The following is a 72,089-nucleotide window of genomic DNA, read 5'->3' on the forward strand; positions in this document are numbered from 1 at the left end:
AATGGCGGATCCAATATGGCGGTCGAAATTTATAAAAATTTACCAATTCATTTGAAAGTTGTTACTTAGGGGTTTTGGGGTCGCTGATTACGAATATGATGTCAGATTTTCAAAATTTAAAATGTCGGATCCAATATGGCGGTCGAAATTTATAAATATTAATTATTTTTTATAAAACTTGGTATCTAGGGGTTTTTGGGGTCGCTGAATACAAATCTGATGTCAGATTTCCAAAATTCAAAATGGCGGATCCAATATGGCGGTCGAAATTTATAAAAAGTCATCGAATTCACATGAAACTTGTTACTTGAAGGTTTTTGGGGTCGCTGATAACGAATATGATGTCAGATTTTGAAAATTCAAAATGGCGGATCCAATATGGCGGTCGAAATTTATAAATATTAATTGTTTTTTATAAAACTTGGTATCTAGGGGTTTTTGAGGTCGCTAATTACAAATCTGGTGTCAGATTTTCAAAATTCAAAATGGCGGATCCAATATGGCGGTCGAAATTTATAAAAAGTCATCGAATTCACTTGAAACTTGTTACTTGAAGGTTTTTGGGGTCGCTGAGTACGAAAATGATGTCAGATAAAAAAAAACGCCAAATCTAATAAAGGTGAAGATCACAAATTTGAAAAATAATTTGGAAAATTTAAATGTTCGATCAATTTTTTGTTAAAATTTGCAAGCCAACATTTAAAAATTTTTATTTTAAGTGATTTTTAATCTGAATATTTGTATATTTGTTAACTAAGTTTCTACTAGAATTAATAAATTCAAAAGTTAATAATCAAAATTTATTAAACAAATATAATGCAATAAAATAAAATTAATAGAAACATTTAATAACAACTCTTGTATTACGTTTTTGTAAATTTTAGACGCTTATTTTTACGATTTAAAGATTCACTGCTCGTATCACGACAAAGTGACCAGCAGTACTGCCCAAGCATTTGTCGAATGTCTTTTCCTTTGTAGCGAGTTTCAATTGTTGCGATGTCTTGATGGAAGCGTTCTCCATGTTCGTCGCTAAAGGCTCCAAGATTCGACGGGAAAAAGTCTAAATGATTATGGAGAAAATGAATTTTCAGTGACATATTAACGCCCATCGCACCATACGCAGAAATCATTTTTTTTGAAAATAGTTCTATAGTTTTCCGCCCTTTTGTTGCCGAGGAAATTTTGTACGACAGCTATGAAACACTTCCATGCTCTACGTTTGATTGGTTTTAATAATTTCACAAATTTGTCGTCTTTAATCAGTTTTTCTATTTGCGGACCATTGAAAGCGCCTGAAGAAATATTTTAAATCATTTAATTAGAAATTGTAAATTCTCAGGGTTACCACGATTCAAAAAATCAGGGAAAAATCAGAGAATTTTGTCAAAAGTACGTAAAAAATAGAAAATTTCTAGAAATGCTACGAAAATACTGTTTTTGAAAATTTTAGTTTAAATTTGAACTCTTAAAAATTCTTGTCTAATTTTTATATAATTGAAAACATCTTTAAACTTTTGCATTTATGTCCACAAAAAATACAAAATTCTGTCCAAAAATCAGGGAAAATACAGGGAAAAACAAAATCAAAGTTTGGTGGCAACCCTGATTCTTAATAATGTTTATTCATGATAATTTAACAGCTTCGATTTTTGCGTCGCTTAGCTTTGGAAAGAGTTTTTTCAAGAACTTGAAGGCATCGCCATTAGAATCCAGTGCACGAACAAAGTTGCGGAAAAGGCCCAGCTTAATGTGAAGAGGCGGCAAAATAATATCACACCCATCGACTAGCGGATTATGATCAATGCTAAATTCACCTATTTTAAAATTCGTTCGAGCATCCCATTTATAGTTGTTGTAGTGGTGTTCTTTTTTGCGACCCTCCCAAACACACAAAAAGCATTGATGTTTAGAAAATCCTTGCTTGACACCAGCTAACAGCGCAACAACTTTTAAATCACAACAGATTTTCCATTTATATTGGTTGTAATTAATAACCTCCAAAATTAGCTTCATATTTGCGTAATTTTCCGACATATTTGTAGCGTAAGCAATTAGAATTGATGGACATTTATTCCCAATGTGAATCAATACTACTTTCAAACTAGATACGGAGGAATCTATAAAAAGCCGCCATTCTTCTGGAACATGAGAGTATCCAATATCACTAAACAATGCGTCGATGTCATTGCAATAACTAAATCTTTTTTCCTCATCTTCATGCATAATAAAATGTTTACTAAATGGCTCAGTGCTATAACGTTTCCGCTGAGATGTTATTTTAAAATCATCAGCAACCAAGTTCGATTGTTTTAAACGAGAACCAATCATTTCTGCTGTCTCTTTCGAGATTTTCGTATCTCGAACCAAGTCGTTGAAACCTGATTGAGTTATGAAATGAATTTCTTCCAGATCTAATTCCGACCGTGACAGTTCAAATTCAGACGGCGCTGGCGATGAATGTTCAATTAACAATTCTGTCTCGTTTAAATGATCAACATTTAAAATGTTTTCTGAAGGAGGTGTTGTAAATTGTTCCGAACGTACCTGTGCATTTATTCGGACATAGTTACGTCAGCATAATCAATTTTTTCTCGTGTTTTATACTGAAATCCAAAACTTTTTAAATGTGATAAACAAAAATAACAATTTTCAGAAGAATGTTCAGTTCTCCGCAGCCAAATAGTCGGTTGAACGTACTTCATTTTATGCTTAATAGATTCACTCTTCCATGCTAATAAACCGCGATAACAATACTCACAAATCACTTCGGGCACATACCACAAGTTTGCGATAAATGCTGAACCAAAGTAACTTTGATAACAATCAATGACACTTTTTGTTAAATTTCGCAAATAACTTGCGGGAGCAAAAAGTCCACACACGTAACAAAAATAATTACGCTTAGGACAATTCATTTTTGTTCAACAACACTCATGATTCTGACGCACAAAGTTAAAACAAATGACAGTTGTTTATATGTTCGTTTTCAGTTGCATAGTTACGGAAAATAGTACATAAAACAAATGACAATTGTAGACTTTTTTACTTTGCACAGCAGTTTTAAACAATTACTTCACATCTTTAAATTCATCTTACTTGAGCTTATTACTGTTATCTAATAAAAATATTCTTACTTACTACAAAGCCTGTTTTGTCATTAAAAAAGTGTTCTTAAGTGTTCCTTATTATTAGATCTATTTTGAATTTTAAAAATCTACCATCATATTCGTACTCAGCGACCCCAAAAACCTTCAAGTAACAAGTTTCAAGTGAATTCGATGACTTTTTATAAATTTCGACCGCCATATTGGATCCGCCATTTTGAATTTTGAAAATCTGACACCAGATTTGTAATTAGCGACCTCAAAAACCCCTAGATACCAAGTTTTATAAAAAACAATTAATATTTATAAATTTCGACCGCCATATTGGATCCGCCATTTTGAATTTTCAAAATCTGACATCATATTCGTTATCAGCGACCCCAAAAACTTTCAAGTAACAAGTTTCAAGTGAATTCGATGACTTTTTATAACTTTCGACCGCCATATTGAATCCGCCATTTTGAATTTTCAAAATCTGACATCATATTCGTTATCAGCGACCCCAAAAACCTTCAAGTAACAAGTTTCAAGTGAATTCGATGAACTTTTATAAATTTCGACCGCCATATTGAATCCGCCATTTTGAATTTTGAAAATCTGACATCATATTCGTAATCAGCGACCCCAAAAAAAACTTAATTTGTTTATAAAAAATTTTTATTTATTAATAAAAAATAAAAAAAAAATTTTTTTGTTAACATTATTGAAAAATAAAAGAAAAACTGAAACTTTTCTTCTCTTGGCGAAAATTAAAGAAATTCATTTTTTTGTCTACATTTACAAAACTGAAATTCTGAAAATTTATAACTCGAAAAATTGCATAAAAAAAGGATCTCTTTTTTTTACTACAGAACAAGAAAAAATTAGATTTGACTGAAATTAAAGGGTCGATTGAAATCATCCATATGTTTAAGAAAAAAAATTTTAATTAAAAATTTATAATAATTATGATAAGATTTTTTGAAAACGAATTTCGTACTTATTCAAGTGTATATTCGACGAGAGAATATTTAGAATTCTGAATTTAATAAAAATTTAACCTTAAAAATATTGGCCAATAATCACAGCCCCACAAAAAAAAGTGTCATGTACTTTTGACCGGAATACCCTAACCCTATGTATATTGACGCGCTGAACACGAATCCGAAGTCCGTTTTGCTCCATCACGTCAGGATTTTTTTCTAACCTGAAAAAACATGTCGGATTTTGAGAGGTAGGCGATTTTTTTAAAAATTGATGTATTAACTTCAAACTTGGTATCTGGGGGTTTTTTGTGTCGCTGATTACGAATCTGAAGTTAGATTTTCGAAATCCAAAATAGCAGATCCAATATGGCGGACGAATTTTGAAAAAAAATTTTAATTTACTTCAAACTTGGTATCTAGGGGTTTTTTGGGTCGCTGATTACGAGTCTGATGTCAGATTTCCGAAATTCGATATGTCTGATTAAATATTAAGAAATTATTTTTAAAAAATTGTCAGATTTTTATGAAATTTTGTATCTACAGGTTTTCTAAGTTGCTGACAAGTAACACTAGGGAAGTGCCATACGCCGATTTTTCTGAAACTTGGCAGTTTTTTAGTTTTTTGAAAATAATTTGACACGTATGTTTTGTTTTTCCCCAAAAGCTGATTTATGGGGGGGAACTACCCCTTGAATTTTTTTTTGTTAGGGGGACATTATTTTACGAAATTTTGAAAAATTAATGTGCAATAGTGTATCTGGGAGTTTTTTGGGTCGCTGATTACGAATCTGATGTAAGCTTTCAAAAATTGAAAATGGCGTATCTAATATGGCCGATAGAAGTCCATGTTGGATATGCCATTTTGAAGTTTTGAAATCTAACATCAGATTCGTAATCAGCGACCCAAAAAACCCCCACATACCAAGTTTGAAGTTAATACATCAATTTTTAAAAAAATCGCCTACCTTTCAAAATCCGACATGTTTTTTGAGGTTAGAAAAAAATCCTGACGTGATGGAGCAAAACGGACTTCGGATTCGTGTTCAGCGCGTCAAAATACATAGGGTTAGGGTATTCCTGTCAAAAGTACATGACACTTTTTTTTGTGGGGATGTGTAATGAAATCTGAAAAAAGTTAAAACATTGAATGAGGCCTGCACGGACGGTTAGTTTTCAGTTTGTTCCTCTAATTCACGCAAAGATACACGAGCCCGACCGATCAATTCCGAACGTCATTCGGCTTAGCCATTACATTATGCGTATGTGTGTAGCCTCACCGATTTAAGCAATATACATATATAGCTAACCACCTAAGCTTCGATATTTTGACCGCGAGGAGGCAGATTTTAATCGAAAAGCGCGATTTGCATTACGTGCTTACTCTTAATTCCTCTCTGCAAATACTTTTTATTTGTTTCAATGAATCGAAATATTTGAGTGAAATAAATAAATTAATTGTTTCAAGTAAATCATTATTATCGTTTCAAATAAATATTTAATCGATTGAAATATTTTTTTATTTGTCTTGATGAAATAGTGTATTAAGATTAAATAACACATTATTTATATTAAATAATTTAATTAATTAGAATTAATAAAGTAATTGTATAAAATACTTTTCATTTGTATCAAATAAACGAAATATTTGAGTGAAATAAATGAATGAATAGGTTCAAGTAACTCATTATTTGTATTAAATAAATTCATTTATTCAGTTCAATTAATTATACAATTGAACCAAATACGATGTACTAATTTCAAACTGACATCTTGATAAAATTTACTAGTATAGTTCGGTAACTCTGCTGATAAGCAATCTCCGAAATGGCAAATTGCAGCTACTGCTTCTTCAACTTCTACCTTTGCTTTACACGGCATCTACACGTATATGAAAGAATTATAATGATAAGTAGAAAGAAATAAATGAGGCATTCTATTTCAAATCGTACCACCTACAAATGACTATCGAGGGTAGAACACTTTTCATACATAATTTATTTTATTTAAAAGTCTTTAAATTTAAAATGTAAATATTGCTTTTAATAGAGAATTTTTCAAGCTTTAAGGTGGTATAAGGCTTTATTTTTTAAAAGAATTATTTCTTGGTTTAATTTGCATTTAAAAACTTTGAGAGTTAATTTCTCAAAATATGTCATTTTCAATTTTGTTGAAAGTTGTCTCAAAAGAAGTATTCAATTCTCTAGTTTCTACCATCCAAAGATTATAATGGGCTTTTCAGTGGATCCAGGGAAAAAAAATAAAATGTAAATTCACTTTTTACTGAATTTGGCGTAGGAAACGTAACCCTCTTGAATTTCACGTGAGTCAAAATCATTTGTTTTTTTAATTCTATTAAAAAGGTTTAATTTTATTTTAACCTCGAAGAAATTAATTTAAAATAGAATTATGTGAGTTAAATAAGCATCATAATATAATTTTAATATTTTGCTATTATGTCTTCAATACAATATAGTAGATGCGTAAATCCATTCGAAAAAAAGATCATGGTATAGGAAAGAATTTAAGAAATATTTCTTCAAACATAAAAGAAAGATTTCCAAATATTACCGCTAAAGGATCAAAAATTTGTAATAGTTGCAGAAAAGAAATTTATGCATTCTCAAATACTCATGAATCGTTTGAAAATTTTTCAGGTAAATACATGAATAATAAGGGATTTAATTTTATAAAAATATTTAAATATTATAAAGAATTCGTTCAAATTTTTAGTCGCAAATGGAGTTGAAGAATCGAATAATTTAAATGCGGATAATTTAGTGAGTCCTATAGAGGCGAAATATCAAAATTTTGAAGAATATCGCGAAGCAGGTCTTGGAAGTATTACAGCAAATAATTGAAAAATTTCAAAAGTCTACTTGTGAAGAAGAAAAAATTTTGCTTTTGACATTAGCGCCAAAATCTTGGGGTTATCGAAAGTTAGCAAAAGCATTTAACGCAACATATTATCAAGCCAGAAAAGCAAAGAAACTTGTTGCAGAGCGAGGAATTTTATCCTCACCAGATCCAAGAGCAGGTCATCCCTTATCGCCTGAAATTAAAAATCTTGTTAAAGAATTTTATGAGTCCGATGAACACAGTAGAGTAATGCCAGGATTAAAAGACTGTATTTCAGTAAAGCAAGCTGATGGTTCACGAATTTATGCACAGAAACGATTACTTTTAGCTAACCTCTCGGAATTGTATAGCTTGTTTAAAATGGAAAATGAAGATATAAAACTTGGATTAGCAAAATTTTGTCAATTAAGACCACCCTATTGCGTTTCAGCAGGTTCTAGTGGTACACACATAATTTGCGTTTGCATTTACCATGAAAATGTAAAACTGATGATTGATGGATCAAAAATGAAAGAATTGACTAAAAACTCTGAAATGAAATTAACGGACTATCAAGAGTGTGTAAATTTAATTATTTGTGATGACCCAACGCCTGAATGTTACTTAAACGAATGCAAAAAATGCCCGGGAAAGAAAAGAATTGTCGAAATTTTAAAATCAATTTTTGACGAGAATGAAATCGAGAATATTGAATATGAAATTTGGCAAAATACTGACAGAACTACTATGAAGAAAGAAATTTCGAATGTTGATGATTTTATCAAAGATTTTGAAGAAAAAATATTAAAGCTAAAAGTACACGATTTTATTTTTAAAGAACAGTTATCTTTTTTAAAAGAAACTAAACAAAATTTGGAAGAAGGACATTTTTTAATACTATTCGATTTTGCCGAAAATTATACTTTCGTAGCTCAAGACTCAGTTCAATCCTTCTACTGGAACCAGGCATCTTTATTTACTGTAGTCATTTATTACAAAGAAAATGGGAAACTTGAGCATAAAAGTATGATTGTAATTTCCGATAATTTAACTCACGACACGATTTTCGTATATCAATGTCAAGAATTGATCATTTCTTATCTCAAAGAAAAATTTAATCCCAGCAAGGTTATTTATTATTCTGATGGAACACCACAACATTTTAAGAATAAAAACAGTTTTATTAATCTCAGGTTTCATCTAGATGATTTTGGAATTCCAGCCGAATGGCACTTCCATGCAACAGGACATGGTAAAGGTCCGTGCGATGGAATCGGTGGTAATCTTAAATGTCAAGCTAAACGTGCAAGTTTACAACGTAAATCTAATCAACAAATATTGACACCATTAGCGCTTTTTGAATGGTCTAAAGAAAATTTAACTGAAACGGAAATTAGGTTTATCCAAAAAAATGCTTACGACACAACTAAAGCTATTCTCGAAAAAAGATTCAACGATGCTGTGACAATTCCTGGAACCCAACAATATTACTCATTTATTCCTATTTCTAATAATGAAATGATTTTGAGGAAATTTTCATCTTCAAATGAACAAAAAATTTTCCCAACACGAAAACGTCATTTGGAAAAGTGTTTAGTACAAAAACCTCTTACTCAAAAATATTGTAAAAGAAGAAAAACTTAATTGTTACTAGTTGTTTAACTTTTTTAAAAAATTATAATTTGTTTGTTTGATTTATATTAAAAATATTTAATTAACTATAATTAAAAATAAAAAATTTTATGATTAAAGCAAGAAAATGTGTTTTTCAATAGTGTATTTAATTACAAACAATGTTAATTTAAATCACTGCTAAAATTTATCTAAATAATTAAATATTTGCAATAATTCAATTATTTATAATACATTATTATTACAATTAGAATGAAAAATTTAATTTTTTTAATTTAAAAAATTGTTACTTTCATTTTGCAATAAAATTCAAAATGGTAATTAATTTGATATTATTAATATTATGAATATATAATTATATAAAATAAAAGATACATAACAATTTAAATAATAAAGATATATTATTAAATTGTATTTTTGCTTCACAACTTTGAGAAATTGATCTTTTTAATAGAATTAAAAAAACAAATGATTTTGACTCTGACGTGAAATTCAAGAGGGTTACGTTTCCTACGCCAAATTCAGTAAAAAGTGAATTTACATTTTATTTTTTTCCCTGGATCCACTGAAAAGCCCATTATAATCTTTGGATGGTAGAAACTAGAGAATTTAATCTTTCTTTTGAGTCAACTTTCAACAAAATTGAAAATGACATATTTTGAGAAATTAACTCTCAAAGTTTTTAAATACAAATTAAACCAAGAAATAATTTTTTTTTAAATAAAGCCTTATACCACCTTAAAGCTTGAAAAATTCTCTATTAAAAGCATTATTTACATTTTAAATTTAAAGACTTTTAAATAAAATAAATTATGTATGAAACGTGCTCTACCCTCGATAGTCATTTGTAGGTGGTACGATTTGAAATAGAATCCCTCAAATATATCATTTTGCAATTTTTTTTTTATTTGCATTAATAACAAGCCCATGGTCAAAGACCATTTAAGGGCACTATAAATAGTTAACTACATATAATTGAAATATTTACTAAATATAAAAATAAAAATACACTGGTATTAAAGCCTGAAATTACAAGATATATCTCTCAATTAACTATATATAAGTAATTGTCGCTTTTTGACACGATGCTACCGTATAGATAATATATGATCTATTAAGATCTGTTTAAAGCGTAGTAAAGAGATATCAAAAAAATCCAAATTTAAGTCATGATGGGTACACATAACATTAATCTCATTGCACATATTATAAATGGGTGCTGAAAAACCGATTGCTGAATTAGGTATCGGAACGAAGAATGGTTGGTAGTAGCTAGAGTTTAAACGTGGAACTTTAAACATAACGCAGCTTAGGAGATCATGACAATTAATAGTACCATTAACCAATTTAAATAAAAATACAGATTGTGACAAAAAACGTCGTTCCGCAAGTGTTAAAAATTAAAGTTTTTGCATAGAACAATGTAGTCAGATCCACGAGGTGGATAAGAACCAAATTTACGGAAAGTTAGGAACTTCAAGAATCTTTTTTGGATTTTTTCAAGAGAAAGAATATCTGTTTGAAATACTGGGTACCATATCATTGGGACATAATTAAATCTGGATAATATAAATGAATTAAACAAAAAAGTAAGTATTTTTAGGTTCTTGAAGTTCCTATAATTTCTTATTAAGCAGCCTAAGGCTCTAGAAGCATTGCGTTCAACCATATGAATATGTAATTTAAATGTGAGTTTCGAATCAAAATGTACACCAAGATCATTAACAGAATCTTTTCTATTAAGTATCACATTATTAATGGTATATTTATATTTAATTGGTAAATCTTTCCTTGAAAAAGTGACGACGTGGCATTTGTCGAGATTCAATTTGAGTTTATTTTGAATACACCAATCGTGAAAAACCTCAAGGCTCCCTTGAAGGGAATCTGCATCAACTTCGCATCCTATACATGCATATAATTTCAAATCATCAACATAAAGCAATTTGTGTGCAGGTAAATAAAAAACTAAATTATTAATAAAAGCATTAAAAAGAAGAGACAATGTTTGTTCTTTTTGTGAGATAAGAATAAAGTGTTCTTAGCAGACTGTTTGGTAGGTTCATAGAATCAAGTTTAGAAAAAAGAAGTTGAAAATCTACGGTATCGAAAGCTTTTAAGAAGTCAGTGTATATAACATCGACTTGGTAACCCTGAGAAATAGCATTATTAATTGCTTGAGTAATACTAGTTAGATTTGTTGCTGTAGAACGATTGTTGATGCTGCCATGTTGCTCATTAGCAATAAATGGTGAAAGATAAAACTTAATATGTTTTACAACTGACTTCTCAAAAACCTTTGCAAATTGGGGATTATCGAGATTGGTCTGTAATTTTTTATGTCATCCTTTTCACCTGATTTAAATACTGGAACGATTTTTGTAATTTTCCACGAATCAGGGAAAGTACCAGAGGAAAGAATTTTATTAAATATATAACAAAGTGGTTGGGACAAAAAAGAAGAAGAGGATTTCAAAAAAAACTAGGAATATTGTCGTATCCAGCAGTGTTTTTTAAGTTTAAGAATTTTAATGTATCTGATACCTCTGTAACTGATAGTTGTAAAACAGTGACACCAAAAAATTGCATACTGGGATTATCGACAGAAGCATTACCGCTTGGTAGAGTATACACGCTTGAGAAATAACCTGCAAAAGCATCTAAAATTTTTTGAGGGTTGTCGAAGACTTGATCGTCAAGTTTCATACTACTAGGAATACATGGGGATGCTTTTTTGCTTCTTATAAATTTCCAAAAGGCTTCAGGATCTGTTGCGAAATTAGATTCCTGAATTCTTTTTTTAATGTTATTAGATAAAAACCGGATCTGATCTTTTAATTTAGGTGCCTTTGCATATCGGTATTTCCGAAACATAGAATTTTTTAAACGGATATCACTGATGATATCTGGTGCAAACCATTGGGGAAAAACTTTGGTAGATTGTTTATTTGATAAAAAGTAAGGGAGGTGTTTTTCAAAAAGATTAATAATACTGTTATATAAAAATTTACACGTTTCATTTACATCCCGTAAGTCATTTACAGGATCCCATTTAGCTAGATCAGAGAAAATCATAGGAAAATTACCGGCTTTAAAATTAAATCTTTTTTGCAAAGTAGTTTGTGGTGAGTCATTTATCTCTAATCTATTATCGTGGGTAGGAATATTAGGTGAAGGTATAGAAAGCGTGATATTTAAAGATGGATGGTGATGATCTTCCGGGACTAATGGAAGAAATGAGTGGGAAATTTCACAGGTGAAGTTTGAAAAAACTAAATCCAGACAAATGCCATTCTTATTGCGAACATTATTGAATTGGGTAACATCAAAAAATTCTGCGAAGTTTAGTAGTGGTTCTGCTTTAGTAACAAATACTAAAGTATTAATTTTATAATTGACAAAATTCGTAACATTTAAATCACCTAAAAAAATTATTTTATCAGAAAAAAGATGTCCTTGAGATTTAAGGCAATCAAAAATGTCCAAGAAACATTGTAAAGATAAATTCGGCGGTATATAAAGAATAATAATGTCAAAAGTAAATCTCTTTTTTAATATTCTTAAACATAAGCAATTAATTTGAGAAATTATATTTTCAGGGAAAGGAATGGTGACTTCACTAACTTTAAAACTTACATTAACCGTGAGTAATACACCTCCTCCTCGTCGATTAGAGCGATCTTGTCTAAAAATATTATAAATAGTAGTTGGAAATAATTCCTGAGAAAGAACGTTATCTGATAGTCAAGTTTCCGTTAAGGCTAAAATGTCAAAATTATTATAGTGCGGAAACTGGTTTAAGAAAGAAAATTTCGTATTTAAACCTCTAATATTTTGGTAAAATACGTTAAATTCTAAGATTTTACAAAAGGATAAATTAAGCGATGAATCAGTGATTATTTCGGAACTATGGTGGGGTTTCCTTTGATGTAACGAATCCTGATATTTTCCTCTCCTTTGGATATGCGATCATCGAAACGTTTTTTCACGTCCTTGTATATTTGTTGCTGCATTAGAGTCCTGTCTGGAGCGAACGTTATTGACGGAAAAATGAGTGAATCTGATATTTTTTTGGATCTCGCAGCAGAAAGGATTGAGACTGCTTGTTGTTCGGATTTGCAAATTACTTTGACAGGTCTCGGTGTCAAGCGGCCCTGAGAAAATTTACCCAGTCTATAAATTTTTAAATTATCAGAAAAACTGATAGTAGAAGGAAGTAGTGAATTTATACACTCAATAACAGAGGCGTTATCTAATTCTAAATTAAAAGAATCAGGCTCACTGACCTTTTCTTCTAAGCCAAAAATTAAAAAGTTTGCTTTCCTTCTATGCCTATCTTCGAACTCACCAAGAAGCGTGTCACTAGTGACGTCAAGATTCGAAACAGCTGACTCCATTCCAGACACTTTACATTCGAGATTGTTTACTCTCTCTGCGACGACGACAACATCATTCTGTATAGATGAGACATGGTTTTCAAGCATATTGAATTTCTTCTCGAACTCTACGAAATCTTTTTGTAGTTGAGAAACCATATTTTCAACTCTATTCTGTCCAGATAGCAGGCTGGAAGACATATTAGCTAATTGTAGAGAGAGAGCCTCGATAGAGTTAACTCCAGTTGGAAAGAGAGGGCAAGTCATAGCTGACGTGTCAGACGGTGACAAGTGAGGTGAGGGGGTACGAGAAGAAGCTTCAGGGCCCCCTATCCAAAAAAGTCCGTGAGGATATACACGTGTAATACACGCGGATTTTCATGAGGACTCCTCGTGTGGATTTGGGCAGGGAATCCTCAAGGAATCCTTGACAATTCCTCAAGAAATATTTTAAAAATAAATAATTTAAATTTTAAACTAACTATGTCGCACAATTTTCATTTTAAAAATGTTTTTTGCTATTATCAACGTAAAAATTAAATTTGTGTATTTCCTGCGAAAAAATCCTTAAGGATTTATCACATTAATTTTTTATTCTTGTTTTTCATTTCCTTAAGGAATTGACAATTATTTCTTCATTTAATTTGATTTATTCTACTTTTCATTTTCCTGAAGGAATCCTCGAGGATTTCGCTCATTACTTTTTTTATTTCTACTTTTTAGTTTCCTGGAGAAATCCTCGAGGATTAAGCATTTTAATTTTTTTCTATTCATTTTTTAATCCATGCAAGGAATCCACGAGGATTTATCGATTTAATTTTTTTATTCTTTTTCTTAATTTCCTTGAGGAATCCTCGAGAATTTCTCGATTTAATTTTTTTCATTAAACTTTTAGAGTTTCCTGAAGGTATCCTCGATGATTTCGCGAATTAATTTTATTTTTTCTGCTTTTTAATTTTCTCGAAAAATTCCCGATAATTCTATGGTTTTTAATCTTCTTTTTTTTTATCTTGTATTTTAATTCTTCTTCTCATTTGTACAATATTTACTATTTATTATCTATATGATTATAAAATCTCAAAATATAATTGTTATAATTGCTTCATATGTAAGTGAAATAAATAAAAGAAGCAGAGAAGTACTCTTATGCTATTTAGACTTTATTTGTTTAATGAAATATTTGGAATATTCTACTAGAAAAAATTTAAAATATCAAGAAAATAAATTTTAACTCCAAAACAAATGTCAACTGTTAAGGGAAATGAAATTCAAGCTAGATATGTGAAATTAATGGATATATATTTTTATATTTATTTAATTTTTAAATGAAAGCATATGTGCTTTGTAACTAAATCAAATTTTAATTATAAATTAAAAATTTTTAAATAATTACTCAAGGTTTTATAATTAATTTTGGTAATTTTAAATGACAAATTTAAACTACAATTTTTAAAAAAATAGTTTAAAAACTTTTATAATAATTCTAAAGTTTAGTTTTTAAAAAATTTCTTTTAGATTATCTCTTTTGTTTTTTACATGTACATTGTATGTAAAAAAAATTTTTTATCACGATTATTTTTTAAATTTTATATTTTTAACAATATTTGAAGAGCTACTGGTAAGAAGAAAAAGTCATTTTTATTTTATAATAATTAAAAACCCCGAAATTCCCCGTTTAAAATATATGAAACATATTTGATTTAATTTGAACAAAATTACTCTAAATTCAAAAAATCTTACACAGGATTCGTAAATAGCGACCTCGAAAATCCTAGAGTAACGAATGTGAATCGATTTAGATAACTTTTTAATTTTTCTAATCGTCATATTGCATTCGCCATTTTGAATTTTGAAAATCCGTCACTGGATTCTTAATCAGAGTACTTTTTACTATAAGAATCCATAATAAAGTGAAAATTTATTTTTTTGGTCATGAACATCCTTTTCTCAGACGTGATCACATATGATAATTTTTCATTCTTTAAAATGCATTATTTTCTATTTGTCTCTTTTATTCACATATTACACTAAAATATCTTAAAATTTATTTTTATAAACCCGTTAACTATTTCTCATTCTGACCATAACAACGCTCTATCAAGTTTCACGTTATAAATAAGGCAGGGACTCAGTTCAACCTTTTCCGATTTTTCAAAGACCGATTTTACATGGTGGATTATACAAATGAATACTCTAAACGCAATCTTACTCTCACCTGACGGACTCTACACAGAGTTACTGAATAATATAATAAGTAAAAAGGGGTTAGATATTTGATTCTTCACAGACTGACTCTACACAGCAAAACTCTACAAAACTAAATAAATTACAAAGTTAGAATCCTACGCGAACTGACTCTACGCAGAGAAACTCTCCAAAGCTTGATACAATTTTTTTTTACTCTCTACTGACCGATTCTACATGAATGGATTCTTAAATCTTAAATAAAAACTTGAAATTTTATTTCAATTTCTTATCTCTCCACACATTGACTCTACATGAGTAAACTCTCCAAAACTTATTCCATTTTTTTACTCTCCGCTGACTGATTCTACAACAAAGGATTCTCCAATCTTCAATAAAAACTAAAAATTTTTTATACATTTTTTATCTCTTCAAACATCGACTCTACACGAGTAAACTCTCCAAAACCCATTTCAATTTTTTTTTACTCTTCACTGACTGATTCTACACGAAAGGATTCTCCAATATTGAATAAAAACTTGAAGTTTTAGTTCCTCTTTTTAACACTCCATAAATCGACTCTACACGAGTAAACTCTCCAAAACCCATTTCAATTTTTTTTTACTCTCCACTGACTGATTCTACATGAAAGGATTCTCCAATCATCAATAAAAACTTGAAGTTCTAGTTCCACTTTTTATCTCTCCATAAATCGACTCTACACGAGTAAACTCTCCAAAATTTAATTCATTTTTTTTACTCTTCACTGACTGATTCTACACGAAAGGATTCTCCAATATTGAATAAAACTAAAATTTTTTAATCCACTTTTTGTCTCTCCACAAATCGACTCTACACGAGTAAACTCTCCAAAATTTATTTCAATTTTTTTTACTCTCCACTGACTGATTCTACACGAAAGAATTTGCCAATCTTGAATAAAAACGAAAATTTTTTGATTTATTTTTTATCTCTTCAAACATCGATTCTAGACGAATAAACTCTCCAAAACCTATTTCAATTTTTTTTTATCTCCACTGACTGATTGTACACGAAAGGATTCGCCAATCTTGAGAATTAAGTTTTGGAGAGCTTACTCGTGTAGAGTCGATTTCAGGAGCGATAAAAAGAGGAACTAAAACTTTAAGATTTTATTAAAGATTGGCCAATCCTTACGTGTAGAATCAGTCAGTGGAGAGTAAAAAAAATTAAATTAGATTTTGGAGAGTTTATTCGTGTAGAATCGATGTTTGAAGAGATAAGAAAATAATCAAAAAATTTTCGTTTTTATTCAAGATTGGAGAATCATTTCGTGTAGAATCAGTCACTGAAGAGTAAAAAATAATGGAAATAAATTTTGGAGAGTTTACTCGTGTAGAGTCGTTTTGTGGAGATACAAAAAGTGGATCAAAAAATTTTCGTTTTATTCAATATTGCAGAATCCTTTCGTGTAGAATCAGTCAGTGAAGAGTAAAAAGAAATTGAAATAAATTTTGGAGAGTTTACTCGTGTAGAGTCGATTCATGGAGTGATAAAAAGTGGAACTAAAACTTAAAGTTTTTATTCAAAATTGGAGAATCCTGTCGTGTACAATCAGTCAGTAGAGAGTAAAAAAATTGAATTAAGTTTTGGAGAGTTTACTCGTGTAGAGTCGATTTATGGAGAGATAAAAAGTGGAACTAGAACTTCAAGTTTTTATTGATGATTGGAGAATCCTATCATGTAGAATCAGTCAGTGGAGAGTAAAAAAAAATTGAAATGGGTTTTGGAGAGATTATTCGTGTAGAGTCGATTTGTGGAGAGATAAAAAGTGGAACTAGAACTTCAAGTTTTTATTGATGATTGGAGAATCCTTTCATGTAGAATCAGTCAGTGGAGAGTAAAAAAAAATTGAAATGGGTTTTGGAGAGTTTACTCGTGTAGAGTCGATTTGTGGAGAGATAAAAGTAGAATTTAAACTTAAAGTTTTTATTCAAGATTGGAGAATCCTTTCGTGTACAATCAGTCAGTGGAGATAATAAAAAATTGAAATAGGTTCTGGAGAGTTTATTCGTCTAGAATCGATGTTTGAAGAGATAAAAAATGGATCAAAAAATTTTAGTTTTTATTCAAGATTAAAGCATCCTTTCGTGTAGTATCAGTCAGTGGAGAGTTAAAAAAAATTGAAATAAATTTTGGGGAGTTTACTCGTGTAGAGTCGATGTTTGAAGAGATAAAAAATGGATCAAAAAATTTTAGTTTTTATTCAATATTGGAGAATCCTTCTGTGTAGAATCAGTCAGTGGAGAGTAAAAAAATTGAAATAAATTTTGGAGAGTTTACTCGTGCAGAGTCGATTTATGGAGTGATAAAAAGTGGAACTAAAACTTAAAGTTTTTATTCAATATTGGAGAATCCTGTCGTGTACAATCAGTCAGTGGAGAGTAAAAAAATTGAATTAAGTTTTGGAGAGTTTACTCGTGTAGAGTCGATTTATGGAGAGATAAAAAGTGGAACTAGAACTTCAAGTTTTTATTGATGATTGGAGAATCCTTTCATGTAGAATCAGTCAGTGGAGAGTAAAAAAAATTGAAATAAATTTTGGAGAGTTTACTCGTCTAGAGTCGATGTTTGAAGAGATAAAAAATGGATCAAAAAATTTTAGTTTTTATTCAATATTGGAAAATCCTTCTGTGTAGAGTCAGTCAGTGGAGAGTAAAAAAAAATTGAAATGGGTTTTGGAGAGTTTACTCGTGTAGAGTCGATTTGTGGAGAGATAAAAAGTTGGAACTAGAACTTTAAATTTTTATTCAAGTTTGGAGAATCGTTTCGTGTAGAATCAGTCCATGGAGAGTAAAAAAAATTGAAATAAATTTTGGAGAGTTTACTCATGTAGAGTCGATTTGTGGAGAGATAAAAGTGGAATTTAAACTTAAAGTTTTTATTCAAGATTGGAGAATCCTTTCATGTAGAATCAGTCAGTGGAGAGTAAAAAAAAATTGAAATGGGTTTTGGAGAGTTTACTCGTGTAGAGTCGATGTTTGAAGAGATAAAAAATGGATCAAAAAATTTTCGTTTTTATTCAAATTGGAGAATCCTTTCGTGTAGAATCAGTCAGTGGAGAGTAAAAAAAAATTGAAATGGGTTTTGGAGAGTTTACTCGTGTAGAGTCGATGTTTGAAGAGATAAAAAATGTATAAAAAATTTTTAGTTTTTATTGAAGATTGGAGAATCCTTTGGTGTAGAATCAGTCAGCGGAGAGTAAAAAAATGGAATAAGTTTTGGAGAGTTTACTCATGTAGAGTCAATGTGTGGAGAGATAAGAAATTGAAATAAAATTTCAAGTTTTTATTTAAGATCGAAGAATCCATTCATGTAGAATCGGTCAGTAGAGAGTAAAAAAAAATTGTATCAAGCTTTGGAGAGTTTCTCTGCGTAGAGTCAGTTCGCGTAGGATTCTAACTTTGTAATTTATATAGTTTTGTAGAGTTTTGCTGTGTAGAGTCAGTCTGTGAAGAATCAAATATCTAACCCCTTTTTACTTATTATATTATACAGTAACTCTGTGTAGAGTCCGTCAGGTGAGAGTAAGATTGCGTTTAGAGTATTCATTTGTATAATCCACCATGTAAAATCGGTCTTTGAAGAATCGGAAAAGGTTGAACTGAGTCCCTGCCATAAATAATAGACATTCTCTGGTTGTTAATGTTTATTGTTGCATTTTGTTTTAATTATAAATAATATAACACGAATAATTTAGAAAATTTCAGAGAATAGAAAAAAATCTTAACTTTAATTTAGAAAATTATCTTCTTTCTTGTTACCTAAAAATAAAAAAAATATTTATATTCATGTCTTGAAAAATCACAGTTAGTGTTCATAAATATTTTACCAAGTAAATAGTAAAATTGTTTAATTCGAGGGGGAAACAACTAAAAAATTTGGTGTACACCTATTTCATTCTTCAAAATAATTCATTATAATTCACTATACTTCAGATAATTCATATACTTCAAGATAATTCATAGTAATTCGAGATAATTCAAAATAATTCATGATAATTCACAATACTTCAAATAATTAAAGATAATTTATAGTATTCGAAATAATTCAGGATAATTCAACACATGTGTACACCTTAATTCACAAGTTATTTCCCCCTCGGTTTAATCTGATATTTAAAAATAAAATTTTTATCAAAAGATGTTTTTAAAATACAGAATGTGAATTTAAAAAAATTATATTTTTTAATCTGTGTGATTCTGGAAAAGAGCATATATACAGTTGAAAATCGATCATTTAATTTTCAAGAAAAGAACATCAAATTTTGAGTTTAGGAGGCTTATATGCAATACGCATTAGTCTCGACTTATAGAGATTTAAATTCATTGACATGTCGTCTTAGGGAAGTTAAATAGACTTCGAGTATTAAGGGGTTATACCACTTTGACCGCATGAAAAAATACGCGTTTTCAAGAATTTTTTTTGAAGAACGGAAATTTTTTTTACTAAAATTCAAATACATAACGTTATTATGCTACTATTAAACTCTAAAAAAATATTAAAATTTTTTTTTTCAAAGTGCCTGTTTGGCAGGTGATTTAGCGAAGCGCTCCAAAAATCAATGGTCCTGCGGTGGCCCAGATAATTCACTCCAGATTTGAGCTAAAATAAAAAATCAAAAAGCATTAGTTTCTGTAGCCCAAAATCTAGAGAAATACGTAGTCGTCTTTAAAAATATGCATTTTTGACAAAATGGCGACGATTTGAATGAAAATATACGTTTTTTGGCCTAAATTTCGTTATTTAAAGATGTTCAGAAATTGTAAATATTAATATTTCGAAAAACCCCTACGTATTTCTCTAGATTTTTGGCTATAGAAACTAATAGTTTTTGGTTTTTTATTTTAGCTCAAATCTGGAGTGAGTTATCTGGGCCACCGCAGGACCATTGATTTTTGGAGCGCTCCGCTAAATCACCTGCCAAACAGGCAATTTGAAAAAAAAAATTTTTAATATTTTTTTAGAGTTTAATTGTAGCATAAAAACGTTATGTATTTGAATTTTAGTTCAATTGGTCCAAAAAAGATGAAGATCATTCTGGGTTCAATAAATGTGTATTCTCGTAAGGAAAATTCGACATTGTGATTCAAAAGCCTAGAGAAATTTTTTCTGTAAAACAGTACGGATATAAAATTCTTAGAAACCTGTGAGCGACTAAATTGACATCGACAAAAACATTTGCTTAATGAGGGATCAGTTTGTTTAGGGCTTGAGGACGGAGTCACTACAAAAACGCTTGTTACGAGAAAAATATCTCACCTTCACAAAGGCTGTGAAATTAGCATCAGTATTTGAACTTGAGTCTAGAGGTACATCATGTATCAATGTAGGGTCCAAAATGACAGGTAATTCAGTCAGCATAATCGAGGATAATCGTATATTTTGTGCCCTGGGTTAGATAAAGATACAGAAAATATTGAAAAAACGTGTATTGCATCTTTAGAATGCCCATCACAGTTTGCAGAATTTGTCGAAGTGAAAGGCATTTATCACGTTAAGATAGTTTCTCATTAAAAATCGACAAGTGGAGCTGCTGAAAACTTGTTAAAACTTTTAAAGACAACTTCACACTAATTATGAACGATAACATTATCATTAAAAAGCAGGGCTGGCAACCGGAATTAACATTAAAACTCTTAATAATTAAACAAAATGTAGAATTTTCAAAAACAGAAATAATTTATTTTGACGAAGGAGTTACACATTTTTCTAAAGATCTAAAGAAAGATTGCTACGTAGGTGAGATAATACAAACTTAAGACTTGAAAATAAGCGTCCTACGCTTACTTGGGTTGCTGAAACTGATAGTATTTGATCAGCTAGAGCTCACAATTGAGGAAAATCATTTTCCATGGACTTTCAGAAATTTAAGATTTCAATTTTTTTAGAAATTCTTCTTTGTGAAGAATTGTAAGAAATCAAAACATTTTTTATTCTTTTTCTTGATTTGTTCTACCCAAATATTAAAAACCGAAAAAACAGAAAAAATAAAATTTAGGTTTCCAAATAACGGTTTTCAAATTTTTATAATAAGGGTGTCGGTTTTCGGTTTCTTAAAAAATTTTGTTTTTTCGGTTATCGGTTGCTATCTATGATAAAAAGGATGCGTTGGTTAACTTTTTACGTCATTATCGTTTCTCACCTCGACTGCACCACGAGAATTTCACCTACAGAATTCTAAATGCGGAAAAAGATCAGAACTCGTTAACATTTATTCAAATCAGAGGTGAGGGCTAGGTATAAAAAAGCAGGAGGAACAAAAGAGCGTAGAAATTTGAGAGATTGTTATATTAAATGAGTATTCGGGAACAATAAGTAAGTGGTGTAAAGCTGAAAACATTAAAAAGTTGAGCTCAGTTTCGTGTACAGTTCGTACTTTCGATGGATGAAAATGTAACGTCATGTTGACCATCTTATAAATTAGAGTTTTATAATACTTTCACACTAATGAGAATGATAAGAGTATTGAATTTGGAATGGAAAGCGTGTTTAAAAAATAAGTCAAAGAAACAGTCTCAAATTTAAAAATCAATCATCTGTCGAGACCGAACTGCGACGCTCCGTTAGGGTTAAGAAATCTCGAGACTTTTTAATGCATAATAGTGCTAAAAAAAACTTAGATTCACCCCAAAGGATGATAGTGTGAGAACATATGAAAAGTTTAATAAAATTTGGTAAAGTTAAAAATATTTTTGATAACTACAAAGTTTTAAGTACGAATGAAAAATCTATTCTAAGTTTATTAAAAATGTGTTATTCAAGAGACTTCAGAAATATGAATAGGGTATAGTAATTTACTTGTTTAGTTAGTCAGGATACAATTTTCTTCGCAAATATCCTATATGCTGACTCAGGTAATAACCGCATCTATTGCGTCGAGCTAATTCTTTAACACTATCTAAGTTTTCCTTTCTTAAATGATCTTTGAAGCAATCTATAAGTATTAAAAAAAATGTTAATTACTCATATAATCATTTTAAAATTTTATGGTTCTATTTTATTAATATAGGGGAGAGTAGTCAGGGTTGGACAGTTGTAAAACTTGAGCCATCGCGTTTATTGTCGACTTAAGGAGGTGTCAAAAACTTCATTTCCATTTGAAAAAAAGGAAATACAAATTTCTGATAATCTTTTTTCACTTTTCAGACCAGGTTCGCGGTACAAGCGAAAATCTGAAAATTACACAATAAGTAAATTCATTACTTATTTCCAATTGTATTTGAGCGCCATTCTATCATTTCAAGGTCATTATTAATCATTTATCTGCATATTTAATTGATTTCCTACAGTGGCTCAACCCTGACTACTTTTTTTTATTGCCTATAACTCCGAAACTTTTGGTCAAACATTTTTATAATGTTCATCAAAAACATTGAATTTTAGTAGATGTTTCGAACAATATGCGAGAATGCATGTTAAGAAATTTTGAGGTTTTCAAGCTTCATGAAATAACACCGAACTTATATTGTACGTACATTTGTTCTTAAGAAAAACACATAAAAGAATTATTATTGAATTCAAAAAATAAAATGTACCAAAAATAACAATGATAATAAAAATTTTTAAATAAATAATGATCAATATTTTTTTGTTAAATAAAAAAGGAAAAGATTCTATATTATATTGCATTGCGCTCATGGGATCTTATGATCGGATCAAGGTGTATACTTGAAATTACCATAACCATAACACAATTTATATAATTTATTTTTAGCGTTATGTTTTCTGTGTGGTAGTATAATTAAAAAGTATTTAGTATACCTTCTAAAACTCGCTTTTTCTTAGGTGTTAGTAATTTTCGTGGTGATCTCCCAGGTATATTTATCAGTCTTTTGGTTTCATGGACGCATCTATTTGCCAACGTCTGGCGAGACCAAATAGACGTAGAGAGATATTTAACAAATTTCGAATAATCTAGTAAATTTATTATCTTCCATGATTCATTCTTTATGAAAATATTATTCCCTAAGTGGATTTTCTCTGTCTATAATAGAAAAATGAGTAGAAATTGTTTTGTTAGAATAAAAGAGAAACAAAAGTGATAATATTTTTATTAATAGAAATCATAAATTTATGTTAACAATTGTTATGGATCATGGTTTAACAATAATTCAATTTGAGAAAATAGTATTGCTTCTCCAAGAGTATGCTAGTTAGGGCAAAAATCTTCTCTAGAGAATAAGAGAGTCTCAAGGGTTGAATTGATTGTGTTGAGAGTTAAATGTATTGTTTATCAATTCAGCATAAAATTAAATATAGAGTATGATGGCGAAGAGTTTTTCATTTAAATGTTCAAAACTATTGATTGTTGAGACCGCAGGATTCTTATAAATTACAAAATGATTTGAACTAACATTTTCTTGTTAAGACCAAAATACTATGATATCAATTTTATGATAACCGGTCGAGAACAATACATAAGTATTTTTATCTATTTGGAAATATTAAAAAAATTATTTTTTAAATACGATATTGAAGTTATTTACAATCAACGCTGAAGATTTATATGAACGGTAAATATATTTTTTCAATACAAAAAAGACCTGGACTCAACCTGGAAGTGCAACAAAAGTAATCTTGTTCGATTCATTTTAAGTTTAAGTTCGAGGGAGAAAGAAATAAAAAAAATTGGTGTATACCTACTTCCTACTTCAAAATAATTCATGATAATTGACGATATTTTAGATAATTCATAACTTCAAGTTAATGCAAGATAACTCATAGTAATTCGATATAATTTAAATTAATTCAAAGTAATTTAAGGTAATTCATTATAATTCAGAAATTGAGGATAATTCATGTAATTCAAGATAAATTAGGATAATTCAACACAAATGTACACCTTAATTCATAAATTATATTCCCCTGGCTTAAGGTATTATGCTTAAATTCAACCAAATTACGATCATTTCCAGATAAGATAAAAAGTCACTTTTTATTGAATAACAAGTAGTTATTCAGAAAAATATGAACTGAAACCATTTTTTATAAAAAACAACCTCGCTACATTTGAAAAACTCTTTTATAACATTAATTAAGTATGTCTGAAAACTAAGGAAAATGGTATCAAATTTTAACAGCGTCTTAAACTGCAGAATAATCTAAATAACCTGACATTTAATTTCAGATAGGATTATTTCAAGTGACGTAAAATTATCCTGACACATTTTGATATTCAACTTAAAATGATATGCAGCAAAAATGAGACCAGGTTTTTTAAGTGATGACAGATATAAGTAGAACATAATTTTCGGGCATGTTATGAATATCTGACAATTTTCGTGGCTTCATTATCTTTAGGATATTCTTAGGATATTCAGTATATTTCTTGAGGTGAAAGGGTTAAAAGCTGACGAATATCCGTGTAACGTGAGGGTAATTTGAACATTGTTACTTTATCAATTTCATCTTTTTAATAATCATATAAAAACAAGCAAATTATTATGTAATTTTATATTAACCTCCTTATTTCCAGTTTCATTTGTTACTGTAATTACTGCATATTTTTCATAAGGTGTAATTTCGTCATTATCGGAAAGATCTAAAGAATATCGATTGTTATCAATAAGTTAAACAAAAAAAATTAATTTAATGTTGAAAAACTGTTATATAAGCCCTGAAAGCTACAATTTTATAAAATATTTTTTAAAAGTAGTTTTCTTCGCCTTATTTGTCTGCTATACTGTTAAAAAAATTTCCAAATCAAGAATGAAATGCTGCAACCAATTGGAGTCAATATGTGGAATGTTGATTCCTCATGAAAAACTAATTGATCGCTGTGTTTCATGCAAGATTTAGAGAATTTTAATTCGATCCTGATCGGAATTATATAAGAGTTCTTACATTAATATTTTTAAGAAGGAGAAAAATCAAAACAAACATACCAGATTCATTTAAAATTTTTGAATTGACACTTAAATATTTGCCCTTTGTTAATGTTGCATCAGAATTTCTTTGTTTTTTCTGTTTCTTTTTTTTCTTTAAAGGAATATTTTTTAACGAGGTATCTACAAGAAAACATATAGATGGGATCTCATTTAAAAAGCTAAATTCATTGCAGTGCTATAAATAAAGGTTAAATGGTTTTTGGTATTCAGATTGTGAAACTAATATTTTAACTAAATATAAAACTTAATGTAACATTAATAACTGGAGTTGTATTAGTTAAAAGGGTATATAATATTTAACTTACAATGTATTGAGGGGCTGATAGTAAAAATGGTTTAAAATAACATTGGGAGCAAAAGTGGGATAAGTGACTTGGGAGCAAAAACGGGTTAAAATGATTCGTGTAATTTATTGATAAATTCATTATATTATCGATTAAAAAATATTAATTATAATAAAATATGCATTTTTTCCTATTGTTAATATTTTTTAATCGATAATATAATGAATTTATCAATAAATTAAACGAATCATTTTAACCCGTTTTTGCTCCCAAGTCACTTATCCCACTTTTGCTCCCAATGTTATTTTAAACCATTTTTACTATCAGCCCCTCTATTAAAAATCATACTCAAAAATAATTTAAAGTTATATTTACAATTTAAAACCCATATATATTTTAAAATATTTTTTAGAGTTGCTGATAACAAATCTAAAATCAATATAATCCAGAACATAATAACATACCACATATTATCTGAGTAAGAAGTTGAAGATTTTAAAAGATGGCGAGAATATTCCTTCGTTATAGAGGAATTAGAAGCTATTGAGAAAAAAAGGAATAGTGAATGAGGATTTAAGAAAAGAAAACAAGAAAGTTGAAAGAGGAATATAGTGTTTGACTGTGTGAGCTAAATGTAAAGGTTTGAATATTTGGAGGAAAAGATATGTCACAAAAGATAACAGTTATGCTCAGTTATGTTAGAAAAATATATGTTATAAACTATCAGTTAATAACAATTATAGTTTCAATATCCTGAATCCAAAAACAAACATCCTTTAAATATGAGTCACTATTTAAATAAGTGTTGTATTACCAGAATCAGAAGTATTTATCTGTTAAACCCGTTTAGAAGATTTGCTATTAATTTTCTTTTGACCGTGTACAACATCATCTTTTCTTAATTGGCTCGTATCTAAAAGTTATTTTCATAGAATGAGAAAAATTGCTTTGATTAATGAGTAAAAAAATATTTTAACTATATTATTCAATGCACAGCTATTTAATTCATACCAATTTTAGATGTGGTAGCGAAGTTACCATCTTGTATATCTATACAATAAATAAATAATTATTAAACATAAGAGAAGAAATTTTTCATCAGAAATAAAGCTTTATTTTTAAGACCATATAATAATATAAACATAATGGTTTTCTTTTTTGTCTTAATATTATTATTTGAGATTATGAATTTATAAATTTATAGACATTACGCGTTTGGATAAATATATTTGTCATCACACATCTGTAAACTATACTTTAAAGAAATCTCTAAAGTATTAAAATTATATGTAGGAATTGTTACAAATGAAATATCGTATAAGTCATATAAAATACTATCATAATATATTTATATATGTAGGATTTCTTTGTAGATTGACAAGCTATTCATCATAATATCAACAAATCGTTAATGCTAATATATTGTCAGAATTTTGGGGTCTTTTAAGTATTACGTAAGCATCTAAGGAGGAGGGAGGGTTTTCTCATTTGTTTATGCACGCACCATACAAAATTCTTATTTTTTCCATTATAGTATGCTTATTATGCACATTTATTTATATTGATAATTCATCTAAAGGATTAATTAAACATTTTACAGCTCCTGTATACTTTATAATTATTTCTAAATATTTCCTGGTTGTTTTAAAATTAAAAATGATAATCAACAACCACTTGAAAACCACCCTAAAATTCATAAACCACCCCTTAAAGATAACAATTTTTGTAAATGATTAAAAATTTGTGAATTCTTAGTGCATGTAAAATATAAAAAAGTATTTCTAAGCTTCACATATATGAATGGTATACAACGCCTTGAAACCTACCCTTAATTCATAACTATTTTTAGGTACTGACAGTCAGTGACCAGAAAAACCCGGAGTGACGAGTTTCAAGCGAATTCGATGAGTTTTAAAAAATTTGTCCGACATATTTGATCCGCCATTTGGAATTTTAAAAAACTTCGTTACCCTTGTGGAGAATTTTTGTTACTTATTTTTTTTACAATGTTGACAATATTTTTTTAAACGACTTTTTTAATTATGTATGTAACACTATATGTTAATACTTCTATTCCCTTCTAGGCGCTTTTTAATTGAGTTTGCACAGATTTGAGACCATATCACACAGAATTCAGGTTTTGATATTGGTAGAAAGTTTGAATGTTACAGTTAAGACAACCTACAGAGAACTCCATCTCCCCCAGAAAGTTTAATAACCACTTAATCTTTAAAAAAGAAATTTATGAATGAAGCTGTGTAATTTTTAAAATTGTGAAAACGTATCGCCGAGATAATTGATTACGGAATAATTATAAAGTTATAAAAGTTGTTCTTTTATAATATGTAAAGAAATGAATAATTAATTCATACCATCACTTGGTTCAAATGCATTGTATCTTGTTTGACTGTTAGTTATCTTACGAGTAATCGAATCTAAACAATATATTTTATTATTTTTATAAATTCAAGCATTAAGAGTATCATATGATATGAAAAGTATATTTTTTGCTTTTTACGGTTTCGTGGTTTAGGACAGAAAGCCTTATAGTTTCGCTTTGGTGTCCGTTCGTCCGTCGTACATTCGTATGGTTGCAATGGTAACAGATACCATAGCAACCGTCCGTCCATTCGTCCGTTGTATACTCGTATGGTTGCCATGGTAACAGTTACCATGGTAATAAACGTTACCTTAGCAGGCCCTAAAGCCTCCACATAACTTTTAATTTAAATTTAAAAAGCCAAGAAACCTTAGATGTTTTGTAAATGTTTTCTAAAAAATCATGGACGTAAATTTTCCAGAAAGTTTTTTTTGTTAATTATACGAATTCAATAATTAGATTTTATTATACCAGAATTTGCAGTAGACTTTTTTGATGTACTCGGCGGAGGAGTTTTTAAGATTTTGTCAGTAGCGGTATCATCATTGACATCCGAGAGGTCAGAACTATCTATAAAAATTCATTCATATTATGAAAATGTACTTGACTTTTTTATTATTTCTACACATTTAAATGGAATACGCAACAAGGCTTACTTTCTACCAGCGAAAATACTTAATGCAGCCTCAAGGCCTTTCTCCAATGGGATCCTAAACTCTTGCGTTGCGTATGCATTGCGTCGGTTGCTATTGGCAACCAATGCTAAAATCAACGCGTCAGTCACGCAACGCAAAAGTTTAGGTTCCTATTGGAGAAAGGCCTTCAAAGGACTCAAAACCCGTAAAAAATCTGATGGATACGAACGCTAAGTTTTGTGAATTAAAAGGGAAGCATGAAGTATCGAATTTATATCATGCAAAAACATTTTAGCGGGAGTTTTAAAATCAACTAATCTCTAAAATTATCAAAAAAATTGTGATTGGTTAACTTTAAAACTCCTGTTAATTATAAGATACATTTTATAAATATGCATGACATTTACTTGCTTGAAATTTGTAACGATAAATTTGGTTAAAAATGTCTTTCTTCAGAACATATTAGATCCCGTTAAGCACCATTTTTGTAGAAAAGTAAAAACGGTAATGTCATATGAAAAATAAAAATTTGATCAATTCTGTAATTTAAAGTTCCTCAACTATTATCGTTGTCTTACAATTTGGTCGCGATTTACTACAGTATTTAAGGGGTTAGTACCACATCTCAGCGACTTTTCTTAAACATTTTTTTATTATAAAATTTATTTTATTTACTTCAAACTTTTTATACCTAAAAAAAAGAGTTTTAAACTATTTAAAAAAAATTTTATTCCTTATTTATTATGGATTATCTTGCTGTCATGGCCGCCTGAAAATACCCCTACTTGTGATTGGTGGACACGATATCTCCAATTCAGGTCAACGAAAAATAAAATTGTTGATATTTTCTTGAAAAGTAAGCTCGTCGCTTTTGTCGGAACTACAGTCAACTATTTTCGATGAAAGAAAACAAAATGGCGAACTTTTTTCATTCTTGGCCTTGATTTTTCAACTTAAATTGTTTAAAAAATGGTAAGATATTAATAAAAAATTATGATTGTAGTTCCGACGATAGCGGTATATATGTAGAATAATCCATAAAATTTTTTAACTTAATAGGTACAATAGTTTTTCTTTGGGATGTCCGCCAGGTCAAAAAACGTTATTTTGAGATAAATGTTTGTTTGTTGTTATATACATGTATATACGCTTTTATATACATATTTATATACATATATGTGTACTTTTATATAGGTATATTTATATAGGTATACACGGAGAGAAATGGATGGTACGGGGTACTATCTAGATAGTACCAGATACCATATTTGATCTTACATATATGGACAGCAATCTAGATTCTATCAGTTACTATCCAGATTGTACGGAGTAACATCTTGATTGTAGTGGGTAACATAACCATACTTTTCGTAACATCTTTGATAGTACCGAGTAGCATAATGATAGTACTTTTTACCATCTTAAGATCATAAGTTCTTACCATCTATTTCTCTCCGTGTACATATAATTTTCAATTTCAATTTACGCAAAAAATATGTAAAATTTTGAAAAAATGCAGATGGCTTTTTGTTTCATTTTTTCGTAGAATATGTACCTTTAATATGTACACCCATGACTGGGACACTGTATATATTAAAAGTATACATTGTACTGGCGAAGAGTACGCTCCGTGGGAGCGTGAATTTTTCATTGTATCCTGTTTTTCGATATGTTACCGAAGTTTCCAACTAAAATAAAAGTTTCCATAGCATTTATACATATATCTACTACAAGAATCTGCAATTTTTAAAAATCGAGTTTTTCAAAAAAAGATGTGGTACTAACCCCTTAATAACAATTATAAAAAAGTTAATTAATTATGTCTCCATATACCAGATTCGATAGATGATTTTTTGTAAGCCTTATGAAGTTGGTTTGATAAGTCATCTGCAAATGCGTTATGATTATCATAATCATCATCATCCCTATGCTTGTCAACATCATTCTCATTATTGTCATCATCATCCACATTGTTGCCATCATCATCTCCATTGTTGATATCATCATCCTCATTATTATCATCATTATCCCCATTGTTGTCATCAGTATCCTCATTATTGTCATTATCATCCCCATTATTGTCATCATCATCCCCATTGTTATCATCATCATCCCCATTGTTATCATCATCATCCCCATTGTTATCATCATCATCCCCATTGTTGTCATCATCATCCTCACTGTTGTTATCATCATCCCCATTGTTGTCATCATCATCCCCACTGTTGTTATCATCATCCCCACTGTTGTCATCATCATGGTTATCAACGTCATCATCATTTTCCGTGGTATCAGTATCTTTAAGATTATTTTATTTATGATATTAAGGGGTCGTCCATATATTACGTAACGCTTAAAGGGGTGGGGGGTTACCAGACACTGTTATGGTCTTGTTACGATGGGGGGAGGGGGATCATAATATAGTGTTACGTAACAAATTGAAAAAATTATTTAATGAGAGAAAAAGAATAATCACAAGAAGTAATAATGTAACTGTATTCACTGCCCGTGCAGAAATTTTCCTACTTATTTCTGTTTTAAGTAAGTCTCTCTCATGGCCCTTGCCAGTTTATCCATTTTACGAATCCGGTGTCAGTTTTTAAAAATTCAAAATGGTGGTTCCAGTATGGAAGATGAATTTATTAAAAATTTGTTCGCCGTATTGAATCAGTCATCTTGAATTATAAAAAACTAACGCCGTATTTGTAATTAAGTTTTTTTTGGATTTGCTGACACAAAATTTGTAATCAGCGACACCCGAGTAATAAATTTCAAGTTAATTACTTGAATTTTAAAAAATTTATTCTCCATATTGAATCCGCAATGTGAAATTCAGAGGTTCAAAGGAATTTGAAAATTTTTTAAAAATTCGCCACCATATTGGGTCTGAAATTTTGAATTTTGAAAAACTGACAACGGATTCGTAATCTGTGACCCCAGAAACCCCTGAGTAACGAGTTTTAAATGAATCATATGTTCTTTAATTGGGAAAATTTTGTATTTTTATAATTAACCAAAATAGTAAATATTTTGAAAATTTGACTCGATTTTGAAAAACGGCTAATGCCATTTAATTCAGCGTACTCAAATTAGGCTAATTCCCTGTTAAGATAAAATCGTAATTATTTTATTAAAATCCATATTCATGTTCACGTAGAAAACGATTTGCATAGTTTTCTATAAGAAGTTAAATGAAATATCTACATATGGGCATTTTGTCAAACTTTAACAAACTGAAGTGCTTATTCTTGTAATACATGTCAATTATGTAATATCAAAATGCCCATGTAAAGCTTTTTTACTCATCTTTTAAGCATATTTCATCCAATTCATTTTTTTAGCTTATAACAAAAATAAAATTTGTACCGTCGTCTAGACTTAATGCATCAATATCCGCTTCTGAAGCAGACGTCTTTTTCGTTTCTGAAACTGTATAGAGATATATTTAACCCTTTGCGTCACAGTGGTTTTTCACTATATTACAATTATATTTCATATGAATTCGCTTGAAAATCGTTACTCGGGGGTTTTCGGGGTCGCTGATTACGAATCTGACTTTAGTTTTTAAAAATTCAAAATGGCCGATCCAATATGGCGGACATAAAAGTTAAAAATTAACTGAATTCTCTTAAAAATTGATACTCGGGGGTTTTCGGGGTCGCTGATTACGAATCTGATGTCAGTTTTTAAAAATTCAAAATGGCGGATCCAATATGGCGGACATAAAGTTGAAAATTGACTGAATTCGCTTGAAATTCTTTACTCGGGGGTTTTCGGGGTCGCTAAATACGAATCCGATGTCAGTTTTTTAAATTTCAAAATGGCAGATCCAATATGGAGGACGAAAAAATAAGAAGTCAACGCATTCGCTTAAAACTCGTTAATCGGGGGTTTTTGGGGTCTCTGATTACGAATCTGATGTCAGTTTTTAAAAAATCAAAATGGCGGATCCAATATGGCGGACATGAAGTTGAAAATTTACTGAATTCGCTTGAAAATCGTTACTCCGGGGTTTTCAGGGTCGCTGAATAAAAAAATAAAAATAGAATTTCAGAATTTTAAATGTTTAAATAGAAATAATAGATGCTTATCTTTAAATCATGTACCTGACAACCCTTGGATTAGTAACCTGTAAAAATAAACGTTTTTTACACTCAGCAGTATTGTTATTTAGGGGTCATCCATAAAGCATGTGATATATTTTTCCGAAATTTTAACCCCCCCCCTCCCCTTTGTGATGCTTTTTCCATTTACGATTAACATGTAGTGTGATATTTTGCTAACCCCCCCCCTACCCCCTAAAGCATAACATGCTTTATGGATGGCCCCATACAAAATTGTTAGCATTTATGTTTTTGTAACTGAATCCAATGTATACCTTTTTTTTACTATCATAACGCTGAGAGCAGGATAGATAAAAAAATGAAATTATTATTTTCGAAAAGTGACATGAGATTCGTATTCAGCGTCCCCGAAAACCCCCGAGTAACAATTTTCAAGCGAATCTAATCAATTTTCAACTCCAAGTCTGCCATATTGGAACCGCCATTTTAAATTTTGAAAAACTGACATCAGATTCGTATTCAGCAACCCTGAAAACCCCAGAGTGTTAATTTTCAAAGAAATTCAGACAATTTTTAATTTTTATGTCCGCCATATTGGATCCGCCATTTTGAATTTTTTAAAACTGACATCAGATTCGTATTCAGTGACCCAAAAAACCCCCGTGTATCGATTTTCAAAAAAATTCAGTCAATTTTTAGTTTTCATGTCCGCCATATTGGATCCGCCATTTTGAATTTTTGAAAACTGACATAAGATTCGTATTCAGCGACCCCGAAAACCCCGGAGTAACAATTTTCAAGCGAATTCAGTTAATTTTCAACTCCAAGTCCGCCATATTGGATCCGCCTTTTTGAATTTTTAAAAACTGACTTCAGATTCGTAATCAACGACCCCGAAAACCCCCGAGTATCGATTTTCAAGGGAATTCAGTTAATATTTAATTTTTATGTCCGCCATATTGGATCCGCCATTTTGAATTTTTGAAAACTGACATCAGATTCGTATTCAGCGAACCCGAAAACCCCCGAGTAACAATTTTCAAGCGAATTCAGATAATTTTTAACTCCAAGTCCGCCATATTGGATCCGCCATTTTGAATTTTTAAAAACTAATGTCAGATTCGTAATCAGCGACCCCGAAAACCCCCGAGTAACAATTTTCAAGCCAATTTAGTAAAAAGAAAAATGTGTGACTTAAAGGGTTTTAATTATCGAAATTATAATAAGAATCATCATTTTGCAAACATGAGAAATATTTATATACAAATAGAATTTCATTTTACTGAAGATGTTATATATTGGCATTTTTTAATTCTGTAGGATTTAATGTTTTATTGTAAATTAAATCGAAAAAATTAGAGGTGTTTATCTTGAATAGTTTTTATCATATAGAAGACTCAAATGAACTAAGTAACTCAAAACCAATAAAAGTTTAGTAGAATCTTCAGTACTTAACATTTCATAATTTTTACACTTTCAATATTCCTTTTTTAAAACATCCCTAGACAAAAAGAACTACACCTGCCGAGGGGGAATTTACTAGTTAAAAACGTGTACACTTGACTACCAGTAATACACCTCATATTACCCTTATTACTAAGTAAGTATTACACGTTATTAGAGTATTACACATTATTACAGAGATATTACAGACTTCTTTGCGTTATTACAGTACCGTAATAACGCATTATTACACGGTATTACACGATATTACACAAGTATTACAGGAAGAGTGTACACTTGACTACCTGAGTAAATTCCCCCTCGACACCTGCTCAAAGGTGCTTTTAAACAGTTTGATTCAACTGATTCTACGTATGGCGCATGATAAAAACCGTTAAGTATTGTTATTTGGGAGGTCTTATTTAGCCTAGTTTTAGTGCTGCTCAGTTACTAATCAGACCGTAGCTAGCGTCGCTGGTCTGGAAGGTCTAGCCTGACTCATTTCTGATGCTAACTAGAAGAACTAGATAATTAAAACTTTTAAATTTAGAATTTCTAGACTATGTCTAGCGATGCTGGTCTGGAATGTCCAATCAGATACTGGTCTAATTTTAGCCATGAGGTCAAGATAACTAAAATTTCTTATTTTAATTGGAATCTTCAATTTTTTTCATTTAATTTAAGTTTATATTTCATGTACTATTTTAAAAAAGAAAATGTTATATTAAACACGTTAACCCTTTCCGTGTTTCAAGAAAAAATCCATGATGTGGTCCCAAAATGTTCAACAAATTCTGTCCGACAGATTTTTATGAAATTTAGTATATATATGGGTGATTCTCCGCGTAGCGCACAACTTGCTTTTTTTTCATGTTGTGAAAGAAAAATCACAAATAATATTCACATAATATTTCGATTCCAATGTAAAAAGGTAATTTCTGTGACTACAAACAAAAACCAATAGTTATTTTTGTATTTAACATTATAATTTTTCGTGAAAAGTGGTTTTTAAGGCTGAAAACGTCAAAATTTGACCTGTCCCCACAGGATGTTTAAACAAAAAAGTTAATATTTTTAGCAATGTGCACTAATAAATACAATTTCTATAAAAGTCAAATGTTAATATAGTTCTACTTCAGTAACAGCAAAAGTTATATTCCTTAAGTTGATCCATGAAGAAAATAATCAATTTTCTAATTGATTTATCCTTTTTTTACTCATTTTAAGATTCAAATTTGTACAGGGCATCACAAAATCGTCTCCACCGGCATCCACCGACACATCAATATTATTTAAAAAAAATAGAATATAATTAAATAATAAAGGTTAAATAAAGTGTAGTTATATTATTTTAGTCTATATATATATATGTGAAACATATGAAACTGATTAAAAATAAATGATAATTTTCTCAAAAAAAAAAAAAATTATTTACATCAGTTCCATCGGTTCGACCGACTCCAGCGTCTCCACCCGCCACAAAATTTCGACCGTCACTAGTCCAAGTTTAATACACAATGAAACAAACGAAATTCAAAATATTTATTATAAACTATCATAGCTCCGGTAAGTTTACTATAACTTACCAAATAAATTTCTATAAATTACCGTATAAATTTCCATAAATTACCGCATAAATTTCCATAAATTACCAAAATAAAATTTTTAATTGTCGTTCGCGCTATATATATTTTTGTAAATTACCGCGAAAATTTTCATAAATTACCGAAATTAAAATGTTTAATTGCGATTTATGCTTTACACATTTTTATGAATTATAGTTAAAATTTCTATAAATTACCGTATAAATTTCAATAAATTACCGCATAAATTTCCATAAATTACCAAAATAAAATTTTTAATTGTCGTTAGCGCTATATATATTTTTGTAAATTACCACGAAATTTTTCATAAATTACCGAAATTAAAATCTTTAATTGCGATTTATGCTTTACATATTTTTATGAATTTTAGACAAAATTTCTATAAATTACCGCATAGATTTCCATAAATTACCTCTAAAATTTCCGTAAATTACCGAAATAAAAATTTTTAATTGTCGTTTGCGATATATATATATATTTTTGTGAATTACCCCAAAAATTCCCATAAACATTTTAAATCAAATTTCAACTATTTTATAGAATTCAACAAGCAAAGAATTTTTTTTTAATTTGTTTAAAAAAATTAAAAAATTATAAAAAATTTTTCCGGTCCACCATGGATATTTATTTCTTGACACTTTATCTTCAAAAATATGTATTGATATTTATCATTTCGATAAAAAAATATTTTTTAAGTTTCAGACACCAAATCGTGCGCTACGCGGAGAATCACCCATATAAGGGTTTATGAGGTCGTTGAATTCAAATTTGGGGGTCACTGATTACGAATCTGATGTTATCTTTCAAGAATTCAACATGGCGGACAAATATTAAAAATCAACCGGATTTGCTTGAAATTTGTTACTCAGGCGTTTTGGGGGTCACTGATTACGAATCCGATGTTATTTTTCAAAATAAAACAAATAACAAAAAAAACAAAACAAAAATTAAAAATCAAGCGGATTTTGCTTAAAATTTGTTACTCGGGGGTTTTTAGGGTCGCTGAATTCAAATCTGATATCAAAATTTAAAATCCAAAAACCCCAGAGTAACAAGTTTCGAGCCATTTGGATTCAATTTTTAAAAAAGTCGTCCGACATTTTGAAAAACTAAGCTCATATTCGTAATCAGCGACCCCAAAAACCCCCGAGTGACAAGTTTCAGGCTTTTTGGATTCAATTTTAAAAAAGTCGTCCGTCATATTGAATCCGCCATTTTCAATTGTGAAAAACTAATCTCAGATTCGTAATCAGCGACTCCAAAAACCCCACTGTAACAAATTTCAAGCCATTTCGATTGAATTTTAAAAAAGTCCGCCATAATGGATCCGCCTTTTTGAAAATCTAACATCATCGACGAATTCATCGACCTCGAAAACCCTTATACCCAAAATATGGGTTAAATCAAAAAATAAATTTTTGTTCGTGATTTTTACATGTTTTCCAATTGTTATAATTAATATTAGTTAATAAATAATTACTTAATTATTATAAAAACTAGAGTCAATGATATCTGTATTGTGCCAAAGATGATGTAAAAAATATAATATTTTGTTATATGTATATATATTTTTTGTGATAAGATGTTCGAAGCAACCCAACGACCCAACGTTGGGTTGCTGACACGGAAAGGGTGAATAGTATTGTGGACAGTATTAATTTTTATTGTACACAGAAAAAAAATTGGGTGGGCAGACGTCTCAGCGTTGAGATCGCTTCGTTTCTTTACTGAAAGTATGATAGAGAATCCATTCGGATAGCAGTGTGCTACCGTTAGGGAGAGTCCAGAATACGGGTTTCTGAACGTCGACGCGTTGATAGCGACGCGTCGGTCTTATGGGACATCAATGGGAGAGACAAAGACAGAATGATACGTCGACGTTCAGAAACCACTTATTCTGGACTCTCCCTTACAGGTAAGAGCAGTACCTTATAGATAAGGTAAGGCTATGAAGGAACTTTAGCTCTACCGCTACGGGTAGTCTGAGCTCCCGAAACGGGATGTTAGCAAAAATGTTTTATGATGATGATGTTTTATGTTAAAATTGTAGGCAACTGTCCAGTGCCAGGTCAGATCGTCCAACTAGTCCGTCTAGCCAGCGTCTAACCGTTTTTAGCGTTACACTTTTGGCCAGTCGCAGTCCAGAGTTCCTGGGCAGCTATTAGACTTTTTTGTGCTGGTGCTTCCGCTCTTCCTAGTTATCAGAAATAAAAAATTAAAATTAATGCCATGTCTGTGATGTCGCTATCGTCAGTACCGCGATTTTTAAATTTCATAGAAAAGTAACAAAATGGACGGGATTTTCACAAAAGTGAACAAAAATTACTCTTTTTTGTAATTAGTAGGTCAATATAATTAGTTAAAATAGTAGTTAAACAAGGCGGGTGCGGGACCACTTACCGACCGAGGTCGGTAATGTAGGAATCTACTTTACCGACCGAGTTAGTTCCGGCGGCCACCGCTAGATGGCGCCACCGATCAATTCAAACCCCCTTGGCGGGAAATTTGAATTTTTAAAAGTGGCTTGGCATTTTACCGGCCAATTCAAACCCCCTTGGCGGGAAATTTTAATTTTTAAAAGTGGCTTGGCATTTTACCGGCCAATTCAAACCCCCTTGGCGGGAAATTTGAATTTTTAAAAGTTTAATTTAAAGTGGCTTGGCATTCTACTTTACCGACCGAGTTAGTTCCGGCTGCCACCGTTAGATGGCGCCACTTTCGATTACCGGCCAATTCAAACCCCCTTGGCGGGAAATTTGAATTTTTAAAAGAGGCTTGGCATTCTACTTTACCGACCGAGTTACTTTTGGCTGCCACCGCTAGATGGCGCCACCGACCAATTCAAACCCCCTTGGCGGAAAATTTAAATTTTTAATATATTATTTTCAAGTGGCTTGGTGTTCTGCATTACCAACCGAGTTAGTTCCAGCTGCCACCGCAAGATGGCGCCATTTTATTTTACCTATTTTAAAGTTAATTTAAAGTTTAAAATTTCAATGTATATAATTATATCTAAACCTGTATGGAAAAAAACATCGAGAGGGATCCCCATTGCTGGTTGCGTCTATGCCGCTGCCAGCGCTGGGTTCATATGCTGAGTATCGTCTCTCCCCGCATCGATGTGAACTCAGCCGGGGGCTCCCTCCCATGCCTACAGCGGAGCGCGCAGCGGTGGGCCCGCCTGATTGCGCGCGCCAGCTAGGTGGTGGGGCGCTTCATAGTGGGGAGCGCCGTAGTGGGGACCGCCATGGTGGGGCGTAGTGTATAAAGCACGCCGCTCATGCCACCAGCATCATTCTTTTCTTTCAGGTGCAGCAGAATAGTTATAGAGTTTTCAGAATTTCAGAGTTTTTTCTTATTTCAGTTATTTGTTTTTGCTTTACTATTTTGTATTTGATTTAAGGTGGTGGATATTTATTTTCAGGGTTTTTTTAGTTTTTATTTCTTTTTGTTCTATTATTTTTTTGTATTTGATTTATGGTGGTGGATGTTTAATTTCAGGGTTTTTTTACTTTTAGTTCTTTTTCATTTGTATATAATTTAAGGTGGTGGTTTTTTATTTTCTGAATCTTTTAATTCCAGAATTTTCTTAGGTTTTAAGTTTTTTTTTCAATTTCTTTTCAGGTTTTTTACTTTATTTTCTTTTTCAGTTTATTTTTAGGTTTTTTTCAGGTGTTTTCTTTTTCAGATTGTTTTTAGGTTTTTTCAGGTTTAGTATTTAAGATGCCAAAGTGTAAGCCACAGAAGAAATCTCGACAACGGCTCGAGAATGATGAATTTAATGAAGTCTGTCAGGAGTCTGACAACTTCATTAAAATCGCTGAAAGTGAACTCATCACCACAATGTCAATGACAGGTGATGAAAAGTTCGTTAACGCATTCGAATGGCAAAACAAGTGTCAGCGTTACAAAAATATATTTAGAAAATTTTTGCGAAGATCTGATTTTGAATCTTATAAAAAATCAAAATGCTTAAATTTAAGTCAGAAACTTGAATACTTGCGTTGCCATTTCGATGCATTAATGAAACGTGGCGCGGGCTTGCAAGTGAGTAATGATAGAATGAAATGGGTAGATTTTGATAAAGCATTTGATGATCGTTTACAAACTAGTGCTATTATTAATATTGATTACAAGGATATTAATGAGTTCTTTGATGATGCTTTTGTTTTATTTAAAAGTAATATTGAAACAGCTTTAAACAAATTTGGTCCGCTAAAAGTTTATACAGTTTTGTGTGCTAAATTTAAAAAAGATTTAATTGTAGGTAATGGAGAAATGTCAGATATAAAGACATTTATCGCGAAAACATGTGAGATTTTAGTTACAACCCAGTTAGATGAGTGGTACAATCAGAATGTTAAACAACCAACTTTGAGACGAATCCAAGAATTCCAAGAAAAAGATTCTAATTGGAGACTTGATTCTATTCAAAGGTTGGAGGTTAACATTAACAAGTATAATCCCATGCGTGCTGGTTCTTATATTGATTTGCCACTTTTCATTAAAAGGAAACAAGCTTGTATTAATGTTCAAAATACAGACAATCAATGTTTTAAATGGTCAATTTTGTCAGCTTTACACCAAGTTGAAAACCATGCAGATCGAGTTTCAAAATATAGGCTTTATGAGAATGCACTTAATTTCAGTGGAATTGAGTTCCCTGTTTCACTCAAAGATATTTTAAAATTTGAGGCTCAGAACAACATTTCAGTTAATGTATATGGACTTGTCAAAAAGGCTGAAAAGTTTACAGTGGCTCCGTTACATCTTTCATCACAAAAGAAGATTGTTCATGTAAATCTTCTTCGAATTGAGGACCACTACATTGATGAAAATTTTACGGAGGAGGATGAGGAGATCGATCAAGTAACCATCATCTCTTTTAACTACCATTATGTTTGGATCAAAGATTTATCAAAGCTTGTCAGCAGTCAATTGTCCAAGAAAAAAAACAAAAAGTACATTTGCGATCGTTGCCTGCATTACTTTGGAGATGAAAATAAACTTTTTGAACATGAAGAAAATTGTAAAAAGATCAATGAAACGAGTATTGTGCTGCCGAATCCAGGTAAAAATTTTGTTGAATTTAAAAATTTCCAAAACAAGGAGCGTGTACCATTTATAATATATGCGGATTGTGAAAGTCTCTTGATTCCTGCCGAAGCACCACAACAAGCCAGCAATACTGAGGTTTTTCAAAACCACAAAATGCTCAGTATTGGATATTATTTAAAGTGTGCCTTTGATGACTCCTTGTCCATATACAAAGCATCTCCAAAAGATGAAGAAGATCCAGCTAAATGGTTTTCAACTGAGTTAAAAAATTTGTCTGACAATCTTGATAGGACATTTAAAAATCCTGTACCAATGGAAGTGTTAAGTCCTTAGAAACTTGCTGATTTTAGAAATGGAAGTACATGTCATATTTGTAGAAATAAAATCAAGCATGGGGATATAAAAGTAAGAGACCATTGTCATCTAACTGGGAAGTATCGTGGCCTCGCACATCGTGATTGTAATATTAATTATCATGAATCGCAGATCATTCCTGTTGTTTTTCATAACTTAAGCGGTTATGACGCTCACTTTATAATTGATGCAATTGCTACTGGATTTGAAGGAAATGTTTATCTACTTCCAATAAACAAAGAAAAGTATATCAGCTTTACTAAAAATGTAAAAGGTAGTTTTATCAAATTTCGTTTTATAGATTCATTTAAATTCATGGCATCATCATTGGACAAGTTAGCATCCTATCTCGACGAATATAAAATTGTAAATTGAGTGTTTTCTAATTACAATGACGATAAAATTCAATTGTTAACACGAAAAGGAGTTTTTCCCTATGAGTATATTGACTCAAGAGAAAAACTCGACGAAACTCAATTACCACAGAAAGAAAAATTTTATAGCACTTTAAACGATTCAAATGTATCAGAGGAAGATTATGCACATGCACAGAATGTGTGGAGTGAATTTAATTGTCAAAATCTAGGTGATTATGTTTTTTTATATATGCAAACCGATGTATTGTTACTCGCGGATATTTTTGAAAATTTTAGGAATCAGTGTATAATAGCTTACGGTCTTGATCCTGCGCATTATTATACAACACCAGGGCTGACATGGGATGCCATGTTAAAGTATACGAATATAAGACTGGAACTTCTTACAGGTATAGATATGGTAATGTACATTGAACGAGAAATAAGAGGTGGGGTGAGTCAGTGTTGCAATCGTTACGCGAAAGCTAATAATCCATACATGACGAATTATAATGAAAACGATGAGACGTCTTATATCGTATACTTTGACGCAAACAACCTTTATGGTTGGGCAATGGTGCAGTCGCTTCCGTATGGTGGTTTCGAGTGGATTGAAAATATTGATAACAATTTCGATTTTAACATTTCAGATGATGGGCCAATTGGCTACATTTTAGAAGTTGATTTAGATTATCCCGAGGAATTGCATGATAAACACAGTGATTTTCCGTTTTGTCCTGAACGCTCGAAGCCACCAGGATCAAAAGAGCAGAAGCTCCTAACTACTCTCCTACCAAAACGAAAGCACGTTCTCCATTATCGTGCTTTAAAACAAGCTATTGCCAACGGTCTTGTACTAGTTAAAATTCACCGTGTTTTGAAATTTGAGCAATCCACGTGGTTAAAAAGTTATATTGATTTCAATACTGAACGCAGAACTAATGCTAAAAATGAATTCGAGAAAAACTTATTTAAACTAATGAACAACGCGGTATTTGGCAAAACAATGGAGAACGTGCGAAAACATGTTGACATTAAGCTTGTGACAAAGTGGGAGGGTAGATATGGAGCTGAAGCCTTAATCTCCAAACCTAATTTCCACAGCAGAGCCATCTTTAACGAAAACTTGGTTGCTGTGGAACTAAGGAAAATGGAGGTTTTAATGAACAAGCCACTTTATATAGGTTTGGCAGTCTTGGACGTTTCAAAAACATTGATCTATGACTTTCATTATGATTATATGCTAAAAAAATATGATGCAAAGATATTGAAATTATTGTACACCGACACCGACAGCCTTATTTATGAAATCAAATGCTCTGACATTTATGCAGACATGAAAGAAGATATTCACAAATTCGATACTTCAGATTATCCGGCTAATAACGTGTACAATATTCCGCAAGCCAACAAAAAGATATTAGGACTCATGAAAGATGAATGCTGTGGTAAAATTGTCACAGAATTTGTTGGCTTGCGGAGCAAAATGTACAGCGTCCGCGTTGAAGAGAAAGATTTCATAAAAAAGGCTAAAGGTTTAAAAGCTGGAGTTGTTAAGAAAAATATTAATTTTAACGATTATTTATATTGTCTACGAAATGTTAAAATTCAATCTAGAACTCAGTATTCTATTAGATAAAAACTACACAAAGTACAAACTTTGAAACAAACAAAAATTGCTTTAAGTCCTTACGACGATAAAAGATTTCTGTTATCCAATAGCACCGATACCCTTGCATGGGGACATTGTAAAATTATAAAAATCTATAATGACGGTGATGATGATGATGATGATGAAACAATGTAAATAGAAAAAAAATTATAATTTGTCAGAAATGGAGAAATGGTTGATTTAATAAAAAAGATGTTGTACATTTTATATTATGTTTATTTTATTTACGAGAGCCTTAATCTAGTTACATTTCGTTAACTTTATTTAACCTTCCTTTTAACTTATTTTAACTTTACATTCATTTTTTAACTTTTTTAACTATATTTTAACTATTTTTAACTTTACTTTAACTATTTTTAACAATTTTTAACTTATCTTTAACTATTTTTAACTTTATTTTAACTATTTTTAACTTTTTTAAACTTCATTTTAACTATTTTTAACTTTTTTTTAACTATATTTAACTTTATTTTAACTATTTTTAACTTTTCTTTAACTATTTTTAACTTATCTTTAACTATTTTTAACTTTATTTTAACTATTTTTAACTTTTTTTAACTTTATTTTAACTATTTTTAACTATTTTTAACTTTTTTTTAACTATATTTAACTTTATTTTAACTATTTTTAACTTTTTTTAACTTTTCTTTAACTATTTTTAACTTATCTTTAACTATTTTTAACTTTTTTTTACTTTATTTTAACTTTATTTTAAACTTTTCTTTAACTATTTTTAACTTTTTTTTAACTATATTTAACTTTATTTTAACTATATTTAACTCATCTTTAACTATTTTTATATATATTACATATCAGATTTTTTTATCCAACTATTGTGTGAGTTGTCAAATCCAAGCCATTTTACATATACATTGTTGCCACGGCTTTTAAGGACTTTCTCGACGAGGTAAACATCTGGATATTTAACTTTTAATAGTTCTTCTTCGTAGAAACCACCTTCGATTGGCTGATTTTCATAATCTGTAAGTTTGTATGTAACTGGTTTTGTTCGTTTGACTTGATCTACAGTAAATATTTCCGTTGTCCAGTTGGGGGTGTATCCTTTTTCAAAGATGTTTTTATGTTTGCTGACTCGAACTCTATCTCCAACTTTAAATTTTTGTCTTCTCAGTGGAATTTTTCTTAGTTTACGGATGCGTCTTATCAGTTCTCTTGTATCTTCTACGGTGACATCTTTAGGTTTCATACCAATCGTACGATGTTTTTTATTATTGTACTTTAATATGAGAATTGGTAAAAGATTAATCCATTTGTAATTGCCTTGTAAGTTGAATTCAGTCCACATCATATTTTTTAGAGTGCGGTTAAACCTTTCAACAATTGATGCTTTTAAATTACTATAAGTCGAATAGAGATTAATATTGAATTCTTGCATTAAACTCTGAAATTCAGAGTTATAAAATTCCTTGCCTCTATCAGTGTGTAAATTTTTTGGAATACGACCTTCTTTTAATATTAATTTCATGGCTAAAGATATATCTTTTCCATTTTTACTTTTTACAGGTACAGCCCAGGCATATTTGGAAAATATGTCTATTACTGTGAGCATGTATTTGAAACCTTTATTGGAATAGGAGTAAGGTATCATTTCTACCAAATCTGCTTGCCATGTTTCATCTATGCCACGCATTTGAACTTTACGACGAGGATAATTCCGTCTTGCTTGTTTATGCAGTTCAGTTACAACTGTTAACTTTTTATCATTCATCGTTTGGAATAAATGTAGTTTCCTTAATTATAATATTCTGTTGTAATTCAATTTGTTTTAGTTTTTCGTTAACTCTATCTTCGACAACTTGTATTAAAATATTTAAATCATTAATTGCTGATCTTAATGAAGATGTAATTTGAAAAATAGTTTTTATCTCGTTTCGGATAATTTGTTGTACAAGTCGTAAATTTACTGCATCATGCAGTTCTTCAGCGTCTCTAACGTTACAAAGTCTTTTGCCTTCAATATTGTAGTCTCCACTTGGGGTAACTTTAAATCCAATACCAGAAGGTCCAGGTAGTCCAGGACTTGCAACAGGTCGTGTTAAAAAATGTCCGAACACATCAATGCTCATTGTAATACTAAACACTTCTTCTTTATGCTCTCTCTTAATATATAATTCGAGCTTCACGAAGTTCTTCGATAATTGACATAATCTCATTATTATGACTTGGATTACCAGCTTGCTGTGATCCTATGAGTAGTCGTAAACGGTCAACGAGTTCATTTGGATCATCCCAATAGATGTAGTCTGGATTAAATTGTTTTTTTGCAATCATAAATTGTGGTAATATATTTTTATGCTTCTTTAAAGAACCACCACCACTTTTCTTTGGTGTACTTTTGATAAGTTTTGCAATAACATCAGTGTACTTGGAAGTTCTACTTATGTTGACAGATTCACTTGGACTATAATTTTTTCGATGTGCATTCGTAGCAATGAGAATTTCTTTATAATTTGAAAAATCATCTGAACTTATTAAAGCTTCTTTTGGTTTTTGCTTAAATAAAAGTTCAAGTAACCCAGCAGTTTTTAAATAATTTTTCTTTCCAATAAGCTTAATATGTGAACCTTCAAATTCAATAGGTGTATCACCAATCATAAAAGATCTGTTGGCAAGTTTACGTACTCCATAAACCATATCTAAAAACAGTTTTCTATTTTTATCTAACATAAAAATATATTTATTTGTAATTTTCTCATAATCTTCTTCTTCTTTTTCAAAGTTATTGCTCTTATCAAGTAAAGTTGAATTTAGTAGAGTTTTATCAAATTCTTCATCATCGTCAACAGCAGTTGAAAAAGAGAAATCATTATCATCTTTCTTGAATTTTTCAATTTTAACATTTTTGAAAGGAGTTTCAGTTACATTTGCCAACTTTTGAAGAGGTGCAACTATTGGTTGCAGAGTTTCTTTTAACAATGTCTCTGCAGCCTCTTTACCCATTCTAAGTAAGCGATGTTTTCGTCTAATAGCGTCGCTTGCTTTTGCTATTTGACGAAGTGTTTCTTGCTCTTTTCGATACATGTTTCCGTCTTGATAACATAAACTATACACGGAAAAAATTCTGGCTCTACAGACGTTTCACTCACGGCCCATTATTCGTACTGTAGGTTAGGTACATCTGTAGTCACGATATTCGCACTACGGTGGCGCGTAAGTGCTCGTCCTCTGTGCCTCATCTGTGGCTCGGCAGACGAGCCAGAGAATAATTTTCGGTTGTGCCAGAAATTAGTTCGTAATCTTATCGACAGTAAAAAAACTTATACAATATTTAAAAGTTTATGTACTAATAATAGTTGGTCCTAATAAATGTTTTTATCAATTAAATATGCATAGCTTCATAAGTGCAAAATGAAAAATATTATAAAATCATTAAAGGGCTTTATAAAAATGCAGATAACCAAAAACTCGAGACAGATGTTATGTTGAAGAAATTTGATTTATTTTTCAATTAATTGTAAAGTACATAAACAATATAAATAGTATACAAAAATTATAGAAAATGCTGTATAAACAATTAATATATTAAAAATAAATAATATCACATATAAATGAATTTAAATAAATTAAATTAATTATATTTAAATAAATAATTTAAAAAATTTTTTATTACTTCTCAGATTATTTTATTTTTTAAAAATATTTGTAAAATTTTTGAATTCAATTTATTATTTAATTTTTTCAATTTTACCAATAAATTATTTTAATTATTTAATTAATTATTAATTAACTCAATTTAATTAAAATTAAAAAGACTATTCTATAGTTTTCAGTTCTATAATTCAATTTTTTTTATTAAACAAACACAAATTTAATTTATTAACAGGAATTTTTAGGTCTGCTATGAAATAATGAAATATAAATTATACAAAATATAAATTTATTAAGAAAATGTAATATATTTTTATACAATAATTGTTGAGAGGTAAAGAAAAATCATGCTTCCTTCAGTTTCATGACAATTACAAATTACATTATAGACCGTATTGAGTGACGACGTATTTAGTTTTATTCATACACACTGGCAAAGCCTGAGCAATTCTAGGCAAATCTTCATGCTTTACAAGGATTTTTTTACCTATAAATTTCACAATGTATGCGTGAAAATGAAAATCAAAAGTCACTTCTTCATAAAAAATTACATAAAAGTAAATTTTGTTGTCTAGAAAAACAATGTCCAATATTTCCCCAAATTCGACTTCACTTTCTTTCGTATTCAAAATCAGAAATGAGCCAATGTTATATTGTGCACCTTCAATATTTACTTGACTGTAATATTTACATGAAGCGTTTTGATTGTCATCTTTAAAATACAATTTTTGTTTCTTAGAATGATTGACAGCTCCCAATTTAATAGGATTTTCATTTTCAATTGAGTGTAAAGTTTGACACATTCGCAAAGTTTGTTTCGTTGCAATTGTTTTTAAAAAATTTTTTTTACAATTTGTAGATTGTGCGGTAGATTTTATCGGTCCATGAAAAGACTCAAAACGCATACCCCAGAAATTAATTATTGGCCCATTCAGAAGCAAAAGTCTCGGATAATGTACTAAAAAGTGAAATTTAGGTTTTAAATTGCCATATAACTCTTCGTATAACGAATTCTGTTTTTCTATAAGTTGTTTTAAAACTTTTGCATCAGAACGAACAACGCGTGGCGAAAGTAATATATCTAGAATTCGACGCATATAAAGAAATAGCTGCCAATGTCTGTCATTTTTGGGTACCTTATCTCCTATAATCAAACCAAAATATTTTACGAAGTTTAACATTTCTGCCGCCGACATTTTCAAAGTTACAGTTTTTAATAAGCGATTCAAAGAAATTGCTGGTGGTTTATTTGAATTTCCAGTGGGCCCAAAATTAAAATTTTGAATTCTTAAATTAAGAGTCTGTAAGGTAAAAAATTTCTTTTCAAAAATAAAAGTGTTCAAAAGAGCGCTCATGATGTACGTACAAACACCTTCTAAAAAATCGTGCATTAAATCGACGGTTAAATTTTCCATTACGTGAAAGCCGTTGACTTTATTAAAGACACATTCTTCTTTAAGTCCACTCTTTTCTGCACCTAGCTTCAAATCACTTTCATAACTGTCTTTGGTTCTCAATTTTTTTTCATTTTCAATAAACATTTTAGCGCATTCTTCCCAAGATGCTTTACAAACTCTACAATAAAAATTACTGTTAAATGATTCTGTAAAACCTAGTATACTATTGAGTCCCAAATTGTCTCCCAAAATTAATACTAGTTGAAATTTCACTCGAGTTAAAACATTATTTACTTTGATTAAAATACCCTCTTTATTTAAAAAATTTAATTCTTCAATTAATAGTTTAAAAGTTTTTTCATTACCACATAGTTTTTTGTCAGATGAATGCAATAGAGTGGAAAAAAGAATACTGTGAAGACGAGAAGCTAAGCGAGGAGGAAGAGAAGCAATTGACACATAAACAGCTGAAAATTTGTTTGAACCTTTATGGCTACCAAGTGGGTTTCCCACTTCTAACTCGTCAAAAAAAACGTATAAAGGAAGAACAATATCATCATTGAATTTTTGAAAATAATTAGTTTGCCATAGGTCTCCTTGGATAATATTTGTGATAATGTTTGATTCTTCACTTAATTCTTTTATGTAATCCATTATATCACGAAATACTCCAGGAATTTGTAAAAATAATTTTAAAGTTTCACGTAACGGAAGAAAAATTCCCTGTATACTTTCTGGCACGAGTTTTACTTCATTGTCGACAATCGTTTCTGTTAAACTTGTTCCAATCGTAAAATATTTGTGATCAATAAACCCTTTCTTCTTTAAAAGATGAAACCGTTTCGGTTCTGTGTCCACATTCGCAAATATTGTACTATATCTATAAAAGCATCGATTTATTTCACTTAATGTAGATTTCGGAATATTTTCATTTTTTAAAATCGTCAGAATATCGTCTCTTAGCGAGGGTATAAAAATTGTGCTCACAAATTCATGACAAAAATTCATCACGTCATCTACTACTTTTCGTGGCAAATTTGAGTCACCGTACAAGAATAAAATAAATGTTAAAATGTAATTGACCGTCGCAATGATATCCATTTTATTTTCTTTTATAAATAATTAACGTCGCAGAAACAAGAACCTTAAGTAAACTAATAACACAGGAATAGTCGTTGGCAAAATTTCGAATATAACTCTGTTATATAAACTTTATAACTTTTTTAAATCTACTACAAATTTGGTGACCCAGGTGTTCTTAGTGTTTAAATAATCAAGTTTGTAAATCACCTTATCAAGGAACAACCACACAAAATCGCAAAGAAATGAGAACGAATCCAAAGCAATCAAACACTTAAAACAGCAGTCGATAGCTTTTAAGGGATCCGTAAAGGCATACCTTTCGCTGTTTACAACTATAGAAATTTGTGGATTTTCGACATTGCCCAAAAAAATTAAGTAAGGGTAAATTTCTTGACTTCTATCTATCAACCAAGTCTCAAAACTGTTCTGCTCATCATTCAAATCGTCAGCATTCTAAAACAAAAATGAATTTGAAAAAGTAATTTCTTAAATATGATTACAATGTTGATTTAATTTGAAAAAATTTTAAAGACACATTTCTCTTTACCTGTATGTGTAGAATGAAACATTTTGAACTTTCTTGCTTCGTCACAGTAACTGGTCCAGAATTGAGTTCTACTTTTTTAGGAGCAGATCTAAGAATTAATGGTAATACCATTAAAGCCAATATACTATCGTGAGTACCTAAAGACGTATTTGTTTTCAAAGAATGAATTATATTCATAATATTTACAACTTTATTATAAACATAAAAGTAAAAAATAGTTTGTAACTAACCTTTTTTGATTAATATTGCGTGATTTAGAACGAACTGTTTTACATCGACAGCTTTGGATTTTTCACAAATAAGTAAAATTTTTTTTGCCAAAATGGGCCACTCGGTTAAAAGCAATTTCGAGTAATCTGGTAATTTTTCCTTTTTCTTAGAATAAATTTCCTCTGCAATTGTGTAAAAATCCTGTTCCAACTGTAAAACAATTTTTCATAAAATTAGATAAAAATGGATTTTATTACTCGGTCGTTTCAATAATAAAATTAGAGTCAAAATGGTGACCGCTAATTTTCTAATATTATTTTTTAAAATTTTTTGAAAGACAAGTTTTAACACAAGAAAATTCTTTCTAAACAAAACTATAAGTAATAAGAAATTGTAAGAATAACGAATAAAAATAATTATTAATCATTATTATTAATAATAATTATTCAAATATATTTGAAAATAATAGAAACTTCTTAACCAATGACAATCCAAGTGGAGCTTTCAAGCATTCGAAACTTCTAAAATAAGTCTGTAAAGAACAAGTTTTAGTTTTCTTTTCCTTTTCCTGAAGCTTTATTCTCCGTTCTTTAAAAGTATCCTCCCAATATTTGGAAATTTCTGTTAATGAACTCGATTCTGGACATGAAGTTACTACAGAAGTCAAATTGCTAGCGCCTAGACAAAATAATTTGGCGTAGTTACTATATGATTATTAATTTTATTTTCAATAAATTAGAAGTAAAATCAAAGTGCCCAGCGAATCTGAAGAAAAATTTTTCCTGACTTTTCTCTGACCTTCGTTCTCTATTTTTCTACCAAGAAATTTTTTTGTTTTTTTAGGTAACGATCTCTGTAAATTTAAACATTTGATAAAATAAAATTAATATGAACTTTTAGCGACTTTCTATTCGTAAAATTTTTTTAACTTTATAAATATAATTATTTTTGAAAATTTTTATAAAAGTTCCCTGACTTTTTATTAAATTTTCTGACTTTCCCATGAATAAAAAAATCCCTATTATTTTCTGACCGCCAGACACTCTGGAAATAACTGTCTCTTACTCTGGTCACTAATTTCATTTACAGAGTTTTCGTCTGTTAAAATGTCTGCTTCACGAAAGTCTTTTCTGACAAGCCTATAATAATTGTACATGCATCCTCTGGCACTTACGGTATCTCTACTTTTACTTTCGGAATATGGAACATAAAGATACTCGGGATCTTCCGTAGGAAACAATTCTGTCACTTGATCTCTTATTCTTTTAAAAACTGCAGATTTTATTCTATAGAAAAATAAAAAACTAAAATAAATAAATCAAAAACGAAAGACAGTTCAACTTACTTATGATTTATCGGATCCTCTGCTATTTCTCTGTAAATGATCAAGTGTTTTAATAGAGAGTAATCAACATATCTGTTTTTCTTATATTTCCCCAATATTACTTTTCCTGGTAGCGAAGAATTTAAAAAATGATACAAATCATTCTCTATGAAAATAAATTCATCTGAAAAAATAAGAAATATTTGTAAAGTGAAAATTGGAGATTTCAATTTAATAAATAAATAAATGAAATTAATAAATAAACAACTTGTAAAATTTAGGAAATCTGCGTAAATTTTATAAAAGGAGTGATAATATAGATACTAAAAAGTTTATCTTGAAAAAATGTTCAGAATTTTTTAAAAAATAAAATGTATTATGCGTACAAAAAAATAAAATATTTAAAGAAATTATCAGTCTAAACTATGCAAAATGTCCAATGTTTTATTATTTATCTATCGTTTATAAAATAGACTTTCATTACGATTATTTAAATTCCAAATAAAAAATACAAAAACAATTAATCACAATAATATTGTCTAAAACAATCGCTTAAAAACTTCCAATACCACAACTTTCACTAAGATGAGATGCCGATTCCTTGGCTTGAGAATTATCCAAGGCATTGTTTTGACTATCTACTGCCGACGAATTTGAAACCCCGTCTCGAGAATCTTCGTTGATAATATTTACGGAATTATCTAATGTTGGATTTAAATTACCGAAGGGATTTTCTATTGACGAATTTTCAAATTGAACTTCCATTTCTTCGATAGAAATGTTTTTATCACCAATTTGCGACATAATTAATTTTTTCAAAAATTTCGAAAAAATTCTCCATTCATTAACGACTTGCTACTTTAACGAAATTTATCTGTTATTTACTGATAAAGTAAAATAATATTTAAGTGAAAAAGCTGTAAACAAATGATATATCAAACAAATTTTGTGACAGATATAAAAAAGTTTAACTTAACCTACAAATTTCAATCCGAAGCCTTTAAAAACTTGATTTTGTCTATATATATTATATTTGCACACTATTTTCACAAATACATTTTAATAAATTTTGTAAATTAACAATTTTTTATATGAAAGCGATAAAATGTACTTCGAATTGGAATATAAGAGGTTAGGTTGAACAACAATTTAACAAAGGTTAAAACATTTACATCTCTTTGAAGTGAATAAATTTAAAAAAATGTTTAAAAAGTACTATAGAAGTTTTTACTTACATCTTAGCATTTCGCTATACAGACTTACCGGCCAGTCCGTCTGAAGAGCCAGAATTTTTTCCGTGTACTAATTTGAAATGAAATAAAGTCCTTATATTTATATTGTAATAAAGCAATCAAATCCCTTCCTATATCTTCCTTCATTAATATTCCTATCTTTATCAATAACGACAAATCCATATTTATCAGATTTCCAACATTCTGAACATAAATCACGAAATTGAGTATAAGACATGTCTGTATTTACATGATCTTCGTAGACATGTTTTAAATTTTTTTCATCTTGTCTAAAAAGCACCAGTAAATTTACATTATCTCGCACCAAGTGTTTTGGAATACGAGCATATGTTTGACACAAGTAGAAACTGTCAACATTTACATGTCTACCCATACAAAAGAAAGCTCTAACATTGTCTTGCTTTTCACAAGCAATATCATCAAAGATGAATATTGAGTTTGGTTTAGCATCTTTTGGAGATACTACTTCTTCATGCTCACTAAATGGAAAGTATTCAATTCCATCCACGTCATGAATTACATTTTTTAAAAATTGATATTTTGGCTGCTGCAGAGATTTAGAGTATAGGTAAATATTTTCAAAACTTAAACCATTTGGATGTATGATTAAAGAGAGAAGAGCGTTTGTTTTACCACAATTTGAGGGACCACAAAAGACAGCTCGGATGGTATCTGAAAACAAGCTACCATGACGTTGAATTTTTTTCTCACTACTTTCAACGTCAATACTTGTGATTGGGAGTGCTACAGGTTGTTTCGTGAACTGCATCTTGACAGTAACTGCTCTGTAAACTATAAATACTCGGCTTTTATAGTCTTACAGTCAGTTGCACATCAAACTTCATAGAGTGTAGAATGATTTTACATCGAAGTGATAAAAAACATCTTTGTCGTGGTAGAGGATTAGTTAACCGTATTATCAATAGTTTACCTTTTGAATTACATTTACCTGGATATCAATTCTGTGGACCCGGTACAAAGTTGACAAAAAGATTAGCACGTGGTGATAAAGGTGTTAACCCATTAGACGCTGCATGTAAAGCACATGATATTGCATATTCGCAAAATCAAGAAAACATTAAAGCAAGAAACGTTGCAGACCAAGAGCTAGCTGAAAAGGCGTGGCAACGTGTTACAGCTAAGGATTCTAGTATCAGTGAAAAGGCAGCAGCTTTAGCGATATCAGGAACGATGAAAGCTAAATCAACATTAGGTATGGGAATGAAAAGGAAGAAAAAGTCTACAATAAAGAAGAAAAGAAAAACCATGTGTAAGAAAAAGCGACTAGTATTAAGAAGAGGGAGCTCTTGCTGGTGGAGCTTCAGGTATAGTGAAAGCTGTAAATAAGGCTAAAACTGCCAAGGAACAACTTGTTGAAGCTCAACGACATAATAAAGCAATGGAAGCAATATCTCTTGGAAAAGGTTTACATCTCAAACCCTACCGACAAGGACTTGGTCTTCATATTAAACCCTACATTCAGGGAAAAGGATTAAAAAAGAAGAAGAAACCAACATTAAGGAAGAAAAAAAACTTGCATTGAAGCTACCTCACCGTCCTCTAACTGATTTTGATCTGTTGAAATATGCTAAAACTATGAAAATACCATATTTTCGAGGAGTTTTTATGCGAAATGAACTACCTTTTAAAGGACCTTATCGATATGAGTCTGGTATTATTAACTTGGATAATAAAGAAGGTCCAGGAACACATTGGGTGGCATATAAAAAATGTAATAACGAAATAATGTATTTTGATAGTTTTGGCAACCTTCCTCCACCAACAGATCTAATCACATACTTGGGTGACGGTAGCTTAATAAAATATAATCATGAGAGATATCAAAGTTATGATACTTATGTGTGTGGACATTTATGTTTAAAATTATTTTTCCCACCAATAGAACTTAATCCAAATAAACATTATGTTCTTGGTCTTGTTGAATTACTGACTTTTAATTCTATTCCCAACATTGATAAAGGTAACAATAAATTTTACATTGGTAATCATATAATTGATATACCAACTGGAAGTTATGAAATTAAAGATATTGAAACATGTATAAAAGATTCTGTGAAACTTGGAACTGTTATTAGTATAAAACCTTATAACAATACATTACGCAGTTTAGTTGAATCAAATTTACCAATTGATTTTAAACATAAAGATTCAATTGGTAAATTATTGGGATTTATGCCGCGGAAATTATCACCTAATGAAACACACATGTCTGATTTACCTGTAGCAATTCTCAAGGTAAATTCAGTCAGAGTTAAGTGTAGCATTACATCTGGAGCGTATATAAATAATCAAAAGGCCCACACCATCCATGAATTCTTCCCTAGCGTTCCACCAGGATATAAGATTGTGGAAGTGCCAGCACACGTCATTTACCTTCCGATTGTTGTCAAGACAATACATAATATTCAACTCCGCATTGTCGATCAGGACGGTGATTTGATTAATTTTCGAGGAGAAACTATAACTATCCGATTGCACATAAAGTCAATGTAATGGGAATTGTATATAATCAAAAAGTTGGTGGAAACTATAAAACTCAGCCAACATGCCAAAGACAAATCAGTTTAAATTTGTCTCACAAGGTGTTAACACCTCAGAATCGCCTGTTCCTGAAAAAACTAGGACTAAAAGTTATACCTCAAGGAAAACGTCAAGACAAATAATTTATATATTTTTTGGGTGTTGTTGCAACAAAAATGGACGAAATTCTCAACATTCCAGCAGCAGTGAATTTTGATGAGTCAATAGCTCATTATGAAATTCATGCTCATCAACCGTATGCTTCATCCTCTTTTAACAATAGTGATGAAATTTGAATTGCAGTTCAACATCAAGATTTATGTTTTCTACCGAGTAAAAGTTCATTGCACATATTTGGGAAATTGACTAAAAATGATGGTATTGCTGTTACAGAAAACGTGCACTTGTCTAGCAATGCAATATGTTTTTTGTTTGATGAAATTCGCTATGAATTAAATGGTATCGAGATTGATCGATGCAAATACGTTGGACATACAACTATAATGAAAAATTTAGTATCTCTAACTCCACCTCAGCTAAATCTAAGTGAGAATGCAGGGTTTTCAAAAATTTCAGCTGATGCAAGAATTACTTTAGAAAATGGATATTTTGATGTTACAATACCACTTGGCATGATTTTTGGTTTTGCTGAGGATTATAAGAAAATTATTATGAACGCTAAACATGAACTTATTTTAACAAGAGCACGTAATGATACTAATGCTATAATACAAACAGGACAAGGAGCTGATGAAGAATTTAAAATTTTCATCAATAAACTAGAATGGATGGTACCATACGTTTTACCAGCTGATAATAATAAAATAAAATTATTGAAATTTATTGAAAAAGATCCTTTAATTTCAATAAGTTTTCGATCATGGGAAATGTACGAGTATCCGTTAGTTCCAACAAGTTCAAAAGTCCTATGGCAAATAAAAACATCAACACAATTGGAGAAACCACGATATGTAATTGTAGGATTTCAAACAGCAAGAAAAGATAAACGAAAAAAATATGCCTGTCATTTTGATCATTGTAACATTACAAATGTTAAACTATTTTTAAATTCACAATATTACCCTTATGGAAATTTAAATCTAAACTTTGATCAAAATCAGTATGCTCTTCTTTATGAAATGTATGCTAATTTTCAAACATCTTACTATGGAAAGACTCAGAACCTATTTTAACAAGGGCTATTTTTAAAAAACTATTTCCTCTAATTGTTATTGATTGTTCAAAACAAAATGAGTTTCTTAAACAAGCATCAGTAGATGTACGTTTAGAATTTGAATCAGGAAATAATATGCCAGCTGAGACCACTGCATATTGCCTCATTATCCATGACCGCGTTGTACAATATAAACCAATCAGCGGCGTAGTCAAGAAGTTGCTGTAGAGGAGTGGGGATAAAGTGGTAGGGGGGTATGATTGGGTATAAATGCAGTAGTTTTCAGTCAAAAATTCATTTCTGTTTCAACATGGAGTTCATCGTAGACGTCCAAGGATTTAAAAGACCCTACAACAATTTTATTTTCAAAGAGTTGGCAATACTTCCTCTTCAACCAGATGCTCAACCACTTGTCTACCTATTTGAATCACCTTGTACGTGGAATTCATTGCCAGGACGCTATAAAAGTGAAAATCGCTGGTTAACACACAATTACCATGGAATAGATTGGACAGCTGGAGACGTCTCATACGATGAACTTCGTCCCATTCTACAAGATGTATTACGAGGCGCTAGTGTCATCTATGTAAAAGGATTAGAAAAGAAGACATGGCTAGAAAAATATTTAGTAAATGTACAAAATTTAGAAGATTTTGAATGTCCATCGTTGAAAAAAATTAAAAGTGATTTGTTAACATGTACGCATCATACTCTTTATAATGATAATTGTGCTGTAAAAAATGTAAAGATTCTTCGCGATTGGTTTTTGGATCCTCCAAACCAATATATAAGTGCTATTGTTAAAGAAACTGATGAAGTTGATTCTACGTATACTAATTTAAAATCTTTCTATGAAAATTGTGAATATATTTAATAAGTTTTTTTAAATAAATAAATAAATATTAATTTTAAATAAAAATCTCTGTTAATTTTAAAAACCTATCCCTTTAATTAATTTAAATTTTATTTTATAATTCATGAAAATAAACTAATTCTATTGCTTAAAATTAACTTATGTTAGGGAAAAAGTAAATTTAAAACAAATTTATAGGTAAAACTTTGTGTTTTTATTTTTAACATTCTTTTGTAATAAATATATATACAATTATTTATTTTAAAAATTGAAATTCAACAATATTGTTGCTTGGCTATTGCTGCTTCCTGCATCATTTCCAGAGAGCTGGGTTCTTCTTCAAAGTGTTTGGCGAATCTCGATGGTAAATAGGTGATGAAATCAGCATTCACTTCTACAATGATTCTTGGTCCATATTTGGTTTGCACCTTCTTCATTTTTGTAATATAATATAAACCATTTTTCTTCATCTCGGATAGAGGTTTCGTCGGCAAGTAACCTTCAAAACGTCCAACTGCGTTGACTTTTTCGAGATCCATTTTTTTAGTGGCTGTTGTAGAAAAGAAAACCTAAATAAAAATAAAAAAATCTGAAATTAAAATATAGCTAAAATTGAAATAAAATCTGCAAATAGTAAAAGCTGTAAAGAATTGAAAACAAAACGACCTGAAAAAAGTAAACAAAAACTGAAAGAGAATAATTTAATTCATAAACTTAGAAAAAAATAAAGCTGAAATTAAAATAAAATCTGCAAATGATAAAAGCTGAAAAAATAAAGCTGAAAGAAAAGTGTTACAAGATAGAGAAGCTTATACTTACTGTTACTTAAAAGACCTGAAAGAAAGAATGATTCTGGTGGACTAGTAGTCGCCTTTTATCACCACAACCCCCCCACTTTTCACTAGCCCCACCAGTATCCCAATGCGCACGCAGAAGTACCCCCACCTCAATATATGTTTAAATCATGCGCACTAAAGTTAAATTTTTTTTTGGATTTAAAGAAATTTAACACATGAATTTATAAAAATATATTTTTTATTTAAAATTTATGGTGATGGTGGTGGTGTGGTCGGAATTTCCAAATTCATATAAATGATTTGGAGCATTTCCTCCGTTGCAGGATAGGCTTCTATCAGCTCCGCCATCTGAAAATAAAAAAAATCAAATTATATTCTTAGTTAAATTAAGGTTAGTAAAGCTTTAAAATATAAACTTACTTCCTCCGGATCAATGTCAATAAATAAAACATCATCATCATCATCATCATCATCATCATTATTATCATCATCATCATCATCGGTAATGATGATAGTTTCTCCCGCACTATCATAATTGGCCTCATCATCACAATTATCATCATCATCGTCTTCATAATTATTGTGAGCGTACTCATCAAAAATTATGACAGAATCATTATCTTCATTCTCATCATTTGGAGAATTTGGTGGTGGAGGATTGATTTTATTCATTTTTTTCTGAAGTAGAGAAAGAACAACAAGAAAAAAAATGAGAAATGATATGAAAAAATTGACAACTAAAAAGAATAAGAATAATATGAAAAGTGAATTCAAATAAGAAACAAAACTGAAATGTTGATGAAGAATGTGCCATAACAAAAAAATAAGATTTCTGATGCTGTTGAAATACGTTAAAGTTAAATTAATTTTAAGTCATTTTGCATGGAAAAAAAGGCTGCTAATTTTATAGAAATTATTTAAAAAAAAAAATTTTTCGTAAATGCTAGTTTTACATAAATTTGAGGCACATTCCTCTTTAAAGAAGAAACATATAAAATTTGACAGAAAAAAAAATTCAGAAGATAGATAAAACTAAAAAGAAATATTAAAAAATAAAAAAAACTACAGAGAAATAATTCAAAAGAGAAACAAAAATTGTAAAAATAACTGAAAAAACAAAAAAAAGAAAAATAATATGAAACAAAAAAAATAAGTAGAGATGGAGAAACGAAGACAGAAATAAAAGAGAAATAAGAAAGACACGTAAAAAAAGAGAAATAAAAAGAAAATTGAAAAAAATTTGAGAAGGAAGAAAATCTGAAAAAGCAAGTCATAAAAGGAAAAGAATGCATGAAAATTAAAATGAAAAGAAATAGCTCAAAATATTATAAAAGAAAATTGAAATAAGTCTGAGAAGGAAGAGAATCAGAAAAAAGAACAAGTCCTGAAAGAGAAATGAAGACCTAGAGGAGAGAAAAGCTGAAACAGAAACGAAGACCTAGAGGAGAGAAGACCTGGAAGAGAAACATTTACCCTGAATGTTCGGAGCTGAAAGAACGAATGACTCTGGTGGCTGGCGGGCTTCACTGTATACCAGCGCTCCCCACTACGGCGGTCCCCACTACGGCGCTCCCCACTATGACGGGCCCCACCACCTAGCCGGCGCGCGCAATCAGGCGGGCCCACCGCTGCGCGCTCCGCTATAGGCATGGGAGGGAGCCCCCGGCTGAGTTCACATCGATGCGGGGAGAGACGATACTCAGCCATGAAGTAGGATAAGGAGAGGTAACGCCTGTAGCCAATCGCTAGAAAACTTGACACCATATAGGGGGGACCACAGTAGTACGACTTTCTATTTTCCTACTGTTGACAGCGCTTGCGGTGGGAAATATTTGAATTATATTTTATCACGTGACCTACCGCGAAAAGAGAAACATAACCTGAATGTTTATATAATAAATAATAATAAATATATTCTTACATACAACTATTTATTTCAGTTTCCTCAATTCTATAATTACATTTCTTATAAAACTAAAATTACATTGCTTACAAAGTATTACAATAGAATCAATAATGACAATTTCTAATTTAATCAAGAATATTTTATTAATATACACAATTGAATAAAAAATTAAAATAAATAAATAAATATATATATATATATATATATATATATATATAATCTATAATTAATTAAATTAATTAAATTACAATAACTTATTCAGAATTGAATAATTAATTACATTTCGTCCACACTTTCTAAAAGACTTATCAGTTCATCAACACTTGAAATTTTTATAAATTTCGATAACAAACTAACTCTATCACCAATAACAATTTTGACACTTAAATCACTTAATATTATTAATTTCTTTGTTACATTTAAATTTTCTACTTTTAGAAAACCAAAGTAACGTTCAGAACCTTTTACAAAGCACCACTTGTCTGAAGGCATTTTTATCTCCTGTAAGCAGCTTTTGTACTCTTCAAATGTACATATTCCTTTGATTTGGTCCATTGCTGTTTTTCTTTAACGTGATTTGCTTCTACGAATGGAAAAATTACTGCTGCAAAATATAAAATTAAATTACCCTTTAATATTAAAGTACATCTACTTTTCTGATAATTGTAAAATATTCTAATTTCGGTAATAAATAAACAGTAAACACGAGTAATTATGTATTAATAAAATAAAACTTTTTACTCATTTTATATTAATTTAAACATTAAATTCATATTTAATACTCAAATAATAATACTTACTTTTTCTTTACATTATTTCAATGTACATTCAACACAAAACAATTTGCCAAGCGTTGTCTCATCCATTAGGCAATACAACATAATAAATTCCAGTGTCAATATTAAACTATTATTTGATTTTTAAAATATTTCTGACATTTTACAGTTAATGTATTTGCATAATACCTTCATATTCATTAACTTAACCTAACGTTGTAAACAGCTGACTTGCAGCCATGTTGCAGACGATAAATTTTAATTCTTCGCTTTCCCCAAAGGAGCGCTCGCGACATTAGGAAAAAAGAAAGCCTACTACTGTGGTCCGTCTATCTGAGGGCCAATGAATATACGCCGTTACCTCTCCTTATCCTACTTCATGTACTCAGCATATGAACCCAGCGCTGGCAGCGGCATAGACGCAACCAGCAATGGGGATCCCTCTCGATGTTTTTTTCCATACAGGTTTAGATATAATTATATACATTGAAATTTTAAACTTTAAATTAACTTTAAAATAGGTAAAATAAAATGGCGCCATCTTGCGGTGGCAGCTGGAACTAACTCGGTTGGTAATGCAGAACACCAAGCCACTTGAAAATAATATATTAAAAATTTAAATTTCCCGCCAAGGGGGTTTGAATTGGTCGGTGGCGCCATCTAGCGGTAGCAGCCAAAAGTAACTCGGTCGGTAAAGTAGAATGCCAAGCCACTTTTAAAAATTCAAATTTCCCGCCAAGGGGGTTTGAATTGGCCAATAATCGAAAGTGGCGCCATCTAACGGTGGCAGCCGCAACTAACTCGGTCGGTAAAGTAGAATGCCAAGCCACTTTAAATTAAACTTTTAAAAATTCAAATTTCCCGCCAAGGGGGTTTGAATTGATCGGTGGCGCCATCTAGCGGTGGACGCCGGAACTAACTCGGTCGGTAAAGTAGATTCCTACATTACCGACCTCGGTCGGTAAGTGGTCCCGCACCCGCCTTGTTTAACTACTTAAAATAAAAATTTCAAGTCAATTAAGATATAACCTCTACATAGATTCGTTGTTTCTAGTGAACTAGGGACGTTTCGCCTAAATCACCGGTGGAATACTAATTTTTAATACCCTAAATCATAACAAAGTGCAAAAAAATTAATTTTTTTGACCGGTCACATTGGGATCCTCCCTTAAATAAGCGTTACATATTTTATTAATTTTTTTTCAATTACCTGATTTATCTTGCAGTTCAGCATGTCTGGCTTTCTCTAAAGCTTCAAGTTTTCGTTTTAAATCCAATATTTCATCATCTCTACTAGAATACTGGGTTTTTGAAAAATAATGACATTTTACTGCTGTTTTCTTTTTCAAGAAAAGTTCCCTTTCCATTTTTTGTTTTGCTTGAAAAATAGTTTCTTTCATAGCCTGTATTAGACCATAATTTTTACAATAAAAAATACTAATATTATTTTATTTTAGATTTTATATCTTAAAAACATTTTCACAACTTTTTCTTTGGTTAGGGGGATATCCCGGCAAAATTTGACCTAAATTTGAGGTTATGTCTGCTGAAAATAGCCTCTAACCCAGTGGCAATTTAGTATTTTAGATCTAATTTTAACCTCAAATCCAAAGGCGAATTGGCATGAAACTACCCATGTATCTACCTATATTAGTGTTAAAATGAACTTAACCTCAAAATTTAAGGTCCTAGGTCTCCAGGATTCAAGGTCTTGGATCAAACATAACCTTAAAATTCAAGGGTATAGGCTTTAAAGATTCAAGTTCAGAGATCAAACATAACCTCAATATTCTAGGGCATATGTTTCCAGGATTCAAGGCCTTAGTTCAAACATATCCTCAACATTTAAGGACATAGGTCAAGGGACCGTTGGGTTTAAGGCTATTTCTGACAAACATATCTTTAAATTCTTCTAACCAAGAAACAAACATAACCTAAAAATTTATATAAAATTTTAATAAATTTAATACTAGCAAGCCTTTAAAACAAAAATCGTTAAAGTAAAAAATAATAGGGTTATGTTTCCCGTAGTATGTATATCTCTCTATATTATAAAAAGATTTCACAGTTGTCTTCAGTATAGGTTATTCCATGTCAAGTGTACTAAAGCCATGTTTTTGACAAGGATAGGTTGGCTTAGGAATTATTCCATATCAAGTGTAACCTTTGTTATGGTTACATGGGTTTGTTACACTTGATATGGAATGACCCTTATATATGCCTATATTAGTATTTTAGTTCTGATTTTAACCTCAAACCCACAAACGAATTGACGTGTAATGATCCATATATCTACCTATATTAGTATTAAAAGTAACATAACTTCAAAATTTAAGATCATAGATTAAACATAACCTCAAAATTCAAGGAAAAAGTTTTCCAAGATTCAAGATCAGAGATCAAACATAACCGTAAAATTCTAGGGAATAGGTTTCCAGGATTCAAGGCCTTAGTTCAAACATAACCTCAAAATTCAAGGACATAGGTTATTTGAAGCTATATCGGACATACCTAACTTCAAATTCCCCTAAACAAGGAACGAACATAACCTCAAAATTTAAATGAAATTTTAATAATTTTAATACTTGAAAGCCTTTAAAAAATTAATCATTAAAGTGGAAAATAATGGGAGTTGGCGCGCTAAGCACGCAGGGGGGAGTAGCCCCCCTAGTTTATATTATAAAAAGATTTCGCCGCTGTCTTCAGCATGGGTCATTCTATGTCAAGTGTACTCAACACATGTTTTTTTAAGGTTAGGTTAGGTTTTTCTTCCTTCAAAATTGTTTTTAATGATATTTTACTGCAAAGTAAATTACGCTAGTGTAATGAGGTAATGATAGCACACGTTTCACAGTAAATAAAATACAAAAAAACAACAAAAATTGTGAGTTAAATATTTCGAAGTGATTAATTTTTTTTGTGGTATTACAGTTTGAAAAATAATTAAAATTTTGATTTTTAATCCAATTCATTTATTGAATCAGAAAAAAGTGAATTTTTTTATTATTTATTGTTGTATCTTTTAAATAAACAATTATTTTTACGTAAAAAGTGATTATTTTCAATCTTTATATTAATAAATATAGGTAATAAAAAAATGTTTCATTTTATTTAATGAGGTTACTTCAAAAAGTGCCAAAAAATCATGGAATGGCATATATAATATACATATAAAATAATTACTTAATATATAATTAACCATTTTGGTATAAAAATGTGCCCCGAGTTAACTCGGGACAAGCCGTAAAGGGTTTTTTCATTTCAATAAATTTTAATATAAGATAAAGATTAAAACGTAATAAAATATATATATAAAAATATCATTATTATTAATAATCATTAATAACAATACTTTAAATTTATAAATAAATTATTAAATAAAAAATAATAAATAAATAGTAATAAATAATTAATAAAAAATAAATAATAATAAATAATTAATAATATTAATATTAATTAATTATTATTAATAATTTTAATTTTTCATCAAAAATTTATGCTTTAATAAAATACCTTATTTTCTTTATGTTTAATTTGTTTTTCCTTTTGAATAATTAATTTCGCTTCTCCTCCTGTAGAGACACTACACATTGTATGGAATGAACCCACATAGCACCATATTTTGCAGGAAGCTAACAGATAACTAACAGTGTTAAGTTCGGAAATTAAGACGGTTAGTTTCCCGTTAGCTTCCCTGTAGCTCTATATGTCCCCCGCTATTAACTTATCCGTGATAGCTTCCAAAAAGTTATCGTTGTAAATTTTCTAAAAGAGTGCAAAGAAAAGTTTGTGAAATATTGAATTGTTATTTAACAAGAAGTTTGCTTATTAAGTTTCTTTAAAACTATTTCCGGTAAGTATTCTAAAGATTTTAATGCAAATTTCCATGTAATTAAAAAAGAAAGTTTCTATTGAATTTCATTCAGTACAATTAAAAAAAAATTATTTATTTCTACACCTGTGCTTCTGTCACCCTGCTTTTATTAAATCTCTAATAATAACGGAGAAATTTTTGGTAATAAATTTGGAGGGACTGGGGATTGAACCCGGGTTCGCCGCACAGAAACTCAGACCCTAACCACTAACCTAATCGACCAACTGAGGGGAAATAAGTTTTGTGTCCTCTTGAGGTGCAAGTGATCTCATAGGTTGACACATGGTTGCCAACCTAAATGGCGGGTGAATTTAAATTTTTTAAAAAAATGAAAAAACAACTCAATTTATTAAAAAAATATTAATTATTGAAATTTTATTTCTATTTATTAAATTACCAATTTGATAAAATTTAAAATTTACTGTATTTTTGTTATTAATATTAATTTTATTATTTATTTCAAATAATAATTATAATAATAATAAAATTAATTTATTATTATTAATAATATTGATATTAACAATAAACAATAATATTATTATTATAAACTAAATTTATTATTAATATTTTTTTAATAATGAAAAGTTTTTAAATTAATTTTTTTTAATCATCAATTTTTAAATAATAAACCATGTTTAAGAAGTTAAATAATTTTTTAAAAATAGAAATTGTAAATTTTTGTCGAGAAATATTAAATTTTATCAAATTGGTAATTTAATAAATAGAAATAAAATTTCAATAATTAATATTTTTTTAATAAATTGAGTTGTTTTTTCATTTTTTTAAAAAATTTAAATTCACCCGCCATTTAGGTTGGCAACCATGTGTCAACCAATGAGATCACTTGCACCTCAAGAGGACACAAAACTTATTTCCCCTCAGTTGGTCGATTAGGTTAGTGGTTAGGGTCTGAGTTTCTGTGCGGCGAACCCGGGTTCAATCCCCAGTCCCTCCAAATTTATTACCAAAAATTTCTCCGTTATTATTAGAGATTTAATAAAAGCAGGGTGACAGAAGCACAGGTGTAAAAATAAATAATTTTTTTTTAATTGTACTGAATGAAATTCAATAGAAACTTTCTTTTTTAATTACATGGAAATTTGCATTAAAATCTTTAGAATACTTACCGGAAATAGTTTTAAAGAAACTTAATAAGCAAACTTCTTGTTAAATAACAATTCAATATTTCACAAACTTTTCTTTGCACTCTTTTAGAAAACTTATTATGATAACTTTTTGGAAGCTATCACGGATAAGTTAATAGCGAGGGACTTATAGAGCTACAGGGAAGCTAACGGGAAACTATCCGTCTTAATTTCCGAACTTAACACTGTTAGTTATCTGTTAGCTTCCTGCAAAATATGGTGCTATGTGGGAAGTTGTTTATAAAATCAATTTGAAATTTATAAATAATTATTTTTCAGAAAAATGAGATTTATGAATGAAGAGAAGAAAGAAATTTACTAAATTCTAATTTAAGATTAAAAACTTATGTCTTTATTTAATAAATAAATAAATATATATATATATATATATATATATTGAATAAACAAATTGTTTATAGCAATTTTTTTAAATTATTAATTTTTTTTCATCAAATGTTACGTTTGCGAATAATAAATTTGTTCTATTTTATTAACCAGTATGTTATATATTTATCAAAAATTATTTTCATTCTTTATGAGCAAAATATTAAAATCAATTTTTCAAAACATATCAAATTTTTTTAAGGGGGATTTCTCATGAAAAAATCGATTAATTTTTTGCATTTTACTCCTTAATATGTCATAAATTGTTTGCGAGATACATCAGTTATAGTGGGTGGCGCAACCATTGTAACGTATAGCGCTATTGTTGCTTTAAACGTGTTTTCCTCAAAATCATGTTATTTTACGGTAGGCACGATTCAGAAAAAACGAAAAAAGTTATTGCCTTAAAACTTTTTGCATGTTGTTTGGCACATCTTTCCGCAGTTACTAAATTAGGATGAACTGAATCGGTAACCCCCCCTCCTCTCCCCGCTAGATTTATGTACGAAAAAACGTCATTTTTTTGAATTATTGATTCAAAAGCCCGCAATTTTTTTATTTTTTGGATTTTAGTAAAACCCCTAGTTTAGAAAGTCACCACATATGTATATTTTAAGAATCTTTTTGATTTTTTAATTTCCAATGATTTAAAATGGCGGAATCTTTTCTACCGCAAAATGCTTTACTTTTTTGGAATCAACTTCACCACACTATAACAAACGTTTAATTCAATAATTTCAATGTAAACAAATTTTTTTTGTTTTAAAAATATTTTAATTTTAATATATAAAAATATTTTTAAAAATTTATTAGATTCTTTTAAAACTCGTTAGGCTGTTATATTTTCGGAGTCGCTGATTACGAATCCGTCGTTAGTTTTTCAAAATTTCTCTGAAACTTGTTACTCAGCGTTTTCTGATTCGTTGCTTACACCTATAAAGTAGGTTTTAAAAAATTAAAAATGTATCCAATATGTCAGACGAATATATAGAAAATTGGTTTGTAATATTTTTAATTTCGTGATGACAAACACTTATTTACAAACCAAATTGATAATCAGAGCACCGATTTTTCATTGTTTTCATTCCTAATACCGCGAAAACTCACGAATAAAGAGTTTTAAACGAATCATACACGGAAAAAAATATAACGACGAGAACGAGCTAATTTGTGAATATAATTATTATGATGAACGACATAGCCAATCTTTATGATCAGCCTTTTTGAGAATATTTGGAAAACCGTTCTTACCAAGAAATATTTCTCAAATCACAAGTATCAATTTTTGCGATCGTCAGTAGTAAAACAATATTTATTTCAATAATTTACTTTTAAATGAATATTATTTGAAACATACAATTGAAAGAATTGAAAAATATTCTTTTAAGGGGAGATTACGGTGACTTTTTTTCAAAAACTCGAAATTATTTTTTTTTCATTTTTGGTTAGTATGACTATATAAGAACACGGAAAAAATAGTCTAAAGTATTTCTATGGTCTAGAACTGATATAAATTAAGTAGTAACATGCAACAACAAACCGAGCGCGCGAACGCACGCGTTTATTCCTGTCGGGTAGCAGTAAACGGCTCAGAGTCAATCTCTGTCACTTGAATAGCAATAGATTACTTGAAAATGATATTTTAGAAGCCAAAGAAGGATCTATATGTATGTAGTCGGTATCGCCGATTGAGAAAGAATCACTGTTTTGCTTAATTTCGACTAAAAAACTTTATACGCGTTTTTCTCAAAACTGCATATTTTCAACTTTGTCACACTCTCATTTTGAAACTATTTAACCAATTAACTTCAAATTTAGACAGTATGTTCCTTGCATGTGTAGTTTTCGTGTAAAGTAGGATTTTTAAAATCCATTAATATTCTTAAAAGTTATAAACAATTTACGTTGCAAAATTGTTGTCGAAAAATGAAAAAAGTCTGCTAATCGGTTTTTTTCAATGAATATTTCTCATTCTAGTTTACACGATAGTCAAAATAGTACAGATTAAGGAAAATTGTGGTTATTTCATTTTAGATTAACTGTTCCAGAGAAGAAGTGTGACAAACTTTTAAAATGTACCACTTTCGGGAGCCATTTTTTATTAGAATGTTTAAACAAAAAAGGAAACAAAAATTGTTTTCGTCTCTTTAAAATGTATATTTTATCATAAGAAAATTGTAACTAATAAATATTTTTTTACAATAAAAAAAATCTTTGAACAAAAACCTCAAATTCACCGTAATCTCCCCTTTATTATTACTCTTCACCTTGACAAACTCCTAAATATCCAATTTCAATTTCTGACTGTTGCTTAACCTTAAACTAAACAAACTTTTTTTTAGAGAAAGGATAAAGATGAGTACATTTTATCTCTTAATGAGAAAATAAAAAAATTAAATAAAGAGAACTAAGTGAATATAGTTATCAATTCTTTCATATTAATTTAATATAGCTTTTATAAATAGTATAGTGCATTTTAAAAAATGGCAGATCCATACAATATCAATTTGGTTTCATGTATTTATTTTATTTTTAAAAAATTTAAGAAACTTTGGAGGCTTATCAATTTAACATTTTCAGATTGTTACATAATGGGAGAAGCATTACAAAAAAATGTTGAGGATGATTTTAAAACTTTATGAAAAATTAAGATATAAAAGTTTTTTAAAACTAATTTTAATTAATTTACTTTTTTCTTAATTTCTAATTAATTATAATTAAAGATAAATAACAAAAGGAGTGAAAAATGACCAAAATAATATTTTATTTTAAGAATAAGTTGGTTTCTTTAATCATTTTCCTTAAGCGGATCCAATTCCCCCACCTTCCCCTAAAAAGACAGAGATAACCAATGCTTAAGGTGAACTTGATAAATACGACACGACTATGAATGCCAACCTAAATTTTTTGAAAAATCAATACAATCTCGTAACATTCAATTAAATAAATTAAATTTTCTTTTCTTTTGAAGAAAAGGGTTAGAAAATATTGAACTATTATTTTTGAAAAATAATAAATTTTGTAATTTTTTTTATTTTATTTTATTATTTTCCACGTAACCATGTTTAAATTATCATGAGATTTGATGCGTCTTTTTTTAATTACGTAAGATTCATTTATTATTTTTTGTATTATTTGACAGTAAACAAATGTCAGTTTGAAAGATTCGAAATTTTTATAGATGTTGGATTTGAAAGTGGAAAAAAATGATCAGAATTTTAAATATACAACACTTTTCTTCATTATATTTTGTACTTTAAAGTGTATGAAAACAAAGAAATAAATTATTGACAACGAAAGTCTAAAAAAAGATTTAAAAAAGTAATAATTCAACGGTTTCTAACCCATTCTGCAAATAAGAAACGTACGTTTGAAATAAAAAACACAAAATAATAATAATAACTTTCTAGTCAGAGTAAATAAAAATATTTCTTTAATAATATTTAATAATAACAATATCCATTTTAATTTTTCGATTAAAGTTCATGTTATATTTTTTACTGTGTAAATTTGAAAAATATTTTTATAAAATAATATTTAATCATTTTTTACCTGATCTTTAAAAAAGCTATATACATTTTCGATATTTAAATTTAATTTGTCAATTAATATTAATAGGTTATTTTTTGATAAAATTGAAGAACTTGAAAATAAGTTTAAAAATAATAAATAATAAACACAAACCAAGCAAAATAACCTGACTTTTTGAAATAAAATTAAGAACAAAAATGTTTTCCAAATTACTGAAAAAACAAATTTAGAAATTATAAATTAATATACAGAGTAAAAATAGTAAATAAAAATACATGTTTTTCTAGTTCTTATTTATTGTCATTAATTGCGTTTTGGCACATTTAAGATGTTTCTCTTGTTAGGTTTGTAAATTAAATATTTTCTTAATTATTTTTTGAAGAAAAAATGTCATTTTTAAAGAAAAAAATGTTTAATCTAAAAAATTATTCATTTGCACAGATTTGAAAGTAATCAAATTTTCTTTTTAATATCCCTGTTTCATCAATATTAAAAAATGATACAATTATTTGTTTACAATATTTATTAACGTTTATTGTTTGCATAAAAAGATCTTTTACAACTTCACTGAAGCGTTTTTAAAAATAAGAACCATTTTAAATTATCAGAATTATTGCACTTCTTTTCTTAAACAAATAAACATATTTTGAAAATTGTCAATTTTTTTTTAAAATACCGTCTTGAACCTGAAATATGTGGTTAGACATTCCAAAATTTAGGCATAAAAAATGTCATCAATTTCAAAAATTTTGCAATATCAATTTCTCCTGTACCAAAAACCATTCTTTCGAGTGGAGCATAAATTTCTTTTTAAATTTTAAATCAACAATTTATACTTGTTTTAAAAACAAAAAACGTATATAATAGAGATTCTATAGAAAACTTGTTGCAATATCTCAGCTTTAATTTAAAAAAAGAAAGTTGCAATATATTTAATACTTATAATACGCACTACTCGGGGTTCATACGATAAAGTCACGACAGAGGGCAGTTATTAAAGTATAAAATTCATACTCTTATATGCTAAAACTTTTCTCCGTATAGGAGTTAATAAGTTCTCTTTTTAACATTTCATTTGTTTTACTATTTTTCAAGATCCACTGCACTAAATTTTATTGAAAAGCTTCACAACCAATTTAAAGTATTATATTTCCCCTAACAACAACGGAGATTTTAGAATACCCTATGGATGTCATATCTGTATCCGGAAATTTGGATATCTCTAGGATGTCCTCAAGATATCTATGGATATCCTTGATACATCCTATGGATATGCTACTATCCGATTATTACTATGACATCCGTAAGATATCCGGAATATCCGGATGCTATTAGGGTCTGTCGGTATTACTCGGTGAATTAAAATTAGTGAAAATTGGGCAACTATTAGTATGCAGTTAATTTGTACAGCGTGGATACGCTGATAATTAGACTACATACGCTACTTCGTCAGCATGTCTTGTTGTTTGAGTCGACTACATACTCGTAGCTGCAATTCTAGAATATTTGGCTGATTTAAATAGTAAGCAGGTCATAACAAACTACATTCCCCGTCCTATCTGTTTAAAGTCATAAAATAATATAAAATACTAAAACCATAGATCGTACAAGATGTTACAAAGACTAACACAGTGAATTTGTTTCTCTAAAAAAGCTCATACTCTTCGCATTTCAGGCAAAAACCCGGATAAATTAAAAAATATTTTAATGCACTACTCGAGACTAAAAGTATTCTTATTCAACTATATTGAATGATGTGAACTATGTTATTTTTCGGAACGAAATTCAACTATTTTAGTCTTCGTAACTCCTATCGAAATATTGTCGTTTAAAATTATAAGTTGGACAACCTGTAATATTTCGTTTTTCAGACATTGAACAGTAAGTCAGCTTACACGTAAAAATGTCAAAAATCGAACAAATTCAATTATTTAAAATTGTTTAAATGAAGTATTATATATATATCAATTGTATTTGATACTATGCGTAGTCTCCGGCAAACCTTATTGGTCTGCATCAATAAGAATACACCTTCAAAACCGTTACTTCAATGTTTATATTATGAAAAAGAATAAATATAACCTTACAATTTTAGAGTAATTATTAACACAATTTGACTATCTCAATTGTTAGATATGGAACATTTGCTTCAAAATATTGACCCTAAAAATCAACCAATGAATAAGTATGAACATATTATAATTTTTAATATAAAAATTTTAATGTCGCATTGAATTTGTCATTTTAAACATTGAAAATTGGCCAACATATTCTTAACAAAACGATAAAAAAATCGATGAAAGGTACAAATCTGATGACATATTTGTTTCATCAGGTCAGGAGTTTTTTTTGTAACTCCTGATATAATACCCAGCTAATAATTCCTGTACAGAATCCTTAAATGTTCCGTGAGGAATCCTGTCAAAAATCCTACACAGGATCCCACTAGGATCTGTTGCAGGATATTAGAGCAGGGATCCTGTACAGGAACATGTGCAGAAACATTAGTTACTAAGGTTCCTTTGCAGCTTCCTGTACAAATTTATAAAAATTAATTTCATGCAAAGGTTCCTACACAGGAACACTTGCATAATCCTGTACAGGAAAATATTTCACTTTCTATTCATTCCAAGGAACATTTGTGGGAACCATATAAGAGGATCCCATGCAAGATCCAAATATAAATACATCGTTAGTTAATAAATTACGAGAGATTTTTAAAATTGAAAATAGCGGATCTAATATAGCATACAAAAATGATAGTCGTCATATTGAATTTCCAGTTTAGTTAAAAATGATAAAAATGA

The 72,089-nt window shown here is 29.8% G+C and overlaps 3 protein-coding genes across 3 annotated transcripts; all 3 read right to left on the bottom strand.

The window, feature by feature from the left end:
* Positions 1 to 21,947: 21,947 nt before the first annotated feature.
* Positions 21,948 to 38,587, bottom strand: LOC127283120 (uncharacterized protein DDB_G0290685-like). Its single transcript, XM_051307803.1, has 3 exons — positions 38,473 to 38,587; positions 30,161 to 30,625; positions 21,948 to 22,075 (listed from the first exon to the last, which is right to left on the bottom strand). Exons 1-3 carry the CDS (start codon positions 38,585 to 38,587, stop codon positions 21,948 to 21,950), a joined length of 708 nt encoding a protein of 235 aa, XP_051163760.1.
* A 5,096-nt stretch (positions 38,588 to 43,683) lies between these two features.
* LOC127283121 (uncharacterized) lies at positions 43,684 to 44,187 on the bottom strand. The gene has a single exon (XM_051307804.1). The coding sequence runs from the start codon at positions 44,185 to 44,187 to the stop codon at positions 43,684 to 43,686; it is 504 nt and encodes a 167-aa protein (XP_051163761.1).
* A 4,890-nt stretch (positions 44,188 to 49,077) lies between these two features.
* On the bottom strand, positions 49,078 to 52,177 carry LOC127283130 (uncharacterized). The gene is made up of 6 exons (XM_051307816.1): positions 51,070 to 52,177; positions 50,790 to 51,010; positions 50,206 to 50,402; positions 49,745 to 49,934; positions 49,515 to 49,651; positions 49,078 to 49,420 (listed from the first exon to the last, which is right to left on the bottom strand). The coding sequence occupies exons 2-6, from the start codon at positions 50,878 to 50,880 to the stop codon at positions 49,097 to 49,099; spliced, it is 939 nt and encodes a 312-aa protein (XP_051163773.1). The 5' UTR covers positions 50,881 to 51,010; positions 51,070 to 52,177; the 3' UTR covers positions 49,078 to 49,096.
* Between the last annotated feature and the right edge of the window lie 19,912 nt (positions 52,178 to 72,089).

Source organism: Leptopilina boulardi, unplaced genomic scaffold, assembly GCF_019393585.1.
Source record: "Leptopilina boulardi isolate dan_hultmark-lab unplaced genomic scaffold, ZJU_Lbou_2.1 LbouV2_308, whole genome shotgun sequence".
Classification (NCBI taxonomy): Eukaryota; Metazoa; Arthropoda; class Insecta; order Hymenoptera; family Figitidae; genus Leptopilina; species Leptopilina boulardi.

What these genes read in the sequence shown, in the direction of transcription:
- LOC127283121 (XM_051307804.1), bottom strand. Translation starts at nt 44,187, where the DNA reads ATGATGTGGACTGAATTCAACTTACAAGGCAATTACAAATGGATTAAT.
- LOC127283130 (XM_051307816.1), bottom strand. Translation starts at nt 50,880, where the DNA reads ATGTACAATTATTATAGGCTTGTCAGAAAAGACTTTCGTGAAGCAGAC. An exon ending in CGCAATATTAATCAAAAAAG is followed by an intron (nt 49,652 to 49,744) that starts GTTAGTTACAAA and finishes ATACGTCTTTAG; the next exon opens with GTACTCACGATAGTATATTG. An exon ending in GTTTCATTCTACACATACAG is followed by an intron (nt 49,421 to 49,514) that starts GTAAAGAGAAAT and finishes TTTTTGTTTTAG; the next exon opens with AATGCTGACGATTTGAATGA.
- LOC127283120 (XM_051307803.1), bottom strand. Translation starts at nt 38,587, where the DNA reads ATGGGAGGGAGCCCCCGGCTGAGTTCACATCGATGCGGGGAGAGACGA. An exon ending in CAATGGGGATCCCTCTCGAT is followed by an intron (nt 30,626 to 38,472) that starts GTTTTTTTCCAT and finishes ATAATCTTAAAG; the next exon opens with ATACTGATACCACGGAAAAT. An exon ending in AAAATCATCTATCGAATCTG is followed by an intron (nt 22,076 to 30,160) that starts GTATATGGAGAC and finishes TAATACTTATAG; the next exon opens with ATTGCTTCAAAGATCATTTA.